Source organism: Diceros bicornis, unplaced genomic scaffold (genome assembly GCF_020826845.1).
Source record: "Diceros bicornis minor isolate mBicDic1 unplaced genomic scaffold, mDicBic1.mat.cur scaffold_67_ctg1, whole genome shotgun sequence".
NCBI lineage: Eukaryota > Metazoa > Chordata > Mammalia > Perissodactyla > Rhinocerotidae > Diceros > Diceros bicornis.
The window spans coordinates 2,901,203-2,970,884 of NW_026691553.1; the positions used below are offsets into that span (position 1 = coordinate 2,901,203).

A 69,682-nucleotide genomic window follows, 5' to 3' on the forward strand; every position below is an offset into this window, starting at 1 on the left:
CTCTTAAGCGTTCTCCAAAACGTGTAAAGCTCCCTGACTCAGCGATGAGACCCTCACGGGTACGTGTGTTTTCTTCTTGTCAAAATTAATAGTCGCGGGGCCGGCCGGGTGGCGCAAGCGGTTAAGCGCGCGCACTCTGCTGCGGCGGCCCGGGGTTCGCCGGTTCGGATCCCAGGCGTGCACCGACGCGCCGCTTGTCAGGTCATGCTGTGGCGGTGTCCCATATAAAGTGGAGGAAGATGGGCACGGATGTTAGCCCAGGGCCAGTCCTCCTCAGCAAAAGAGAGGAGGATTGGCAGATGTTAGCTCAGGGCTGATCTTCTCACACACACACAAAAATTAATAGTCGCAATATCCGTAGAGTGTTGTGGTGTGTGCTGAAGACTGTGCAAAGCTTAGAAAAATGTTTTAAACAAAGCAACCAATGTATGTCTCACCCGCCGAGGGCTGCCACTGTAGTTTCTATTGGCTGTTTCTCTGCTATTTGCTTCCAAATTTCCAAATAATGTTGTACACGTCTCTCGATTTATCGGTGGAACGTTGTCCATGGCTTTCCTGCTCCTGAAGGTCGACATTTAGCTCTCTTAGGCCTGCTGCTCTCCCAATAGTTACATCACAGTTCTTGGTTAAATGGAATATTCGGTGCTTATGTTATTATACGTGAGTGTTGTCCACTTACATATAATAAGCAGTGTACACTAAGGCACTCTTTTCTTTTCTAGGACTTGTTTTCTGATTTTCCTGGAGTTAGTGATGGCCTTTGTTTTTGTGTCTGTGACTCTCTCTCTCCTCCAGCCCCTCTGATGGAACTAACTTCTCCACTCAGCCCCCGTCTTCTTCTGCACCCGGGGATTCCTGGGACGTAGCGCCTGTTTCTTTGGTCCAGGTATATCCCTGTTTCCTGGTTTGTGCCCTTGTTTTGGGTTTGTGTCCCGGAGAGTTGATGGGCTCTGTCCGGCCTTCCGTTCCTGGCGAGCTTCCTTGAATGGTATCACTGGGGATTCCTTCCACGTTGGCTTCTCTGTTCTCTCCTGGTGGAACTCTTCTTTGTCATAAATTGGGCTTCCTGGATTGACCTTTCTATTTTCTTTCCTACATTTTTTATTTTTCTCTTCTCATTCTTCTGTTTCTTCCAACCCTTCCGTTGACATTTTCATTTTGACCATCAGGTTTTTATTTTTTTGTGAGGAAGATCGGCCCTGAGCTAACATCTGCCAATCCTCCTCTTTTTGCTGAGGAAGACTGGCCCTGGGCTAACATCCCTGCCCATCTTCCTCCACTTTATATGGGACGCCGCCACAGCACGGCCTGACAAGTGGTGCGTCAGTGCGCGCCCGGGATCCGAACCGGTGAACCCTGGGCTGCCGCAGCGGAGCGCACGCACTTAACCGCTAAGCCACCGGGCCGGCCCCTGACGATCAGGTTTTTAATTTCCAAGGGCTCTTTCTGGTTCTTTGACTATTCCATTTCAGAAGGCAGACTTAAACTTGTCTCCTGGCTACTGCATCTTCTATAAGCTCCTGGAGGATAATATACACGTCACGGCTTTTCTAGAACGGCTTTCTTCTGTTCTCATCGTCTCCTTCCTCTATGTTAATGTTTTGTTGTCTTTTATGGTTTTGGTCTCTTCCCTGGCTGATTTTATGAGAGGAGCTGGCAGCTCCTCACCATGGGGGCGGCTTCACTCTGGGGGGATTATGGGGGGACTGGCCACTGAGGGGGGGGGTCCCCAAACATCAGAAACACCTGTAGGGCTTTTCTCGCCGCCTGGCGGCCAGCGTTCTGGAAGCCGAGAGGGGCACCGTTCCATATGTGATTTCCGTCTTAATCGCCCATTTTTCCCCCACGCCTGCCCTCCGCCGGCCCGTGTCCCAGAGGCTGAACCTTTCTCTGCAACAAGCGTTAAAAAGTGCATTTTTAATGAGTTCTCCCCACAGCTCTGCAAGGTTGGTGCTACTGGTGTTAATCCCATTTTTCAGAGGCTCAGCGGGGTGAAGCGAGCTGGTCTGGACACCCCACGGCTGATACGTTAAAGGGCTATGCTGGGACCAGAGCCTGGAGACGCCCTCACTGCGTGAAGTGACAGCTTCTCGTTCAGCTCTGGCTTCTCCCAGGGAAGCTGGTGAATGTTTGCTGATTGAATAAATGTCAACGTTCTCAATGGTGGACACAGGGAGGCCATATGAGTGACGGCCCGTGGCTTGTGTAGGTGTTCGATGAACACGTGTTGGACGAATGAGAAAATGGAAGACTGGCAGTTGAGGATACAAGACAAAGCGCAGTGCAACCTAACTGTGCAACTTACATCCGTGTGCAGAAAAGTATTTTTAAAAAATGAGGGGCCGGCCCCGTGGCTTAGCGGTTAAGTGCGCGCGCTCCGCTGCTGGTGGCCCGGGTTCGGAACCCCGGGCGCGCACCGACGCACCGCTTCTCCGGCCATGCTGAGGCCGCGTCCCACGTACAGCAACTAGAAGGATGTGCAGCTATGACATACAACTATCTACTGGGGCTTTGGGGAAAAAATAAATAAATAAAATTAAATTAAAAAAAAAAATGAGAAGGCACAGTCCTGGCCTGGGGGCAGTGAATGGGGCTCCTTCGTTTATAATGGGGGAACCTGGCAGAGCTCTGATGGGACGCAATCTTGCCCATGGACGTTTCAAATGTCTTATGATGTTTGATGGAGAAATTCCATTCCTGGGTTTCTGTCAGAGGGACAGAATCCCAACTGTTTAGGAACATGTTTGTGGAGATATTATTTATAATTTGAAAATAATTTAAATGCCCAACAGTAGGGGCATGGTTAAGCAAATCAGAGTATGTTCATTTGGTGGAATATTATGCAGCTATTAAAAATTATCTCTCTTCATAGTAGCCAAAAGTAGAAACAACTTTAATGTCCATCGATAGATGATGGATCCACACAATGTGTCCATCCACACATTAGAATATTATGCAGCCGTGAAAAGGAGGGAAGCCCTGAACCAGCTACGCCGTGGGTGGACCTTGAACACACGATGCTCAGTGAGAGAACCAGACACAGAAGGACAAGTGCGTGATTCCATTGATGTGAAATGTCCAGAACAGGCACATCCACAGACAGAAAGTCAGTTCACGGGGGCCGGCCCGGTGGTGCAAGCAGTTAAGTGTTCGAGCTCCGCTGTGGCGGCCGAGGGTTCACAGGTTTGGATCCGGGCGTGCACCGATGCACCACTTGTCAAGCCATGCTTTGGCAGCATCCCATATAAAGTAGAGGAAGATGGGCATAGATGTTAGCCCAGGGCCAATCTTCCTGAGCAAAAAAAAAGTGGGTTCATGGTTGTCAGGGCCTGGGGAGGGGGTGGGGAGTGACTGCTCATGGGGACGGGGTTTCTTTTGGGTGATGGAATGTTCTGGAGTTAGATAGTGGTGATGGATGTGCGACATTGTGAAAATACCAAAAACCACTGTCATACACTTTGAAATAGTTTAAAGTGTTGAATTTTATATTCTGTGCATTTTACCACAATAAAAAAGAAAAAGACATTTGTCTGGTAAGGTCTCCAGAAGAATTAAATTAGAAAAAGTATATCGAAGCACATTGAACACACGTGAGAAATCAAAGGTGTTATAACGTCAAGTGAAGAAAAACGGGAATCAAGATGGTAGAAACAGCCCAGCTACAAGCCAGCGTGCAGAAAATGAGCCGACTGGAGGGAAACACACAGTGACAATGGTTTGTTTCTCTTCATAATGGGAAAAACCCAATGCATTAAAAAAAAGTTTGTGTGTTAAAATAGACATGAAAGCGACCATCTTAACTATTTTAAGTGCACAGCTCAGTGGCATGAAGCACATTCACATTGTTGTGCACCCATCCCCACCATCCGTCTCCAGAACTTTCCATCCTTCCAAACTGAGACTCTGTCCCCAGGAAACACTGACTCCCCTCCCCTCCTCAGCCCCTGGCCCCACTATCCACTTTCTGTCTCTGTGGCTGTGACTCCTCTAGGGGCCTCCTGCGAGGGGATCACACAGTGTCTGTCCTTCTGTGTCTGGCTCAGGTCACTGAGCGTCATGTCCTCGGGGTCCATCCACGTTGGAGCAGGTGTCAAGATCTCCTTCCTTTTCATGGCTGCCTAATATTCCAGCGTGTGGATGGACACATTGTGTTTACCCATCATCCATCCGTGGACACTTGGGATGCTTCCACATGTTGGCGACTGTGAATCCTGCTGCTGTGAGCATGGGTGTGCAGAGATCTGTTTTCCAATACATTTTATTTGCAGAGATCTGTTTTCCAATACATTTTATTTTTCAGCACTTGGGCAGATGTAAACGGGGTGCTACTCCCCCCGCCCCAGACTACCTTCTCCCCCTTCAGGAGAAACCCGGGTCCTCTGGCTTGTTCGCTCAGCAGAGCCTTAATCCACTGCCCTGAAACAGCTTCTCAGCCCTGGACGCCAAACCAGCAGGCGCCCCGGGAGAAGAGGGAGCCGCCGCCCCCGGGCGAGCCGCCGAGCCGGACGCGCTCCCCCGCCCCTGGCGCGCCCGCCGTGGGCCCAGGGGCCGCCCCCGCCCCTCCCGCGCCGCCCGCCCGCGCCCCGCCCCGCCCCGCCCGCGCGCGCGCACCGCCGTCTCCCAGCAACCGCGCGCGCCCCCGCGCCCCCGCGCCCGCGCGCCCCCGCCGGCCCTCTGGCGGGAGGGAGGGCTGGAGGGGAAGCCCCGAGGCCACGGCCCGTGCGGCCGGCGGGCAGCTGTCGCTCAGACGTGCCACCCGTCTGGACCCAGCACTCGCCAGCCACGGCTTGCTTCCCTGTCGCGTCGCCTCAGCTCGGTGTTTCGGAGGCGCTGGGGGCAGGGTGGACTGTCAACAGGATGGGTTTCCGACCGCCTGGTGGCGAAGACGACATCCGTCGTTCTGGGGAGCCGGGGCGGCCCGGCGGAGAGGGCTGCGAGGCCCCCGGCCGCCTCTGCCCGGGGGACGGAGGGAGGCCGCTGCGCGCGGGTCCCCGGCGCAGGACGCGGCGCTTTCCGCGGGGGCAGCTGCGACTGGCACACGCCCCGCGTCCTCGCCGCGAAGGCGCCCGCTCCCCCCCCTTCACCCTGTGGCCACTGCCCCAGCCGAGGCCTCTCGCCTCAACCGTGACACTCATCTCCCGGGACGAGGCGGCAACAAGCGGTGTCTTCTTGGCGGCCGGGAGGCACATTCCTCTGACCGAGACTCGTGTTTGCGCGTCAGAATGTGGCTTCAAGCTTGAACGTGTTTATTAAGCGACCACGATGTACCTAGCCTGTTCTAGACCTGGGCATCCCGGGGTGAGCGAGGCAGACATACTTCCTGCCGCAGAGAAGTCCCACCCCCGCGGGAAGGCAGGTCACAATTGCCTCTCGTCAGTGATGTGTGCTATAAAGAGAATGAATAGGGTGATGTCACAGATTGAAGTGGTCAAGGAGGCCTCTCTGAGGAGGTGACATCTGAGCCAAAGGAGGGAGGTGTCGCTGGCCATCCAGGTCAGGGGAAGAGCTTACTAAGGCAGCAGGAACAGCATGTGCAAAGACCCTGGGGCAGGAACAAGTTTGCCTGGTCTGAGGATTGGCAGACACTGGCAGGTGTGAAGTGGAGTTCTTGACAGAGAGGGTGTCAGATAGGTTCTTATGGGGCCTTTGTTGGGGTTTGGAGTTGTATCCTAAGTGCAATCCTGAGTTTTATCCGGAGTGCCCGCCGCCAGAGGGTTGAATCAGCAGAGTGCCACTGTGAGTGGAAAGCAGAACAAGACTTCTTGGTAGCTTGGCTCCAAGCACAAAGCAACCCAGGAGGGCTCCCCAGCAGTGGCGGTGGCCAGCCCGGGCAGCTGAGGGAAGGGCAGAGCCGCTGACGGAGATGCACAGGGGGAGAGGGCGTGTGTGGGTGAAGCTCCCTGGCGTGAGGTGAATGCCGGACCCTCCCCTGGACGCGTGCCCTGCGCCCGGTCTGCGGCTGCGGCCAGGACCAGCTGAGGGGCGGCTCTGCCCGCAGGTGTTGTTGGGCGCCTGCAAGAGGCACGCGGCGGCCCCTCAGGAAGCGGCCCTGAGGGAGAGCAGAGCAGCCTGCCCTCCTGGGGAGGTAGCAGCAGCCAGGCCAGCTGTTTCCTGTTTCTGGTAGGTAATGCACCTTCTAGAACTGGGCTCTGCAAAGGGGGTCCTGGCTGTCCCCCAGGCCTGGCCTGTGCTCCCAGCATGCTCTGTGCCCGCTGACACATGCCGCTCCCACTATGGGCCGTTGCCACCTTGTCCAACACACCTTCCCGGCTCCTCTCCCTGCCCTCTCCCCGTCAGCCCCCGACCACGGCATGGGGATGCCCTGGGCTGGAAGCTGTGGTGACCAGGCCTCCCCGTCTGAGCCCTCACCACCCTGAGGTTGGTGACAGGGATTTGGGAAAATTTCAGGGGAACTCTTGGTGGGGGCCTGCAGGCAGAGAGCCACCCCCAACTCAGCTTGGCTGCCCACTCCTCCAGGAAGCCTTCCAGGCCCCCAATTGTCCTGCTGATGGTCCCGCGGCATATCTCCCGGACCAGGCTATGTGTGAGATGAATGCCTCTCAGCCGAGTCCCGCAGGTGGGTGGGGCCCGTGGAGCGGGCTTCTCAGCTCCCCCAGGGGACCTTGGTGTAGAGATGGCCTGAGGGCCCACACCTGGGGGCACAGCCCCTGGGCAGCGCCAGGCCCTGGGACTTCCTCCCTGTCCACTCGCGGCCTCGGAGCCTTGGGGAGCAATGCCGCTGGTCAGGTGCCCCTGCCCGAGCCCGGAGGGGCGGCGGGAGGACCCAGCAGGACCCCGAGCGAAGGACGGGACGGCCCACACGGAGAGACAAGCGGATCTCCTTTATTCCCCCCCCCGCCCCCCCAACTTCCCGGTGGGTCTACGAAGACATGAGACGTGAAGCCACACACAGGCCGTCCCTCCATCACAGACGTGAAATCCAAGGGCTCAAGTGACTGTAGATCGCGATGGCCCAAAGATGGGCTTTTCTCTTTCAGTGCCGCTGGGCAGCGGCCAAGAAAACTGGCCGCAAAGAGGGAGGTTTGGAAGGCTGGGCGTGGGGGCGGGGGCTGGGCAGGGGCGCCCCCACGCCCACCAGCGCCAAGAGGCGCCTGACCCCGTGCCCTGCGCCAGGCACGGCCCCGGGCCTGCTCCCGAGGCGGGCTGGACCTACACGGGGAGGATGGGGAATGACCGGCCGCAAGGCAAAGCCCGACCCGACACGGGACGTTACAGAGCGGCTCCTCTGCAGGTAGAAGGCACTTGGTGGGATGGCGTGGGGGGTCTCGGGGTCAGGGCAGACTGTCGGGTCACAGATGTTTCTGGGGGGCCGGGGGGAGCCCAGCCTGCATCCTCACCGCCCCTCGGCCCTGCCACCGCCCCCCGGGGGATGGGGGACGAGCCCAGCTCCAGCCTGCAGCCCTCCGGCCGCGGGGCCATCTCCACACTGGGCAGCCGGGAGGCGGTGTTTGGAGCAGGCTGGGCCTGGGCGCCCTCGGGCTTGGTCCCCACGCCGGCCTGCCTCCCCGGGCCAGCCCTCCCCACACGGGGCCCCACGCCTGTCCCGGGGCACCTGGAGGCGGCGGCTGGGACACCCACACCCTCTGAGGCCCCGGGGGGATTTAAAGCTAGCCTGGGAGAACCGCCCGGGTTAAGATCGCCGCGCTGCGCCTCTGCCCCGTGGGGCAGGCTCGGGGTGCGGGGTGCTGCCCGGCGGCCCTCACCCCCAATGACGCGACTTCTCCAATGATCCAGCACAAGTGTTTTTAAGGAAACCCACAGAACGTTACTCAAACGGAAATCCCGAGTGTCCAACGCCGGGGATGACTCGGCCACTCCACTCGGCGGCAGCAGGTCCGTCCGGGGGCGAGGCCGCTCACACGGGCCCCTCCCCGCCCTGCCGGCCCCGCTTCCTCGGGCCCTCGTCCTCCGCCGCCTCAGCTGCCTCCCGCAGCCTCTTCCGGAAGCGCGCCCCGGGCCTGCTCTTGGGGGGCGGCAGGGGGTCCATGCCCAGGACCTTGTGGATCTGCCGGAACGCCAGCAGGCGCAGCGCGTGCTGGGGACAGACAGCCCGTCAGCACCCCGCCCGCCCCTTCCAGCTCAGGGCCCCCTCGGGCGTGGAGAACTGGAGCAGGACTTTGCTGGAAGCCCCTGGGCACAGCACAGCAGCTCTTTTCTGCCTCACTGCGGGGACCCCAAGCCCCTTCCAGTTGGGCTCTGATCAGCAGCAACTTGACTCTTTCCATCAAAGGCGATTCATGAAGCCCAGACCCAGTGTGAATTCTGAACCCCCGGGGGCCTTTCTCCTCAATAAACTTGCAAAGGAACAGGAGACCACAGCGAGACCACAGCTGGGGGCTCTGCCGCCGTGCCTGAGGCTGGCCGGGGAAGGGGGTGAGCGACAGGCCCAGCCCGAGGCCCCACACCTGCGCCTATCCTAGGACAGCTGGAGGCTCCAGCTCTGAGCCGCCCCCCACCCCCCACCCCGCACAGGCTCCCTCCCCCGGGCCTCCTACTCTGCAGGGGAGGGAGCAAGGGGAGGGGACCCCACACCACTTCCTGGGACGCCAGGCAGCTGCAAACTGGGCTGGGCCTGGTGCGCCTCCTACCTGCGCGCTGGCCGTGACGTCCTCCCGCTGCTGGGCGCTCATGGGCCCCAGGACGTCCGTCTGCTCTCTCTCGCACGGATCCTGGAGCCCGGGCCCGTCTGTGGGGGGGCGGAGGCAGCAAGGAAGGAGAGAGCACCCTCGTGATAGACCGCCCCTGCGGCCTGCAGTGCCGGGGGCCTGAGGGTCTGAGCGCTGGGTCCACGACTGCACCCCAGGCGCCCACGGACCCTCAGCTGGCAAAGGGTCTCCCCTGGGGGGCGTCTCACCCGGGACAGCCCTCCCCCCGTGCCCCGGCCTTTGTGTTCGTGTGTGCACGTGTGCGAGTGTGTAGTTACATAAAAGGCACACACACGGGCCCAGGGCATTAATCTCGTCACTTAATACGATATCATCCAACGGCACCAGGATAACTGGAAACCACTTCCGTGTGTAACGCTCGTGAGACAGCGTGAGGCCTTCTTTCTCTTTCCGCTCCCGCCAACTACGCCGCGGTGAACGTCTCGGGCAGAACCCGTTATCTGAACTCTTGGTTTTTCCCTCGGAAATCTCCCCACCAAGGCCGTCCCGGTCCCCCCTTCTGCTCCAGTGTCCAGGCTCCCCGGCCGGCAGGGACTGACCTATTAGGAGCGTCCCCGAGGCCACGCACTCCAGGACCCGTCTCACGGCGTCCCCGGGACTCAGGGGCCCGGTCGCACTGCTCAGAGCCTTCTCCACCAGCAGCTCCATGGCCTGGGCCGGGTGGGGACAGAGACGGAGACGCTGAGTCTCCCTGGAGAGAGCTCGGCCAGCCCGCCTCCCACCCCAGCGGCTCTGTGGGCTCAGCCGGGGGTCTCCAGGGGCCCTGGGACGGGAGGCCCCTCCCAGCTCTTTCCCTGACTCCCACCCACCCTTGAACTTCTCGGAGGAGGGTGGGCACTAGGGCCCGACACCTCCTGGCAGGACCATGGGCTGCTTCCTTCACTCTCTACGCCTCAGTTTTCCCATGAGCTAAAGCCCATGGAGGGTAAACACTGCAAACCAGCGTCCCGAGGGTTAGGAGGAACTCGTTCTCCAAGGCACTCCCCGAAGAGGGTGGGGACCTGGGGGTCTCACAACACAGCAGCCTGGGGATTCAGGGGCCACGGGGCGCTGCACTCTCTCTGCTCTCCTCTCCCCACCAACGGGCTCTGGGGCCTACTAACCCAGGTGTCATAGCTGCAGGGGGTCTCCCCTGAATGGGAGCGGGGGGTGCACCAGGCCGCCCAGAGGCCGCCGTGGAGCCAGCATGGGGCCCGGCTCCCTGTCCTGGCCGGTCCTCTGCACTGACGCCGCAGGCCCAGGCAGAGGTGCCACGTTTCCCCAGAGCGCTCCCACATTTTTAAGCCACCTGGTTCTGTCTGCGAGGCCATGGGTTTAAGAAAATGGCAATCGAACGTGGCTGTGCCCCCAGCAGGCTCTTCCTGGTCATGGGGGACCCCGAGGTGCCCACCCTGATCTCCCTCTCCAGATGCTCAGGTTTCTGTGGGCCCCATCTTGGAAAGCTGAGCCCCGGGATGGGGGACAGCTGTCTTGGAGGAAATGAGGCCCTCGGGGGGCTTCCCAGGGTGGGCTGGCCGCCCGGTGCTGCCTTACCCAGTCCGGCAGGGCGCCCCAGGTGGGCACGCGCTGGCAGAGTTCCCGGAAGACTCTGATGACGATCACACACGGCTGCAGGCTGCTGGCTCGTGCCTTCGGGGAAGAAGTGCACCGTCAGCTGCGGGAACCGCGTGCACGTGGCCACGAGGGGACAGGCGCGGGGCGGGGAACAACCGCTGACCCTGGGGTGGTGAGGCCAGCCAGGGGGGTCTGTCCCGGCAGTGGAGGCCGGGGAGGGACTCCAGGGGGCACAGGCCGGCCGGCCTCAAGGGCAGCGGCTGGGAGCGGAGCCCACTCCCATGTGGGCACCAGTCAACTAAACTGGCCCCGTTCTGAGCCCCCGGCATGGCCGTCAGGTGGCCGTGGCGTCCCCAACCCCAGAGCCACGATCACTCCTTTCAAGTCCCCACCCCATTGGCCAGGAGGTGACTTCTGTCAGGTGAGTCTCGGCAAGGAGCCGCCTCCAGGTGTCTGTCCTCCGCCTGTGTTCAGAGCCCGCACGGCTGAGGCATGCAGCCGGCAGGACAGACGGACTGACCTGCGCCCCCTCCTCCCCCTGCCCCCTGACCTGGAACCACTTGGCGCGGCGCAGGGCGGCCAGCGACTTGAGGCACTTCTCCGGGCTCAGGACATCTCCCGGGTCGGGCTCAGGCGCCTCCACTCCTTCTAGAAGAAAAAGGAGAGCGGGTTCCCGAGGGCACGTGGGCCGGGCGCCCCTTCTCACTCCGCTCCCCTCCTGGGCCACGCACACCAGGCTCTCGACGCTGGGCCTCATCTTACTTATCTGGAAGACACATGCTTCCCCCAGATGCTCTCTCCCCCGACTCTGCAAGGACCGGAGAGCACTTCCGTGAGAACCCTGCCTCCTCGGAGGCCCCGTGCTCCCACGGGGAAGGAGCTCATGCCTGTGACCCAGCGCCCTCCGCACCGACTCTTTGGTTAGCAAATTACATATCTGACGGAAAACTGAATTGCACCAGATTTCCAGAAACTTCTAGATGCAGAATTAAAAGGGAGAAAGTGGGTCAGATGTGAACCTGTCCCGTCATCGATGACCAAGGCCCCCGTGTCTGGGAGAAATTGAGGTCCGTTTTTTCTTTCTTATTGTTACTGCTCCAGGAATGTGCTCCTCCTCTCAGGCGAGGAGGCCCTGGCTTACTTCCATCACAGGATGGAGCCCGGGTTTCACTTTCGCCCACAAGCACCCCCAGGATCCCAGGCCTGGTATCTGCCCATCGCGCAGGGCAGGCGAATTACCCCTCAGGGCTGAGATGGAGGTGACAGGCTGTGTCTGCGGGGGTGGGGTGGGGGGGGGTTAGAAGCCACTGGCCGCGACGGGCAGCAGTGGGCCGGACACCTGACGGGAAATGCGGCGCCTGGTGGCCCAGCACCTGGGCTTGTGGCCTGTCTCAGGATGCCTGTCACGGGGCTTCCTTCCAGGCAGGGCCCCGGATCCGTAAGGCTTTCTACCGTTCCCAACCACCCCCCGTCTGTGCCTGGGGCCCCCAGCTGCAATTTAATGGCATTATTGTCTTTCCCACTGTATTTATTTTTTAGAGACTCTATTTGTGACAACTGGCAATGGCTTTCCACATACGGTTCAAAGGCGCCCCTCTTTAAAAATGAATTGACTTAAAGACAAACGCTAGTAGTTCGCGGCCTTTGGCTGTGACACAACAATCAGGAGGGGGGTCCAGAATGACTGGAGTTCGGAAAACCATCCTGGGGGCTGTTCCGGGAGGTTCCGTGGCTCTGAGACACAGCATGTCGCTGTCGGCTGGCCTTCACTGCGTGGCGGTGACTCGAGCCCTGGCCACCCTCTGGCCTGGGCCAGCACCCCTCCACTCTCAGACAATTTGGTCTGCCTCTGGCCCCCGAGCCCATGTCCGGGAGCAGGGGGCTCTGCTGCAGCCCCTGCTATGGACAGACGGACGGAGTCGATCTGAGCTCCTGCCGAGGCTGGGGGACCGGGCAGAGCTGGTTTCCCCTGAGGGAGGAGCAGGTCCACCCGCCGGCCCGGGGTCAGGATAAGAGTGTGGGGCCCCGAGCGCCCCGCAGCCGGGTTCTGGCCATCTGACACCCCTCACCAGCTGGTTTCCTCCACTGCCCCAGGCCCCGCTCTTATCTGACCAGGGCATCCCGGGCTGACAGAGTGCCCAAAGGCCACTGGCCGCGCCCCACCCCACCCAGAGCAGAGATGGACGGCTGCCCTAGGCCACCCAGGTGGGGAGGGGGCTGGACAGAGGGCCTGGCCGCACCTTGATCCACGGAGGGGTCCTCCCGCATCAGGGGCGAGGTGACGGACACGGTGACCTGCATCCTGGGCTCCTCGCAGGAGGAGATGACGATGTTGGCCTCAGGGTCGGAGGAGACCTCGTACTTGTCCTCCGTCACCATCTACGAGGTGCAAACACAACACAAGACTGTGTTACTCCAACTGAGAGGCAGTGTGAACAACAAGGACGTGGTCGGGAGACAGGCCCTGGACCGCGTGTCAGAAACCTCCAAGGGACTGAGACAGCCCCGCCCCCAGGAACACACATGTGTACAGACAGTGGAGCCTGCATGGGATGCCTTCATATGTAAAGAACACCCACAGCTCAATAAGAACAAGACCAGCAATACAACAAGAAAATTGGCGAGTGCATCACAGACAGTTGGCAGAAAAGGAAACAGAAGTGCCCCCTTTCACACAACGACAGAGTACCCCCACGGTAGAAGAGATGCAAATTAAAACTAACGCGGTGTCCTTCCCTGTGAGAAGGACAAAGCTCAAGTCTGGGGAGCAGCTGGGTGGGCAGATCCGTGCGTCTATGAACTGCCGGTGGAGGCTGACCTGGCAACATTGCCAGAAGCATCCAGCTCGTGCCTCTGGCCTGGTGACTCTGCCCCACGATGCACTCCCACACGTGGGGAGGGGTGTGTGCACAAGCTTATTCACTCTGAGTAGCCTTGCTGGTAACACAGAACACTGGGAACAGCCTAAATGTCCGACTCCATGGAAGGACCCGGCCAGTTATGGACAAATGGCAACAAAATTCTCATCAGCCACAGAGAAGAATCGTCCTAATCACGAGTATGGAACGCGATCCAAGAGATGTCATTAAGTAGAAAGAGCAAGGCCCTTTGGTTGGTCACATGCTACCGTCTGGGTACACAGGGGTGAGGGGGGTTCACAGGACACTGGATAGGGGCTGCCTCCAGGCAAGATCTAAGCCCCTCTGGCTCTGGTCCCCACCCCACACCTGCCACGGAGGCCCAGGGTTCCCCTCGCCCCAAGTGCAGGCATCGTTCTGACCCCTGCCCCTGCCCCCTCACTGGGGGACACCCTGAGAGGGGTGGTCACTTACAAGCAAACTCCAATAAGCCCTCGGTGGGATTCCCCCCACCTCCCCTCCCCTTACAGCCTCCTAGCCTTCGCCCCCACCAGCCTCTCGCTCTGGGGGTCTCACGGAGAAGAGACCCCTGCTCACAGCCATGAGAACTCGAACGCCCCGTCCTGGTTCCCAGCATCCCGGGGAGACTCCACAATGAAGGAGGATTTGCTGCAAAGAGCAGAGGCCCAGAGGGCCTGACTGGGCCCCTCGCTCGTTTGGGAGCCCCCGAGACGCTTGGCCAGCGTGCCCTGAGCTGGCGTGGAGCCTCACGTAGCTGTCTCTGCACCCCGGCTGTCCTCAGCCCTGGCAAAGCTGTCTTTCCACACTGGGCTGCACGGGGACTCCCGGGTCAGACTGCAGGGTCAAACGCTTCCCCCGGCCTCGCTGGACCTCACTGTGCTTTGCATCTCCGTGTGGGGAACAGCGAATGCAAGGCCTACCTTGGGGTTCCCGTGTGGATCCTCGGGGTTCCTGCCCGGGACAGCTTAGCCCGGGGCTCGCAGCATACACCGTCCACTGCCCTCACCGCCCTCCGATGCCTCCCACGCACGCACACGCGCCTCAGGCCGCTCTCCCACCTGACATGCCCCTTTCTCTCGACCGCTACCCCTCCCGTCTCAGGGTCCCCCTGCTGAGGCAGCCCCCAGGGTCATCTACGTCACTGCGTGGGGCCCAGTGCCAGCTCGCCCACAGCCTTGGCCATCTTCTTAGGGCTTCTCTTAGCCGCTGGGCTGCAAGGTTCCAGAAGACAGGGCCTGCATCTGAGCCATCTCTGCACCCCTATAGCATTTAGCAGAAAACTGTCATGCTGTGGGTGACGGGGAAATGAGTGACTAGATCAGTGAAGTCAGAGCACATCACTCTCCTGCTTAAAACTCTCCAGGCTCCCCGCTGCCCTGAGAATGCAGTCCTACCTCCTCACACGGCCTTCAGGCCTGGCTTGATCCAGGCTCTCCTCTGCTCAGGCATGCCTCTCCTGGGGTCCCCTGCCCCTTGGCCTCTGCAGGCCCAGGTCCTTCTATGTGGGATACTGCCCCCCATCTTTCAAGGCCTCTCCTTGTCCCTCAGCTCTTCCCTCACATGCTCCATCCTCTGTTAGGACACACCCCTCCCACCGTCCTGACGTGGCCCCCACTTTCCCCAGCTGCTCTCTACCTGGCCTCAGGTTTTAATTTCCTCACACAAGATAAACTGGGAAGTGGCTTCTGTGTGTTTATTCTGTTTCCTGACCAGAGCAAGAGCCTGGAGGGCAGGCCTGGGTCTGCCGGCCCCCCGAGCTCACCGAGCGAGGCAGAGGAGCGATGCTGAATTCTCTCGGGAACAGCGACAGATTAGGAAGAAGAGACCACCCTGGGAACTGACTTGTTCATCTACGATGACCGATTTAAATCACGGCATGAGCTCACTCTTCCCCCATCATCTAGAACTATGACAACAGAGGAGAGGCTCTAGAGAAAAGTCCATCCCCCCCAGTCCAAAGGGTGGGTTTGCATCCAGGCAGAAGGCCTTTCTGTGGACATGAACCTCACAGTCACCACCTCCACAAAGGGTCTCCGTGCAGGTTTCGCCACCACCTACCCTTTTCGATGGCTGGGTAAGGCCGAGTCAACTCGGGTGGATGGAACGTACGTTTCCACCCTCAGTGGTGAGACAATTAGACTGTTGCCCAGTTTTACCCTGGCCTCCCTTTATAGAGGAACCCCAAAGTCCCACAGCTCTCTCTTTTCCACTGTCTGTAAAAACAAACTGGTTTGTGTCTAACGGTGACATCTCCCGTTTCTTCACGTCCTGCAGAAACACAGTCCCACCCGCTGGGAGCCCGACACACAGTGGCGGCCGGGAACCTTACCGGGAGCTGCTGGGGCAGCTGCTCCGTGACTCTCTGCAGCAGGCTGTGCGTGGGCTTCTGGGAGCAGAGCAGGGCCAGCTGCACGCTCCTGTCTCCCCGCAGGAGGAGGCCTTTCGCCAGGAGGCCGACCCGCATCACGCCCTTCAGGATCCGAGCAGAGGGGTCGATGCCGCTGCGAAGACAAATCACAAAAGCATGGGAACCCGCGTGCGAGAAGAGGGGTCGGGGAGAAGGGGAGCGCATGACCCTGCCGGGGTCCTGGCTCCTGCGCATGCACGAGCTCCTCCTGGGCCGCTCTGCCTCGGCTTTCTCACCGGGGAGCCGCGAGCACGCCACTGATAAAAGGCACAGAGGAGACACGTCTGAGAGAAGCGCTTGAACCGCGACCCACAAATTGTACGTGCTCAGGGAGGGCCGGCAGTCGTTACTGTTTCCTGATACACTGCATGCTGAAAAAGGCCACTGGTGGCCACCCCCAGTGTCCCCTACTCCTTGGCCCTGTGCTTCTTCTGAGCTATCCCTGGGGTCACTTCGCCCCACCTCGACTCCTCTGCGAGAAAGCCGGGTGTCCCCTCCCCTCACATCCCTGTGCTCCGAGCCCACCTCCCTCCGAATGTGCCAAGGCCCCTACCGCCCGCCCTGCACCACGGCATCCTAACAGAGGCCTCTGCTTGCGCTCGGCGCTCTGAAGCCCAGGGCCGCTTCCCACCCGAGAGCTAACCTCCCAGCTGCCCTGTTGCAGGGTGGGGACACCTGAGCTTCCTCCCCGGCCGCGGCCCCCAGCCTGACCGCCGGCCTCCTTGCCACCATCCTCTCCTTCCACCCCTCTCCCAGTCCTCCGGCTCCTGCCCATGAGACTCCCTCTGGCCAAGAGCGCTGCCTGGGGTGCCCTCACGTGGCAGATCTCGACACAAATGTCCTCTCCTTGACTCCAGAAGCTGCCACCCGCTCCTGCCACTCAAATTTGATTTCTCTGTGACACTTGTCAGGCCAGGAGATAACCTTGTTTTTTTAATGCGTTTACGTATTCTTGTCTGTTTCCGGACCACAAGGCGCTGGGGCCCGACACAGCCTGTGGGTACCTGTCTCGGGAGGCTGCCAGCAAAACCCAGACGGGGGACCCTGGATTGCGGGGCCAGGACCAGATTCTGCGGCCGAGACCCGCAGCGGGGGAGAGCAGAGAGCGGGGGCGGGGGACCTGCAGACGGAGAGGCCTAGAGGCCTGTTGATCGATCTGGATCCTGATTCACACAAACAGTGAAACAAAAACCCCCCAAAACCACAAAGCCACATTATGATACCTATGGGACAACTGGAAATTTCAACACTGACTGGGCACCTGATGACGTTGAAGAACGGTTGTTAACTTTTTCAAGTATGATAGTGGCATTGCGGTTTTGCTGAATAAAAAGAGAGTCCTTATGGTTTAGGGATCCGGGCTGAATACTCACTAAAGGAACGGTATCATGTCTGAGGGGATTTCTGATAACCTCTCCCGGAGGGGGCCGGGGGGCCAGAGATCAAGCAAAATCATGGTCTAGGGACGGTCCCACAGTGTCCTTACAGTTCTACTATCCCGACAACTTTGGTGCATGTCAGTGAATTTCCATAATAAAACTTTAAAAGCCCAAAACACTAACATTCTCTTTGCAACAGTTAAAGAATGGAACATCCATAGAATGGTTTATGATGTTCCTACTAAAAAACACACTTCTGTGTTTTTGAAAAGTAAGGTAAAGACATAACCCATAACGTACACAAATGTCACGCGACAGCTTAAAAGAAATGAAGTGGGGGGCCGGCCCTGTGGCTTAGCAGTTGAGTGCGCGCACTCCGCTGCTGGCGGCCCAGGTTTGGATCCCGGGCGCGCACCAACGCACCGCTTCTCCGGCCATGCTGAGGCCGCGTCCCACATACAGCAACTAGAAGGATGTGCAACTATGACGTACAACTATCTACTGGGCTTTGGGGAAAAAAAGGAGGAGGATTGGCAACAGATGTTAGCTCAGAGCCTGTCTTCCTCAGCAAAAAGAGAAGGATTAGCGTGGAGATTAGCTCAGGGCTGATCTTCCTCACAAAAAAAAAAAAAAGAAATGAAGTGGGTTTTGTTCTAAAGCACACAGCAGAGGCTGGGTTTAGGGGAGGGGCAGCGTGGGGCTGTGAGGGGGAACACTGGGCTGCTCCTTTGTATTGATGGAAGGTTCTGGGTCCTGACTGGCAGGGTTCTGCACATCTGCACAGGTGGTGGGAGGCCACGGAACCGTACCTCCTGCCCTCTGAGAAGCAGAGCACATGCTGACCCTGGGGGGCCGAGGAAGGCTGGAGGAGCCACGCCCGCCCCGCCTTGACGCTGGCGCGGCTGCCCCCGTGTCTGCACGGGGCAAGCTGGGGAAGGGCTGCAGGTCCTCTCTGTGCTACGTTTGTCACGAGCCCACGATGCTTCCAAAATAAAAAGTTACAAAACCAATCAAAGCAAAAGCAGAAGGCGGGCACAGGGAGGACACTGGAGGAAGACAGCAGAGCAAGGGGCGAAGGGCAAGCTTCCGGTCAGAAGCCACGCTTCGCGGGGGTTCAACAACAGGACACCCTTTCTGTCCTCGGTGCCGGCCGGCTCCGGGTAGAAGCAAAATCACGGTTTCTGCCGTCACACCTCGGGGACCCGGGCCAGAGGCCAGACCACCTCCTCCTTACTCAGGAGCAAACCGAGCCCCCTGAGCTGGGGTGGTGCCACCGTCAGCAACCCCCCTCCTGGGACGCGGCCACCCTGTGTGCTGGCTCCACGCGGGCAGTGGGGGAGCTGGAAGGAATGTCTCTGCGCCCTGGCTTTCTCCACCAGGCGGTGAGGAAGGTTCGCTCTCTCACATACTGGCGGAGGCCCTCGAGTTCAAGCTGAGGGGCGCGTCCATTCGATCACGACACTGGAACTCACATGCTGTTTTTTTTTCTTTGGTAGCAAGATCAGCCCTGAGCTAACATCGATGCCAATCCTCCTCTTTTTGCTGACGAAGACTGGCCCTGGGCTAACATCCGTGCCCATCTTCCTCTACTTCATATGGGACGCCGCCACAGCATGGCTCAACAAGCAGTGCGTCGGTGCGCGCCCAGGATCCCAACCTGCGAACCCCACGAGCTGAAGCAGAGCTCAAGCACTGAACTGCTGCGCCACCCGCCGGCCCCTCACACGCGCTTTTCCAGGGAGCAAACACTACGGGAAAAAGGAGCCACTCGGTGGCGTGAGCCAGACTCAAAGGGACGAACACTGCATAATTCCACTCACACGAAACGTCCAGAACAGGCCGAGCCATAGAGACAGGCAGTAGGACGAGGGGTGCCAGGGGCTGGGGCGGGGGGTGGGGAATTTAACAGGGACAGGTTTTTGTTTCAGATGATGAGAAAGTTCTGGAAATAGTGGTGACGGCTGCACAACCTTGTGAACATACTTAGTGCCACTATGTGGTGCACACAAAAATGGTTACAAGGGTTCTCAGTACTTTACCACAACAGAAAAAGGCTAGAACAAAGAAAGGAGGAAGAAGCAACCGGGAGAGAAAGGCCCTGGAGAGGCGGCCTCGCTCGGGGGTTACTGCAGCCACGTAAGGACTCACGATGAGGCTGGGGACTGTCCGCCCCCAGGAGCCAGAGCTCCCGGAAGGACGAGTCACGCGGGCCTTAGCGGCATCTCTGCTGACTGAATCGCTCCGAGAGGCGGAGGCCGGGCAGAAGCACACTTCTGTCCACTCCTCAGATGGGGAGACAGGAGGTTCATCCTTCGTTTTTATTTCTAGATGCGCCCTCGCTGGGAAAAGTAAACCCCGGGGTTGGAACACAGCTCTCACCAATTGGGACTAAAACTCCCTTTGAGCACTGGGGCTGAGGCTCAGAGACCTGTGGAACTTTCTGCCCAAGCTTGAAAGCCCTGGCGACCGTAGAGGGCGCAAAGCCGCTCATGGGTGGGGCTGCCTCTGCCCTTCTGGCCACCACTTCCTGTCCAGAACACGGACCTCCGTCGGGAGTGAGCGGACTCCCCACGTTCTCGAAGCCACCCCGGCCTTGGGAAGGGAGGGTGAGCTCTATTACCTGTGCTCCCTGCCCTCCTGCTCCGGGCTTCCGGAATTCTCCTCGGCCAGCGTGTCGGACACCAGCTTGAGGGCGCGCTCCGTGTGGGAGACGGCCTTCTGGACGGCCAGGAGCTCCTCCTCCGTGGGGTAGATGGCAGCGTGTTTGCACAGGACATGCCGGTCGTCGCTGGACTCCGGCCGTCGTGTGGGCTGCGAGGAGAGGTGCACATGTCTTGCATAGGCTGAGAGGTCCTGGGGACCCGGCAGGGAGGGGACAGGACGAGTGTCAGCCCCGCAGAGGCGAGGCACATGCAGCAGGAGGCCATGGGCACCCGAGTCAGGCTGGCTTTGGGGGCGACAGGCAGGCAGCAGCCAGAGAGCCAGGCCGAGCAATGACAGGGACCCATGGGGGGTGAACCAGTGAGGACCCTGGGGCCGCCCCGATGGCTTCGGGGAGGTGGGGGCTAGGTGGGGGCCAGCGGCTCACCTCTGGCGATAGGCTTATGTTTCTGAGCTAGAGGCTTTTCAGCCAACTCAGCGACCCTCTTCCCTGAAGGCACAAATCTAAGGTTCCTGTCCCACCCCGAGACCAGCCTCTGCAGACGGAGAGACACCTGAGGGCTCCCGAGGGATGTGACAGTTGGGCCTCAGGAAGCTGAAAGGACCGCGGTGGCCAGCGGTGGGGCTGAGGCTGGGCTTCTGTCGGTGACCAGCGACTGGGGCTGGGCCGTGGACCCTCAGGCCCTCCCAGCTCCCACCCCCTGAGCACCCCTTGGGCGCCTCAGAACAAAGTCCTGCTCCTCGTTCCCCGAAGATCCAGGTCCCTCTACTGAGGGAGTGAGAACGTGCCCCACCCGCGGGGCCCTGCCACAGGAGGTGTTTCAGCCTGAAGCCCAGACCACCACCCACCAGAGGCGTGTCGGCGGGCGCGCCCGGCCTGCTCCTGCGGGGAGGAAGGTGCTGGTCGGGCGGCGAGTGTCCTGGGTGCTCGTCCTGGGCCTCCAGCTCCTCCTCTAGCTGCCTCCTGCACAGGTCTTGGCGCCTGTGGGGACGGAGACGGACAATGAGCTGTAAGCAGCAGCAGGACCCCGGGCTCGTCACCTTGGAGCTGCCCACGACTCCTGCGGCCAGCAACGTGCGGAAGCCGGGACACAGGGCTCCTTCGCCCGGTCCTTCGGCTGAGCAAGGCTGGGGCTCGGGACGACTGAGAGACGCAGCAGCCCAACGGGACCCCTTGAGAGCCCAGACGAGGGTCCTGCACGAATGCCCCCAGTATGCCAGGGAGGCAGGCTCGGAGGGCCAGCGGGACACAGACCCGAGCGGCCGCAGCCCCAGGTCTGTCCTGGGCCTCGTTCCCCAGCTCAGACGCTGCCACGATCTTCCGTGAATCGAATACCGTGTCAGAAAACACTCTGGAATTGCTCTAGAGGGTGAAGGAGGATGACAAATGTGCGGGTGGGCAGGGGACACCAGGAGTCAGGGGGACACGAGGGGTCAGGGGTCATGGGACACAGCGTCCCTGTGAGTTGGGCCCGAGAGCACCATGGCGGCACCACCTGGCATTAGGTGTCGTGCACTAACTCAGAGCACCCTGTGCGCAGGGGCCCGCCTGCTCTAAGACCCTCCAAGTCTCCCGCGAGCGCGGTGTCCTGCCTACCCGGGGTCAGAAGCATCTGGGTCCTCAGGCTTGAAAGTGACCACAGACGCCCCCAAACAGAGCGGACAGCGGAGGCTTGGTCCTCAAGCGCCCAGGGGCAGAGGTGGGAGGGAAGGGCGGGAAGGGGGAAGGCCCCGCGCACCTCATCTCCGCGTGCCAGCGCCGCAGCCCCTCCAGCTGCCTCCGGGCCAGCAGCCTCTGCCTCCGCGCGCGCTCCTCCAGCAGACGCAGGGTCCTGCTGCTGGGCTGGATCGCCAACGGAAAGTCAGGGTTCACCTTTTTCTGGAAAGACGGGGAAGGGCCGTAAGGTCGGAGACCCCCACTGAGACGAGAATGCCGGCGGCGTCTCGGGGACCTGGGAGAGCCCCCTACCGCCATCCTTCCGCTGGATTAGGCAACAGTTGGGTTTCAAGCCCCCAAAGTCGTCACACTCCTGGTCCCCGAAGCCAAGGCGGGAAAGGGAACAAGGCTACAGCAACATGCAGAGTTAGCAGACGTGAGGTCTGCCTGCACGGAAGCCGAACCCCCGTCTCTGAGTCTGATGAAGGACGGAAGGAGGAAGGTGCTGCGACACTGCTGGCGAGTAACACCGGTGACCAAGGAGCATTCACCGAAAACCCACCGGAAAATGCTCATTCCCAATCAAAATGATTCGGCAAACACCGTTACTGTGAAACCCAGCACCACCCGTGAGAGGGAGGCCTGTAACGGCCGCTGACAGCGCTCTGGGGAGCCCCGCCATCAGGCCCTCGAGTGGGAGGCCCCGGCTCCTCCAAGGATGGCTCCCAGGGGATGGCTCAGCCGGGATGGCTGGACGCCCCCTCCCCCAACCACTGCTCAGCACCCAGGTCCTGGGCCTTGTGTCAAACAGGACAGAAGTGACGCCACGCGTCTGGGGAGTGAGGGCACACTATGAGGCCTGTCCCATGGGCACGTCAACGCTTTGACCGTGTGCTGGTACGGACTTAAGCTCAGCATTCACCAGCAGAGACAAATGCGACGGGCCGATAGCACTCTGGATCTCTCCTCTGGTCCGAGGGCAGCGGGAAAGGCAGGTCTGGACGCAGCCGGAGAGGCCCACCCGGCCTGGGGCTACGGTTGGGGCTCAGACGCACGGGGGCAAAGGTGCACTTTGAGACGTGGACAGGCGGGAGACAGCATGGAAACCCCCCCACCTGCAGTCAACCCCAGGCCACCAAGACGGGCGGGCGGAGTCCCCGGGCAGGCGCACCTGGAACTGTAGCCGGTGTCGGCGCCCCCGCACGTGGAGGTCCCTGGCGTGGGCGTCGTTGAAGCGGCACTCGCACAGCCTGCAGTAGAAGCGGACCACCTTGCCCTCCTCGTTGTACACCTGAGACACGGAGCTCAGCTGATCCCCGGCAGGGGCACCTCCTCCCACCCCCCAGAGGAGCGACAGCCGGGCCTCCCAGCCGGGTGCTGGCTTCCCATCTGCCGAGCGCTTTTCTCCTACAGGGCGGCCTTCGGAGGAGCCGGCCCACACACCCGCCCAGGCCCAGCTCACCTCTGCTACCACCCTGTCCCCTCCTCCCCCGGTGCAGCCACCTGCGGCGACACCTTGCCCTGCCGTGATCTCCGCCCACCGTGCACCCTTGTCTGTTTCCTGCGGCTGTTCTGTGCCTTCTCTCCCTAACTATCACACACAGACGTCCAGGGACAGGCCTCCTATCTGCTGTGGTTATTTTGCACGTGACAGAACAGAAGATGCCGAACTGGTTGCACAAGAACGTGAAAATGAAAACAGCAGGAATGCTAACGCCCCTACTTCCTTTTGGCCACACACGTCTTTGGAAGCCCTCAGAATTGGAGTTCTAAAAGGCTGGTGAAGACAAGCCTTGCGGGCCACCGCTTGGGCTCTGGGCGGTGGCCGCGTCTGGGCACACGGGCTCCTCGTGCCCCAAGAATCAGGTGCCTATGGGGTGAGCGGTCGCCTAGCTTTCTTAGGCCCAATTCCTCTTTCCACCTTCCTCCCCACAGGACAAGGGGCTCCCAGCAGGAAACGCCTCTGCCTGTCTCAGGCCTTCCTTCTAAGATCTGAAACCCAGCACCTAGACCTTCCAGCACATTCCACATGATGTTCTGAAAACATCAGACATCCTGATGTTTTCCTCAGACCTCCCTGAGGCCTGCCTGGGGACGGCTGTGTAAATGTCAGATGGAGAACTACGGGGTTCTCGAAGCCTGAACCCTCGTAAGGCCCTCCTCCAGCAGAGCTCAGAGGCAGAGCAGGGCACACACATGGACGGCCCAAGGGTGTGATGGTCACCCAGCAGTTACCTCTTCCACGAAGCCTAGGCCCACCGGCTGTGCATCACAGCAGCTTCCAGAAGCTTCCGCAGAGCCTCCTCGGGTGGGCGGCTCTTTCGGCCCCACTGATTTGGGGTGTGCTGATTTCCCTTCCAGGGGTCTGCTGCCTGCTGCCTGCGGCTCAGGAGGTCCTGCAAGAAAGAACTGAGTTACTTCTAACCTGCTCCGGCCAGAACCCACGGCCGGCTTCCCATCCGCCAGCGTGAAGGGAGAGAGAGATGCAAACCCTGCCTCCTGCTGCCCCCTTCACCCCTCCGTGACGTCCGTCCATGGGATCCACAGTCCGGCAAGGCCCCTTCCACGCCAGCTTGGTCACAGCTGGGAGACTGAGTCCCACACAGAGTTCAGCACCAATGTGAATGTGCCCAGAGACAGCCCTGGTTCAGGCACCCCGCTGAGGGACCCCCAACTGCACAGATGCTGCAGCCCTTGCTTAATCGAACTGAGATGGCAGGTGGGCCAAGGGAGCCCAATTGGGCAAGTTCACTGAGCCCGGGAGGGCGACACTCCTTGTTATCAAAGCTGCTTTATGATCCGATATTCAGTACTGAAAGACTGTTCAAAAACCGAGCTGCTAAGGATGAAAATAAATAAGCCTCTCCTCTTTCCCCACACAAAGCAGGCTGGTGATGGGCAGAGACAGCCGCACAGACCTGGGTTCGAATCCTGCCCCCACGGCTTAGGGGGTGGCCTGGCCTCACCTCGGTTTTTCCATCTGCTAATTGGGACTGAGGACAACGTGTACTTTAGAGAGGTGAGGAGGTACTCAGACACACCGTGCAGCTACCATGGGGTGAGAGCCTGGCACCCGCCACACGGCCTTTGCTTGCTCAGCCCACACCCGAGGGCAGGCAGGGCCAGAGCAGGGGCTGCAAGGGGCCTGCCTCAATTTCCCGGGATCCGCAGAACTCGTCAGAGCCCAGTGTGTTCACGGTCACCACGGGGGTGTGAAGAGGCTGCTCCCCAGCACATGGAAGCCCAGGCAATGCTGCAGGCATAGGGCTGGGCGTCCCGAGAGCGGCCAGCAGCCCAGCACAGTCCCAAGCTGCACGAGAAAAATGGGGCCTGCCACACTGTCGGTTCTGCCAACACGCCCTAGAAACGGCCTCGTGTGAAAGGTCCAGAAGGCTGTGCACCACAGGCGGCCGAGCGCATCCTGCCCGCCCGGCAGGAATGGGAAATCTGGACCAGCTCTCCGCCTCACCACACCCACCCCCCTCACAGCCCAGTCTCTCCCAGGAAGACGCGATGGCTGCACACGCACACAAGGTAACTGGACAATCGCTTCTCTGAAAGCCAAGCCTGCTAAGTCAGCGTGCGGCCGGGCAGATGGGCTGTGAAGCTGAGACACACGCACCTGCTTGAGTGGTCTTCGAGGCCGCTGGCTTCTCGGGCAGCTCTGGCCGGCTGCTGGGGCTGGCGGGGGGGCTCTCCGTGGTGGCGGGGGCCTGCTCGCTGGTGCAGGTGGCGGGGGCCGAGCTGCAGGTCTCCGGCACTGGTTCTATGTGGGGGATGGGCTTCCCCAATTTGGTGTGCAGCTTGAAGACCTGGAACAGACCCGGCTCCACGTCAGGGCCACCTTCAAGCCTGACCAACCTTCCTCGAGAGGCAGGAGGAGCCCTCGTGGGCATGGGGGGCTGGCAACCCAGGGAAGTGAGGGCGGTGGGCCCGTCCCACCCCTGGGGGCACCCCCCTTCCCCGGCTCCCAGCTAAACATGCTCTGCAGCACCCCTCCCTGCGGAAGGTCCTTCCCGAGCCGCCCCTGCTTCCAGGCCCGCACAAGTGGTGCACACGCAGGGCCTACGACACCTCCACACCCTGCGCTGGCCGACAGCCACCCTTCCTCCAGACTCCATGGCCTGGGCTGAAGGCAGAGCTCTTCTCCATGCCCCGAACACCAGCCCAGGGCCCGCCCAGACAGCGACACAGCGTGATGAATGGACACGCGGACAGGGAACACCCGCTGAGACGTGTGCATGTGCTCACGGACGCACGTCCACGTTCTGTACATACGCGTGTACGCACCCAGACGCATCCACACTCTGTATGTGGGCGCGAGTCCACATTCTGTACGTATGTATACATGTGCAGGGACGCGTATCCACATTCCGTAGGAAGGCATGGACACATCCACGGACACAGACCCGCCTAGGATTCAGTCACACTCCAACCCCCTCCCCCACCCCCAGGTAAAGGCATGTATTGCAAAAGTTCCACTTGGAAAAGTCTGCTCCACTGCCCCCAGGGTCTGCACTGACAACCATCTGACACGTTTTCAGGCTCAAGTCTCTGACACTCATGGCTCAGACCTGCCCCCTGCCGCAGAGCAGGCTGCAGGGCCTCCCCGACCCCAGAACAAGTCCTGGCCTGGAAGCCGTGACACCACAGCCCACCCCACCTGGGCCCCAGCTCTCCTGCCTGCACCTGCTACCACCAAGCCAGTGAGCCCCCTTCTTCACAACTGGTCTGCTCCTTCCTTTGTGGTGTTTGTGGTTCGCTCAGGCATTCGAGAGCCTGCCCAGCTGGGCCAGGGAACGAGGCCCTTGATGAGCAGAAGAAGACAGGCCCTCAGAGGCTGACCTCAGGGGAGCCCAGCCCTGCAGTGGGGGCTGGAGGAGGGTCGGCATGGAGCTGGAGGGTGTGAGCAAAGGCCCGGGGGCAGGAGGGAGCAAGGCAGGCCGGCTGAGGCAGCTGAGGGAGATTCTGTGTGAGGAGAGGGCAGACTGCTGGGAGCACAGGACAGGGGCCGTCCTGACCCTCCTACTCGTAACTACCCCACACAATGCAGGGATTCCCCCTCCTGTCTCCAACTGCCCGCCTCATAAGGCGAGCATCTCCCTGCAGGTGAGTGCCATTGGGGGAGGTTTGCTGCTTTCCAAAATCACCCTCTGGACCTTAGAAAGAGCAGCCCCGGGGAGAGAGGCAGGGGTCTCCCTACCTTCCCTCAGGTGGGGGATCCCACTAATTTTCCCCCTAAGATGACACAATACAGGCATTTTTAAGGCCACGGGAAAATGATGATATTAAAACAGTAACAGATATTAAAAACACTGATATGAAACAAGTTACCATCAATTAAAACATTGATGTTAAAATATTAAAACTTACTATTTCAAATGTATTTATTTAGCTTGATTTATTTATTTTGAAAAAGCAGGAGCCCAAATGGAATATACCATTCGATCTCACCAATGTCCAAACTCTTGTTCATATCAACATACTCTCTCGTCACCCCCCGTTTCCCCTGGGGTCTGGGTACAAGTCCCCTGCACGGCTCTATGCTCCTATCCAGGGGGCAAGTGGGACCTTGATAACGGGGAGAAGGTGTCTGGCTTCCAAGGAAGCAGGACACGGGCCCTGCAGGGAAAGCCCCCTCTCGTGGGCGGCCGACCCCTCCGATGTCACCAGATGCCACCCCGGTCCCCAGCGTGGAAGGCGGCGGATGGGCCCAGCGGGCTCCTACCTTGCGGTGCTTGGCGCCCTGGATGTGGGCGGCGTAGGCCTCCGGACCAGTGCAGGACACAGCACACAGGTCGCAGTGCAGCTGGGCCTGCACCCCGCGCAGGCTGCCGCGGGACCAGACGCCCAGGTTCTGAGCCGCCTCTTTCTTCCTGTGCTTCTGCCCTTCCAAGTGCTCACGGTAGGTCTGCCGGCAGAGCAAGAGCAGCCTGAGGGGTGTGTGTGCCCACTGGGCACTGCACCGTCCCCTCAGGTCACCATCGGGGTGCACATGGACCCGAGGGGACACACCAGCCTGACATCCCTGCCCTCCATTCACTGGCCTCCAAGAGGTTCACGTGCCACTTTATTAATTAAGCCCAGTCAACACACTCAGAAGCTCAGGCTGAAAGACACGAAGTTTCTTTTTGTTTGTTTTTCTAGAAATCAGTGAGTTTCTCAAGGAAGCGTCCTCCAAAGACCATATATTTAGTTTCTGGGGCTGCTGGGAAAGAAGATTCTGGCTTTTCAGAATCTGACCTCAGAAATCAAGCAAGGACGCCTGCCCAGGAATGACGGGGGGAACTTCCTCAGAACACCGCTAATAAACTGGGGGCTCCACACAGGAGAGGCTACGTGAGGCACAGGCCCACGCGGGCCGCACCGCGGTGCCCAGAACATCTGGCTGCGTCTGGCAAATGAGCGTGCTCTGACTCGGCATCCCAGAACCATCTCCTGGAATCCTTAAGACAAAGCAAGCTGCAGCACACACGTGAAGCAGGCCCGCTAAACCAATGCACTCTGCCATGCCAGGAATCAACGCTCCATGGGACAGAAATATCTCGGCAAAATACGAAAGACACTGGTACCATCAGCATGTTCTGGGGGCGGAGAGGAGGCAGGGACAGGAGTGCGGGGGTTCTCTCTGGAAGGGAGGAATCTTGTGGGTCCTATACGACTGCCTGCGCGCACGCACACACATGTATTAGGTAAAAGCCTATGGGACAGAGAAAAGCCTGGAAGGACAGACACCAACAGGCCAACAGACTCCCCCACCACAAACGGGTATTAAATGTGTAATGAGAAAAAACCAGGAAGGGCGGGCATTAGGAAGAAGCCTGCCTGGTGCTCCTGCGGCTCCAAGGGCTCCCACGCGGCCTGTGGCTCCTGCTGAAGCCCGAGGCGGCCCCCCCCGGCGCCCCTCGGGGTCGGGAGGACTACAGCGTCAGCTATGCCGTACTTGACCCAGAGAGACTGCGCACACGGACGTCAGAGGAAACGCAGATGTGCTGCCACCCTGGCCGCGGGGAGGCCATGTCCATACAAGTCCATTCCAGACAGCAGGTGGAGTCCGGGTGTGGCTGTTCCCACCTTAATGGTGTCTGAAACAGCGGTGGGGGTGGCAGTGGGGGCAGAAGGGGGCCACACGAGGGACCCTGTGGTTCTGGGTCGCTGAGCATCTTGGTGGCAGCGGATACGCGAGGCTGCCCAGGTGACAGGCTCGCACAGAACCACACACACGCACACGCATGTAGGAGCACGCGTAAAAGCGGGCCGTCTGAATGAGACGGGTGGAGCCAACGCCAACATCCTGGTCGTGACGTCTGAGTGGGGTCGCGGGGGAAGGGGACACGGGATCCCTCCGCATCACTTCTTACAGCTGCCTGTGGCCCTACCACCATCTCCACCAAAATCCCCACTAAAAGATGCTGTGAGTGTTAGCATGAGGCCAGAAGAAACACCAGCCGAGGTTTCTGTGGCACACAGCACACGTGCCAGATGCTATGCCGACAGACAAACCCTGTCACCGTACCTGTCCCCCGGGGAGACTGAGGCTGAGAGAGGCCAAGACGCCTGCTCAGGGTGACGACAAGTGCGGGGCCGGGCCGCGAGCCCACGCCCCATCCACCCCCACACGCGATGCGGGAGGCATACCACATGCTCACTCGATGCCGTGAGGGATCTAGAATCACGAGCAGACTTGTGTTTGAGCCGAGAGAGGAACCAAGAGGCCCCAGGATGCAAAATAAAAATCAAACAAAGACAGGAACAGGGAAAACCAAGCTCTGGCTGAGGAGCGTTATCTCACAGGAAGGACAGTCACAGGTTCTACTGGAGAGCTCGGACAGGGCACAGGAGGCAGGGCGTGCCCCGGCCTGGGAGGGCGTCCCTCGGCTGGGTAAGTGGGGGCTGGCTGAGCCGCTCTGGGGGCTCCTCACAGCTCTACCGCCTGAGGCTGGAGTCTGGGCGCGCCTCCTTGGTCCCGGCTTTCTTTCAGAGCATCAAACACAAAACAAAATTAGCAGGTGGTGTTTAGTGAGGACGGAGCCGGAGTGAGCGGGCTGTCTGCCTGCGCGGCGGAGATCCCTCAGACACCAACACGCACTCTCACACGGGTTGATTTCATCCCCCTGGCCCTGCTTAAACAGCGGCGTCTGCCCGGCCCCTCGCTGTGAAGAGGGGGCACTGCCTGCGTCCCCCCAGATCAAGAGGAGCCCCCTCGTCTCGGGGTGCCGGACCACGCTTCCGCGGCCAGCGGTCAGCGCTGCGCCACACGTGTCCTGCCCGAGACCGCCAGCAGGGCAAGTGTAGGCGATCTGACGCGCACTAGATGCTGCAGGTTTAGGAACAGGCCTCTCGGGGCAGGCACGACCCTGACCCTGGCGCTCTGACCCCCAGTGGGCCCCGGGGGACGGGCGGCTGACCTGGGGCCCAGGGCAGCTGATCTTGCAGACGTTGCAGTAGTGCAGCCGGGTCTGCCGGGGCCGGGCCCTGGCTCTCAGCGGCTTGGCAGGAGCCGGGGACTTCTTGGCGAAGCCGTCGCCAGGACTGGCCCCCGGACTGCTGCCTGAGCCGGCCTCCGGGGACGAGTCCTCGGGCTTTGGGAGTGGGGAGGGCTGCATCTGCTGGGGCAGCGGTGGAGGATCGTGAGGACTGGCTGCTGAGGGTTCCGCCGCATCACAGCCTGGGTAGCTTGGCCCTGAGAAGCAGAGAGAAGAGACAGAGGGAGACGGGTCGGTTTCCAGGACGACGCTCTGGACTGTAAATAGGGTAAGAGCCTGCGCCCACGTGTACTCGAGAACATGCCCTCTCACCCGTGTCGGGGCGGAGGCCGGGCTTGGGAAGGCAGGGTGCACCCGGAGGATGGAGCCCTGGCTGGAGGCCTCACCGGAGCGGTAGGCACCTGTGGCGAGGTCTGTGCTGGGCTGCACCCACCGCCGTGAGCTCCCTGGAGAGCCAGCGCAGCCTCTGTGTGGAGCTACCCCTTCACCATCGTCCCAGAGAGCAAGAGCCACACTCCCCGTGACCCGCAGCCGGCCCCCCAGTGGCCAGGAGCCAACACGGCCCAGATCAGCCAGCCGTGGCCCCCGGGCATCTAAGCCACAGCTGGAGGCCAGAGCCCCCGGCTCTTCCGTCTCTGAAGTCCAAGTCCTCAGCAGAACTCCCTCCTTCCAAGCCGGGAAAGCTCCCTCGGAGAAGACGTCTAGCCCCATCTTTAGTTCTCTCTCCGTCTCTGTCTCTCCCCGTCCCTCGTTCACAGGCCCACCTCCCAGGTGAGACTTCAGGGCACAATCGGGAGGACAGCCCTGACGCTCACATCACTCCCGTCTCCTACAAATCTGGGGTGTCTACACGGTGACTTGAACACCAGCGTCCCCCTGCTCGCGCGCTGACCTCGAGGAGACCCACCTGGCTGACCCAGCGGGGCTGCCGCAGGGAGCTGAGGCCGTTCGTTCTCAAGGCTACCGGCGGCTGCTGACGGTCCAGAGCTGTCCTGTGAGAGGCCCCCAGGAGACACAGCAGGAGGAAGGGTAAGGCGAACCGTCCCCGCGGCTCCCGGGCCCCTCTGTACCAGGCCCTGTGCCCGGAGCTGGGGACGCAGTGACCCGGGAGATGGACACGGCCCACTCTCATGGACCCAATGTTAATGTCCCAGAGCAAAAGTGCCCCAAGGACTGTCCAACAGGACGAAGGCGGCTCAGGGACAGTTCCTTGGAGGAGCAGTGACAAGGAGGCACGTGTGTGAGAGCAGGGAACAGGGTTCCCGGCGGGTTCAGCTGGTGGGCTTGCAGGAGCCCCGGAGGGTGGTAAGAGCAGCAGACTGTGAGCGCAGCGTTGCCAGCCAGGAGAGGGGGCCAGGGGCTCGGGAAGGGCCTGGGCTCCGAGCCAGCGGAGCGGGATCGTGGTGCAGAGGGGGTCGGGGCTTACCCGGAGGCGAGGACGAAAGCACAGCAGCAGATGCGCCCCCTGGGAGCGCGGCAGGAGCGGGGAGGGGGTGGAGGGAGAGGTCCCGAGGCCTCGGGGGAGCGACCGAGGGAGGAGGGGGCGGCAAACAGCGCAAGTCTGGCTGACCGGCGGCCCATGGTGCCATTTACTGACCCCACCGGGGACCAGCTGTGGGGGGCAGAGGCCCAGGGGGGTGGGCCACGTCCAGCCTGGGACGCCTTAGTGGAAACGCGGCAGCCAGGTCTGTGGCCGGGGCTCTGGGGTCGGGAAGGTGGCAGGTCAGCAGTGAAGGGCCCAACAAGGGCAGGCACGGCCCCCGACCTCCTCCCGGGCGGGGATGGGAGCACAAGGAGAGTGAGGGCATGTCCCCGACCGTCTGCGGGCCAGGGCCACCCGCCGCTCTCTTCCACTCAACTAGCCGTGTTCTCAAGGCAGGACAGGTGCTGGCCAGAGACGCCGGCTGATACCTGGGAGGAGGGCGCCGGGGCGGGCTCCTGGCCGCCGTAGCTGAAGTCCTGGCCGGAGTCGGGCTGGTACCCACCACACTCCGCCGGGGTGACGGGCCTGGGCGGCTGGGCGGCCTCGGGAAACGTCGGGGTCACGGCGGCGCCCATTCCAGGAGCAGGCTGCGCGGCGACGCTGGCTCCGGCAGCAGGGAGCGGAGAGGCCGCGGGAGGCGGGGCGCTGCAAACACAGACAGACAGAGGGACGCAGGGCTGCATGAGGTGGAGCTTGTCGAGGACCGGAGTCGAGCGCAGCAGTGCCCCAGACCCGGGCAGCAGCTGCGGCGGCGCTACGTTCACCAAGTTTTTTCTGCAACTCCTCACACGGCTGAGACCCTTCTATGGGCGCAGCTTGAGCGCTTTCCACGAAGGAACGCCATCTCAACAACCCCGTGAGGCAGGACCATCCCTGTCCCCGCGCTACAGAAAAGAGGAAACTGAGGCGCGGTGAGTGGCAGCCAGCACCGGAACCGAGACGAGCTCTCGGCTCATCTACGGGGACGACATCGAGATTTCAATGTCGCCCCTCTAGATGAAAGCCAAAGAAAGCTGGACTTGAACGGTATTTTTTAACCAAAGAACAAGCGGATCCAAGCGATGATTAAAACGAGGAAGGTCCGTTAACACCAAGCTAAAGCCTCATGACTAAGGAGAAGCAGCGTTCACTGACGGCTTGCCCTGTGGGAAGACAGCGCCGAGGCCTCTGTCTCCACTGCCTCATTCGTGGAGAAGGCGCCAGCGCTGTCGGCCCATCCGCCCGCACCGTCTGCACAAGGAAGCTCTGAGGACCGGTGATGTACGTCAACTGCTGCATTAAGATCCAGATCTTTCTGACCCCAGCGCCCTGCCCTCTGCTACGTATCAGCCCCTGGAAATCGTCCTGGAATTTACAAGCCCGTGTGTCAGGCAGGGTATCACCCAAGATTACAGCCCATCAGAGATTACAGCGTGTGCGTTTGGGGCAGACTGACCTGAGTACAGAGGAACTAGAAGCGGCAGCTCTCGTCCATCCGGAACCTTCACACACGTGTTCCTGCCCCCTAGGTGGCTTGCTGCCCAGTGGGGAGAGAGCGCTGAGGGACCCGCCAAGCAGAGGGAAGGAGGCACGGAAAGTTCCTCCCAGGAGCTGGGGGTGGAGAAGCCTCGGCCGCATCACCCCTGCGGGTACTACGCCCATCTCCTCACTGGCCTCTCTTCGTCCTTCTGGCAGCCGGAAGGGTCCTCTCAAAGCATGAACCTGACCCTGTCGCCCTCCCACCCCATCCCCTCCTGCACCTGTCTGTCCCTCCCGCACATGCTCGCTTGCTTCCTCGCCTCCTGCAGGTCACTGCAAATGCCACCTCCTCCGAGAAGCCCTCCCTGAGCCCGTCCAGGAGAGCAGCAGCACCCCTAACCCGTCACCCTGTCCCCTCACCCTGCTTGATTTCTCCCTAGCACCGCCTGACGCTCTTCCCCGTCAGCCCCGCGTCTCCTCCACCAGCACGCAGCCCCAGGCGTGCCGAGCTGCAGCGGGTGCCCAGCTCCTCCTGGCACCACAGTGGCGTCTGGCACGGAGCAGGCGCTCAGCAAACATGCACGGATGCGGAAGCACGGGCTCACGGGGGCGCCGTGGGCACACCCGTGAGAAAGGAAGGTGGGAGCGGCTCCTGGGGCTCCGATCTACACACGGCCCACCCGTACGACCTCCTTTTGACTTAACCCCCTCTTTGAAGACCCCATCTCCAGATACAGCCCCATTCTGAGGCACTGGGGGCCAGGACTCCAACACGGGAATTGCAGGGGACCAAAGTCAGCCCACGACAGCCACTTCACGGCATTACGGTCACAAAACTCAGACGTGAAAATCTTGATCACACAAACATTATTCGTGCTGAAACGAAGGCACCTATGATAAATCTTACAGAATGTGTTTTTTTCATTGAAGAACTCCAGATATCACCAGGAGAACGCCCAGATACGCACAATAATAACGTTCAGTCATCTTTGATGCTTTGAGAACCATAAAACCCTACCATCGCCCCTGCTTCTTTCCATTAGAAACGTGTATTTATCGAGGGAGGCGGGACAGAACAGACTGTACCTAACTCTTCCAGCTGGGCTGGTAACGCTAAGATATTCAGACACGTGGTGTGCAGGCTGCACCTGTACTTCCACCCTGGGCCTCCCACACTTAAAGGCCACTTACTCATTTGAATACATCATAATTCATTCGCTGATTTTCCTACTGGGAGACATTTATATTAGGTATTAGTCCTCTATTGCTGAGTTTAAAATTACCCCCAATGATGCGGCTCCAAACAATAATAAATATTCATCACCTTCACGGTTTCTATGGGTCAGGAATTGGGGGGCAGCTTGGCTGGGCTGTGGCTCAGGGTCTCTAGGAGGTTGCCAACAAGAAGTCAGCGGGGGCGGCATCATCCGAAGGCTTGACTGGGGGGCAGGGATCTGCTTCCGGGACGTTCCTTCACACGGTTGGCAAGTTGGAGCTGATTGCTGGAGGGAGGCCTCAGTTTCCCCCTGCGTGGGCCTCTGCCAGTGCTGCCTGCGTGTTCTTACAACACGGCAAGAGAGACAGAGAGACAGAGAGAAGAAGCACGGGGTGGAAGCTGTCCTGGTAATGACCCAGCCTCAGACATCACATAACTCCTGCCACATTCCGTTAGTCAGAAGCGAATCACTATATGGAACTCACACTGGCGGGCAGAGGACTAGGCCCCACCTTTTGAAGGGAGGAGTATCAAAGAACTCGTGGGCCCATCTTTCAACCACCACACATTATTTCCAATTTTCTGTTGATAAAGCGATGCTGTAAGGTACGTTCTATGTACGCCCTATGTGTGCCTTCCCGTGCCAGCCTCCACTTGGGGTTTCTCATCCAGCCTGGGTCCCACTCCACCCCCGGCCCAAAGCGGCACAGTCGAGGGGGATGGGGCCAGGCTGGCTGCCTTAGACCCACCAGGATGCACCCTGGAGCTGGCGCCACCCTCTCCTGAGTCACACGGGAGAGGCGTGGACCCAACCCAAACTGCAAGGAAAACGGAAGGGACAGACACTGGGAGAACAACAGAAGGTGTGTCTTTGAAGGCAGGAGGAAGGCCCAGCAAGGGGGTCTGCTCTGCCCGGGCTGCAAGGACAGGCACTCTAGTGCACATGCGAGCACAGACCTGGAGCTCTGTGGACTGGGACCTGCCGCCTCTGCTGCCTACAAAGCCGTCGGCACTGCTTCTGCACAGTGGCGCTGAGCAGCCCTGGGGGGTTCCCTTCTTCCTTCCATGCTGTGGCCTCCCACTCCAGCAGGCTCTCCTCTCCCAGTTCTGAAGCCACGGCCCACGAAGCGGTGCCAACTGAGGACACAGAGGCAAGTGTCTCCCGGGGCAGAAGGGTGAGTCTCGTCCTTCAGCCGAGGGCCCCAAGGAAGCAGACACAACCTTCAGGGCTTTCTTCGCCCGCTCCCATGGTGACCCCACTCAGGCCAAAAGCACTGTCTCCACCTGGTGGGCCACCTCAGGGGACCAGCGGAAGCAGCCGGCCGTTGACCTTGTTCCACGCCAGGAGGTCACGCAGCCTCTTCGCTATAGGGCAGGGTTTCTTGACCCAGGCACTGCTGATGTCGGGGCTGGGTCACTCTCTGTGGGGCCGTCCTGGGCACCATAGGGTGTTGAGCAGCATCCCTGGCCCCCACCCATCTGATGCCAGGAGCACCCCCAGTGTGACGACCACAGATGTCCCCAGACACTGTCCGGTTGAGAACCACTGGTCTAGGACAAGCTCCATCCCAGGGCACCAGCTTTGAGGCCCAAGCCGCAGGTGGGCAGTGTCACGGGCTGGTCTACGCCTGGTCCAGACCCTAACCTGGAAGGGTCATCAGGACACTGCGGGCTGCCCTCTGACTCAGGATCAGCCTCGAGATAGCACGTTCGCGAGTGCAAACTAAAATTAGGACAAGTTTTGTTGTATATACCCTGATATGCAATGCTTGTCACACTGAAGTTGAAGACCACCAAGCTAGACTGAAGGGAAGAACAAGAGAGTCTATGAGCAGATGGCTGGGCATCCAGGCTGTTCTCCCTGACGTGACTCCGTTGGGGGAGATCTCAGGTGTCCGTGTGCCACCGTCACAGCTGTGAGCAGATGGGTGGCTATGAGGCTACAGGGTCACCGTCGACGTCAGCTTTAGTTCTATGTGGGACGGCATGACGGCCTTGACCTCACCAGCGGTCACCCCCTCCCATCTGCTCGGATGACAGGATGGAGTGCCTATCCGTGCAAACAGCTGAGACGCTACGGGAGGGACAGAGGAAGGGTGGCTGTGCCCAGAGCCCAGCAAGCAGCCGGAGCCCTCCTCCCCCCTCCAGGCCAGGAAAGGCCTCCCCATGAGGGGTGACTGGGATTTCAGAGAGAAGGGCCTGGCCCAGACACCGGAATGGGAGAAACCGCAGGGGCTGACGGGAAACTGCCCTGTGTGCTGAGGGACAGAGGATGTGGGGGTGGCAGGAGGCTGGACGGTGGGCTCAGGGCTCTCGGATGCTAGGCAGAATCTGGGTTTTATCCAGTAAGCATGGGGAGTCACCAAGGTGTCGCATGCCAAGATCTGCCCTGTTCTAGGATGTTAAGGTGGTGCTATGGACTGTCCCCCCCAAATTCACATGAAGCCCCAACGCCCAATGTGACTATATTTGGAGACGAACCTCTAAAGAGGTAATTACAGTTAAATGAGGCCTTAAGAGTGGGGCCCTGATCTGAGAGACTGGTGTCTTTATGAGAGACACCAGGGATGCGAGGGTTCTGCACAAGGACCAAGCTAGAGTTCGCGTGGGTTTTAAGCTCAGGAACTGGGGGGAGAGCCACAGCCCAGTGGGCCGGGCATGGATCCCGAGCAGACCACCCGCCTTCCAATCCCGGCTCTGCTCACTGGGGGGCCTTGAGCTAGTGACTTATTCTTTCCTAGCCTCAGTGTGCTCACCTGCAAAGTGGGAACACCTACGTCTTGGGATGGCGTGACAATTAAACAAGAACTCACGTGCTACAGCACCTCGCACGGGCAGGAGCTCATACTGCAGCCCAGGGGCACCAGATCTTCTGATTTTAAGTGATGCTAGAAATCAGGGGTTTTGTCAAGTCTCCCAACTTTTAAATGGCGGCAACTAATTCAAATAAAGCAAGCAAAAAACCCACTGCACAGGCCAAAGAAAACAGGTGTGGGAATCAAGCACGGTCCACAGGCTGCCAGTTTTCAAGCCCTGACCAAGACCAAGGAGCTGGGAGTGGTGGCCGAGGAACAGGAATAAAAGTCACAAAGGGACTCTTGGTGACGCCTCCCCTTCTGCAAGGAGCCTAAACCTTGCGCCGCTGCTGAGTCGTCTGCTGCTCAAAGGGAGAGCAAGCCACTGTACTACAAGGCCGAGGGTGGCTGTCCCCATGACAAGGAGCCCACGACAACGAGGACCTGGCTGGTGCCGCCTGCCCAGGAGGGGGAAGAGCTGGGGCAGGAAACTGGGGACAACGATTCAGGCGCCGATTAGTGCAAGGAGAGCAGCCCTTCAGCACGTCTGTGTGAAGGCAGGCTTCTCGTCCCGCCGGGCATCCTCGTCTTTGGGCCCCAGGCAGGTCTTTGATCGCTTTTTCATCGGCACGTCTGTTTCGGGGAGTCAGGCTTTTTTGGGTACATGGTCTAGATAAGATGTTAGGATGCAAGGCTGGGTCACCTAACCGATGGGGACACGGAGGCCCAGAAGCTGGAAGGGACTCACCTGAGGTGGCCAGGTGCCCGACCCAGGGCTCTCCCCTGTGGGGCGCACTCTGGCTCGCTCCTAAAAGGCCAACCCTACGGACACCCGGGCCTTGTGTGCAGCCCTCACTTGGGAAGGGCACCTCTGAGGAAGCCACAGGCAGGGGATGAAAGGGACGGTCAGGAAGACGGGTCATCCTGGGTTTGCTGGAACGATTTCTGTTGCACACCACTTCTGAAGAATCACTCTGTGGGAATGTGCGCGCGCGCGCACACACACACACACACACACACACACACTTAGCCTGAGGGAAAAAAAACAAGTGGAAAAAAGATTTTCCTGGTACCACAGTGCTGAGGAACCTCACAGTCCTCCCTTTTTAAGTCGTGGGCTCCTCCCTCCAGGACACGCTCCTCTCCTACTTACTGACTCCCTCCTCCTAACACGCCCTGAGCAGCATAGACCTAGCCAGATGGAGCCTCATCCTGAGCCCGAGCAGCTGGACAGCTGGGTGCTGCAGATCACCTCTCCTGCGGCACGACTGAGAGAACCTCCTCTCCACCTCCCGACCCGAGCTCAGGTTTCCAGGCGCGTCTGTGACCACTGACGGGGCCAAGCAACACTCAGAGTGGAGACGTGTGATGCGGGCCTCAAAACCAACGCTGATGCGGCCACTGAAGCCCCTCGGAAGAGGAGGCTTTCCGATCTGTTTTACTTGCAGTCAGACCACATCCCCGTCACTGTATGGGTACACGGATATACACACACCCAGCCACTCTTTCATTCAGCACCTCGCTTCACAAGGGCTTTATGTCCACATCATATAACATATTATACATTCACGCCCATAACAATTCTGATTTTTTTGCGTGTGTGAGGAAGACTGGCGCTGAGCTAACATCTGTGCCCATCTTCCTCCATTTTTTTGTATGTGGGATGCCGCCACAGCATGGCTTGATGAGTGATGCATCGGTCCGTGCCTGGGATTCAAACCTGCGAACCCTGGGCTACCGAAGCGGAGTGCATGAACTTAACCACTATGCCATCGGGCCAGCCCCTCTGATTTTTTTAACAGACTTTTTTTTGTTTTTACCCTGAAAGCTTTACGTGCATTCTCCACGTGAAACGTCCATTTCAGATGCAGACGCTCCCAGAAAACATCCCGACCGTAGGAGAAAGGTGTCTGATGAAGTAAGTCCTCGGGCTCTTGAGCAGATGACAGAGGGTTTTCTTGCCCCGCCCCTACCTGCAACCTTCTTTGAAGTATAGTCAAGAGTCTCAGCTCCAAACCAGGGCCAGCCCAGCTCCTCAAGACACAGCCACCGGGCTGCTCGGTGGCCCAAGGCCGGATTCCAGAGACTGGTGCCGGCCTTTCCCGAGCCTCAGGGTGAGCCAGGTTCTGTGGCAGTGGAACCAGTGGAATCCTCCTCCATCCTCTGAAAAGGAACATGGTCCCCACATGGGGATGGCTACGCGGTGAGCCCCGCCTGTCAGGGTCTTAAGAACGCTGTCTTGATGGTATTACACTGAGCTAAAGAGAAAGCATCACGTACACGCCCTCCTAGAAGCAGAGCTAGTGAAAGAATTTCCACCAGCATCAAGGTGGCCATGCCTTTTTACTGCTGGGAACCAAATTGGGGAAAGGCCACGGTTCTGGGACTGGTGAGGGGTCATCTGTGGTTCCAGCCCCCTCCTGCTGCTTTAAGGTGTGAAAACACCTCCACAGCCACGTCCACACTGGTCTAACGCATGTGCCTCTCGTGTCAACAGAGGGAGGCAGGACTAGAGCCAACCTCAGGGTCTCAGGAGCAAGCACGACAGAGGTCGAGCCAAGCCCTGGATTCAACCAATGACGTTCCAAACTAAAAAGAAGCCACTGGCTTTTTAAAACATTCATTCCAGGGCCAGCCCCATGGCTTAGCGGTTAAGTGCACACGCTCCACTGCTGGCGGCCCGGGTTCGGATCCCGGTCGCGCACCGAGGCACAGCTTCTCCAGCCATGCTGAGGCTGCGTCCCACATACAGCAACTAGAAGGATGTGCAGCTATGACATACAACTATCTACTGGGGCTTTGGGGGGAAAAAAAAATAAATAAAATCTTTAAAATAAATAAATAAATAAAATAAAACATTCATTCCAAAGGTCTTAGACGTTATATAGCTCATTCTGCTCCCAGAGAGCAAAACTCCTCAAGGAGTTAACCTCAGTCACCAGAACTGCCTTTCCAAAATACAAATGCCACAGAATCAAAGTGAAGCAATTCTCGATTTTCAGTCAACAGGGACAAATAAGTGACCTGGGATACGTTAATTAAAAAAGGCAAATGAACAAAAGCAACTTACTTTTGGGGGGAAAAAAACTGTGCAAAACAAAATATCTACCAAAAAAAAAAGAAGTCTTGCTCCCCAAAATATTTACAAATGAAGTTTCCAGCTAGAAGAAATCCGGACGCCTTAAAATGATCATACAACACCAGTATAATAGAAAAGACAGGCAGAGAATTTGAGCTCCCAGCTGGTGGCAGACACCTCGCTGGGTACCCAGGACAGAACGAGGGAACAACTGCCAACCAGTCAGACTGCGGATGGTGCCAAATCTTTTTCCAGTCAAGATTCTAAAGAATATTCTAGAAGTAAACAGCACAATTCTGATTAAAGGCATCACAGACATAGAAAAAGACACACAAAGACAAAAGAAACAAGCAAAAAATCTCTGTGCTTTGTCAAAGCTTCCTGATTTTGTTCTGAATGAGACGGCACCACTTGGCTTAGATGGATAAGCTGTCTGAACAACTTAGGGCCGCAATGAAAACAAAACTGATATTAACTTTTTAATACAATAAAACCCCCAGAACCTTCCTAATCAACTAAAACTAATGAATATGGAGGGCTCTTCCTCCTGGCTGGGACATGTACTATTCCTTTTAATTATCAAATGTGTCTATACTATCTTCTACGTTAGCCTTTTGTGATTAAACTTTTAAACACATAAGGCAGAGCTCATAAAGTAGAGGCAGGGTCAATTGTCCCGTGAGTCTGAATTTGGTGCTGGTATCTAAAACTTGTAGGGTTTCACATAGAAAGGGGACTGTGGGTTCCCCGGGAACCTGGGAAGACTCGCCACACTGGGGTCAGTCCCACGTGTCCATGACGGGGCTGGGGGGCAGGCTCTGTCTGGATGCCCCCATACACTCTCCACCACCTTGGACTCGATTCACTTATGTACACGTCTGGCCCTTTACAATCCCCGATCTGAAATTTCACGAACTTTCCATTTACTAACATAAAATAGAGAGTGAATACGAGGTTTACAAATACCCCCTCTATGTGTGTTTTCCTTGTTTCCAAGACTACTCAGTTCCTTATCCAGATCAACAGTCTTTGTTCCCTTACCTCTATAACCACACAAAAGAACACCAATTAAACACACATGAAAAAACAATTTTAAAAGATCATTTGAAAATGCTTTTAAATTTGATGTAAGTGTTCTGATAATTCTAAATATACATGTTGGTAGATCCAAACAAAAGGTAACATATAAAACTATTAAAAAATTTAGAAACAGAATATGTTTGGGGGGGGAAAAAACCTCCATTAGGAACTGACTTATGTTCTGAAGTTGATGAGTTGACTTTGGTAATAAAATGACAATTCAAAATCCACACTTCAAAAATTTTAATGTACCTAATTTACTTGTGATCGGAGCTAAGATAACATAGTTCTTTCATTTGAAAGGTTTTCCCTAAAATATACTTAAATCAAGTTTTTGTTTGTAGCTCAGAGTTGCCACTCAAAATTACCTTCCACAGACTTCTTTCAATAGATCCCTAACATGCATTTTAGCCTTCCTGAGATGGGCCTTTAACACAACTGCAGGGACCACATTCTAACAGGAAGACTCATGTGCCTCCCTACTTCCAGATCACCTTCCTGTCCATCCCCCGGGGAGTAAAGGGAGGTGCTGCCCAGGAGCAGTCACCATCAGGGCCACTGGAGACTCAGCCAGAGGCTCCACGGGCCCACCTTCCTGGGTGTCTAACACAACGCCGCTTCTGGTGTGGCGGCAGGGGTCCCTGTGCACCCGGCCCCCGAAGCAGCGATACCAGATCCCCCTCAGCAGCCTGCTCCTTGGACTGAAGCCCAGGGGATGGGAGAACCTTGGCGGGTAACGTTCACTCTGGAAGGGTCTGGAGACTGTGGGGGGCAGGCACTAGAGGCTGCCCTGGGCACGACCAGGACCACCCTGAGTCTGGTCACAGCCATACCTGACCGAGCAGGGGATCCCAATCCGGCAGGGGTGGTGACGGGCGATCTTCCGTCTGCCGGCACTGGGGCGGCCTGGCTGCTCCCCACGGGCGGCATGGCCCCGGTGCCTTTCCCAGGCTATCTGTCACCTCTGGGGGAGATTTTTGAGAGAGGTTGCGTTATGGTCACCATCCCAATGACGCCGGACCAGATACTTCCTTGGCTTCCTCACTCCAGGGAGGGTGGGTTTGTAACGTCTGAAGACTGTGGCCCTGAACCACAATGTGAGTGGGTCCCAGGACTAGAGGGGCAGGCTCCAGGCGACACTGTAAAGAAGGACAACAACCCGCTCTCTGCTAGCGGGCCCCGCAGCCACGCTGCTGCGCTCAGGCTAGGTTCTGCCACCACGAGTACGTCCCTAGGCTCAGGCACGGCCAACTGTGGGGCAGAGGCCCCGGCCTGGGAGCCCGCACTCCTAGCCGGACCCCCCAGTTAGCACCTTGGGGACCCTACGTCAGTTACTGCACCCTGAGCTGTATTTTCCTCACCAGCAAAATGGGCATCATCATACCCACCTCAAGGATCACTGCAAGGACTCCATGAGACATCAAGTATCTGGGACTTACACGTAAGACAGACTTGCTAGCCAGCAATTTCCCTTATTACCCACCACCAGAGTCTGATGGGGTTCCAACCAGACTGTCCACTTCCCGACATTCTCCAGACAAGAGAATGCAGCTTATCAAAACTTATGCCAAAAGCTTATTAAAATAGGGCTTCTCCTGATGGGAAATCAAGTATTACACCAAAATCCAGCAGCCATCTTATTTAGATGTAACAAGAACGTAAAGGCAGGGCTGGCCCGTGGCTTAGCGCTCCGCTGCTGGCAGTCCGGGTTCAGATCCCGGGCGCGCATCGACGCACCACTTCTCCGGCCATGCTGAGGCTGCGTCCCACATACAGCAACTAGGAGGATGTGCAGCTATGACATACAACTATCTACTGGGGCTGTGGGGGGGAAAAAAAAAGGAGAAGGATTGGCAATAGACGTTAGCTCAGAGCCAGTCTTCCTCAGCAAAAAGAGGAGGATTAGCATGGATGTTAGCTCAGGGCTGATCTTCCTCACAGGGGGAAAAAAAAAAAAGAACGCAGAGGCAGAGGGAGCCAGCTACAGCTATATGGGTGGGATTTTAACAAAACTGGTAAATGAGAAGGGAAATGTACCAACAGGCACGGCCCGCCTGTCACAGCCCTCCAGCACACAGCTCTGAGCTCTCAGTGTTCTCATCACCAATGAGATTTATTTATTTATTTATTTATTTATTTTTGTGTGTGTGTGTGTGTGTGTGTGTGTGTGTGTGTGAGGGAGATCAGCCCTGAGCTAACATCCAGGCTAATCCTCCTCTTTTTTTTTTTTTTTAAAGATTTTATTTATTCATTTTTTCCCCCCAAAGCCCCAGTAGATAGTTGTCATAGGTTCACATCCTTCTAGTTGCTGTACGTGGGACTCGGCCTCGGGTTGGACGGAGAAGTGGTGCCTTGGGGCGTGCCCGGGATCCGAACCCGGGCCGCCAGCATCAGAGCGCGCGCACTTAACCACTAAGCCACGGAGCCGGCCCTAATCCTCCTCTTTTTGCTGAGGAACACCGGCTCTGAGCTAACATCTATTGCCAATCCTCCCCGCCCCCCCCCCCCCCCCCCCGCCCACAGCCCCAGTAGATAGTTGTACGTCATAGTTGCACATCCTTCTAGTTGCTGTATGTGGGACGCGGCCTCAGCATGGCCGGACAAGCGGTGTGTAGGTGCGCGCCCGGGATCCGAACCCGGGCCGCCAGTAGCAGAGCGCGCGCACTTAACCGCTAAGCCACGGGGCTGGCCCTGGACTCAGGGCTAATTAAAAGCACCGTCAAACTCAATTTCCCACACGGGATTAATACTTAATTCTGAATTAATTTTGAATACTTGCAGCACTACCTCTAGCTCTAAAAAAGCCTTATAAAATTTAAAAGACCACATGAAATAAAATAAATGATAAGCAACATCACCAACAGGTAATTGCAAACTTTTCTTGTGCCTTCAAGAGTGAGTGTGCACCCACTTCTTACTGACAATTTAAAAACCATTCAGATCCCAACCCCATTTACGAACGATGATGTAAGGAACATTCCTGTCCAGGGCTACGGCTGTCAATTTTAGAAGCCAAGCAAACCTACTCGAAATTCCTCCAAGAAATAAACTGTTGTCTTCGCCTCAGCAATTCATGAAACAGGCTTTGTAAATACTGTTGTCCAAATGCCACCGTAAAGTTGGTCCTCACAAAATCTGTCATCTAATCAGTTTTTCCATGGCGCATTATACAAGAAACATCAACTTTAAAAGCAGCTAAAGCTTCCAAGTAAAAGTTGTCTCCCCCGATGTCTGGTTAACTTAACATCATTCAGATAATGCAGATATCTCGTTTCAAGGTTTTGTGAGACTGCAATTTATTTTGCTATGATTCCCATGTTTTAGTTATAGGTAAATCTACTCTTTTCTCAAGGAATAACACACTCTCGGGGACAATTCTAAAGACACAGACTAATTCGACATTCGGTTTGTGGTAGTTTCACATCCCGAGTTACATGCGTATATTGTATCACCTAAATCATCAGAATACAGATAATAGCTGCGTTAATATCTAGTAGGTGCATTAATCAAACTAAATGACAAAAAACATCTACCGAAGCTCAGCAATGACCTATTTTAACAGTGTAAACGCTCAATTTCTCCTCTGGAAGGTAATCTTAACAGAAACTATAACATTCAAATGATTCTGCACGTCTGATTGAAGAATGCACTGGAGAAAGACAGAAAGAGGAAAGGCGAACGAGCTGGCAAGCAGCGGGGGGGCGGAGCGTTTGCACAAGTGTGCCGACGAGCAGAGTCCTGCCTCTTTAAGCACCGGCGATCTGCACGCCACCGCGGATGACGGGAACGAAGGAGGAGCAAACGAAAACGTAACGCTCCGCTCCACGACACAGCTGCCCATACATTCTTTCCCCGACAGAAAATCCACCACGAGCCAAACACTGCACCGCAGAGACCACTGAGTGCAGAAATCATGAGGAGCACCCCTTCTTTCCAGCACCCCGCTCCCAGGCCCCGGTCTGGGGCCTTCCGCTCCACGGAGCACATCGGGGCGGTATCAGACCGGGCCGAGGGCCGCACTGACCCCCCGCCGGCCCTAACCATGCTCAGCGGGCTGAGTGCGGATGAGTCACGCAGCAGAGGCCCCGTGGGCAGACCTTGTCTCATTTGCCTACGGGCGGGTTCCCACGCATGGCTGGCTCCCCAGGGGGTGAGGAACTGGCCCGAGGTTCTGCCAGACTCCCAGGTGGAAAGTGACACAAGGGCGATAAATGGAAATGGAGGGGAGAGGGGGCACTTTCCCCCAGGGACGCCAGCCCCGCAGCCCTGCCCGGGGCTTGCCCCAGTGCCAGGCCGCAGGACTGAGACAGCAGAGACGCTCCAGGGAGCTGGCCTTGGAGAACGGTGTGGGTGTGTGTGTGGGGGGGGGGGGGTTGTACATTTGGGGTACACACATGCTCCATGTGTCTTTACCCATAGATCCCTCCTTCTCCCACTGGTTCCCACCTCTAGGCTCCTTTCTCTCCCTCCCCTCTCAAACGCCCGGGTCCCCTGGGTCCCTGTGCTTTACTAGGATCTTTAATACCCAAACACCTACTCCACTGAGTTCCGACGTCCCATGTCCCTCGACCCCTCCCCATCTTCTCCCCACCCCATCAGGGTCCCGGTGTCCCCCCTCCCTCCTCTGCCCCTCCCCCGCCCCTCCAGGTACCCTCCCGGGTCTCCATCTTCTCCCCACACCACCAGGTCCCCTTCTCGGGTCTCCATCTTCTCCCCATCCCATCAGGGGTCACGGTGTTCCCCCTCCCTCCCCTGCCCCTCCCCCACACCACCAGGTACCCTCCCGGGTCTCCATCTTCTCCCCACCCCATCAGGGTCCCGGTGTCCCCCCTCCCTCCCCTGCCCCTCCCCCGCCCCTCCAGGGACCCTCCCGGGTCTCCATCTTCTCCCCATCCCATCAGGGGTCACGGTGTTCTCTCTCCCTCCTCTGCCCCTCCCCCGCCCCTCCAGGTACCCTCCCGGGTCTCCATCTTCTCCCCACCCCATCAGGGTCCCGGTGTCCCCCCTCCCTCCTCTGCCCCTCCCCCGCCCCTCCAGGTACCCTCCCGGGTCTCCATCTTCTCCCCATCCCATCAGGGGTCACGGTGTTCCCCCTCCCTCCTCTGCCCCTCCCCCGCCCCTCCAGGGACCCTCCCGGGTCTCCATCTTCTCCCCATCCCATCAGGGGTCACGGTGTTCCCCCCTCCCTCTTCTGCCCCTCCCCCGCCCCTCCAGGGACCCTCCCGGGTCTCCATCTTCTCCCCATCCCATCAGGGGTCACGGTGTTCCCCCCTCCCTCCTCTGCCCCTCCCCCGCCCCTCCAGGGACCCTCCCGGGTCTCCATCTTCTCCCCACCCCATCAGGGGTCACGGTGTTTCCCCCTCCCTCTTCTGCCCCTCCCCCGCCCCTCCAGGTACCCTCCGGGTCTCCATCTTCTCCCCATCCCATCAGGGGTCACGGTGTTCCCCCCTCCCTCCTCTGCCCCTCCCCCGCCCCTCCAGGGACCCTCCCGGGTCTCCATCTTCTCCCCACCCCATCAGGGTCACGACATCCTCGCTCTCCGTCCTCTGCCCCTCCCCCCGCCCGCCAGATACCCTCCCGGGTGTGTCTCCCCCGCTCTCAGGCGCCGTGCCCTCCTCGGGGCGCCCCCTCGGGTACTCTCCCCAACGCAGCAAGGCTCGGCGTGCGTCCCCGCGACAGGCCCGGGCGCCCTCCCACGTCAGGGGCCCTCCGCTCTCCTCTGACAGACACGACCCGGGGCCGCGGCCTGCCCGCTCCGCCGCCATCTTCGCCGGAGCAGGCCTCCCACCCGCGTCCCGCCCGGTTCCGACCACGAAGCCGGCCCGCGGGCCCTCCCGGCGCGGCGGGCGGCGCGGGGGCCGTTACCTGTACTGCGGGCCGGCGCCCTGCGAAAAGCCGAAGTACTGACTCGCCGCCATCTTGGCGTCTCCACAGAGCGCGGGACGACGGGAGGCGCGAGGGGGCGGGGCCGACGGGAGGCGCGAGGGGGCGGGCCGCCGGCGCGTGACGTCACTCGGGCCCGTCCCCGGCCGCGTGCCGCTCGCGCCCCGCCATGCGCCGCAGGCCCAGCCCCCGCGCGAAGCTCGCGCCGCCTCGTTTCCTCCTCGAGTCTGGGGATGTCTCTGCCTCAAGCCACGCCCCTGCTGCCAGCCCCGCCCGTTACGCGGAGCTCCGCCTTCCCTCCGCCAGCTCCACATCCGGGGTCTCTGCCAAAGCCCCGCCCCTCGCCACAGGCCCCGCCCCTTACGCGGAGCTCCGCCGTCCGTTGACCGCTCTGCATCCGGGTCTCTGGCTCGTGCGCAGCCCGCGCAGCAAGCCCCGCCCCTTCTTGGAGCCCCGCCTTCCTCTTAACCGCTCAGATGTGGGGACTCTGCTAAAGCCCCGCCCCTCGCCACAGGCCCCGCCCCTTACGTGGAGCTCCGCCGTCCGTTGACCGCTCTGCATCCGGGTCTCTGGCTCGTGCGCAGCCCGCGCGGCAAGCCCCGCCCCTTCTTGGAGCCCCGCCTTCCTCTTAACCGCTCAGATGTGGGGACTCTCTGCTAAAGCCCCGCCCCTCGCCACAGGCCCCGCCCCTTACGCGGAGCTCCGCCGTCCCTTGACCGCTCTGCATCCGGGTCTCTGCCTCGACCCCGGCCCTGGGCTGCAAGCCCCGCCCCTCCCCACAGCCCCGCCTTCCCTTTAACCACTCCGCCTTGGGGGGCTCTGCCTTGCGCCCCCCTTCCCGGCGCTCCAGGCCCCGCCCTGGAAACGAGAATGGAGGTGGTTTGAGTTTTTGTCACTCGAGTGGGTTTGGGAGCCCCGCTGACCCCTTCTGGCCGGCTGGATGTGGCGCTATTGACACGGCCAGGTCCTGCTTGTCACTTCAGCAACCCCCTGGGTCCTAGCCTTTTCGTGGGGCCTTCTAGGGGCCCACTCAGCACCCGAAATTCGGTGCCTCTAAACTGGTGGTTCTGGACTGCAGTGATTTGCCCCCAGGGGACACTTGGCCATGTCTGGGGACATTGGTGGTTGTCACGATGGGGGGGGTGCTCCTGGCATTGAGTGGGTGGGGGCCAGGGATGCTGCTCAACCCCCCACAGAGCCCAGGACGGCCCCCTACAGAGAATGATCGGCCCCGTGTCAGTGGTGCTGAGGTGGAGAAACCCCACTCTAAGTGTAATTCATTTTCAGAGATATTTTTTGACCCACCTACTAAGGCCAGGCCGTCTTGGGGGATGTAACAGTGAGCAAAACTGACATAATACCAGTCCTGGGAACACAGAATGAGGGGAGCAGATGCTAACCAAACTATTAATTACAATTACGGTACTTTTTTGATTAACAGCTTTATTGCGATATAGTTCATATACCATACAATTCACCCATTTAAGGTGTGCAATTCAATGGTTTTTAATACGTCCATCCATGTGCATCCATTACCGCTATCTAATTCCAGAACATTTTCATCACCCTAGAAGAAACCCTGTACCCATTAACAGCCCCCAATTCCGCCCCTGCCCCCCAGCCCCTGGCAACCACTAGTTTGCTTTCTGTCTCTATGGATTCGCCTGTTTTGGCAAATTACATGTCATGTAAATGGAACGCTACTCAGCAATAAAAAGCAATAAACTCTCATACACACGACAACTTGGAGGAAACGCTAGAGAATTACACTGAGTGGAAAAAGCCAGTGCCAAAAGGTTACGTACTCTTATGAATCCATTTACATAAAATTTTTGAAAGGTAAAGATTATAGAAATGGAGAACCTATTTGTGATTTCCAGGGCTTAAGGGTATGGGGAGGGGGGAATGCGGAGTAGAAGTGGCTATAAATGGGCAACATGAGAGATCCTGTGGTGACAGAAATGTTCTGTATCTTGACGTATCAAAAGCAATGGTGATACTGTACTATAATTTCGTAAGATGTTACCACTGCGTAATATGGGGGGATCTCTCTGTGTTATTTCTTACAACCACATGTGAATCTACAATTATTTTAAATTTTTTAAAAGGCAAAAAAAAAAAAAAGTACATTTACCGACTATGATGGGGCCGTGTTCTTTTGCTCCTTGTTTAAATAGGCACGGGGCTAATTAATTCTTGGACAGAAACCATGGCAAGCCCAGGGTGCCAAGGAAAGCCGTATGCATGATTTAGTGGATGGCATTCTTCCATTTGTGTCTTTATGACCATGTGTGGCCCACGAGGAACAATCTAGTGGGTCTGGCAAACGCAGCCTTCCCTCCATGCCCTGGCTAAAGTCCAGCGTGGTAATTACCCACGGCCTCCCTCCAGTTCCCTGCAGCTCTAACTAGATAAGAAAGGCTGCGTGCTTTGTACAAAAGCAGATCTGTTTTAGTGTTTCCTCTGGATTGAATAATATCTTTTTTCCTGTTATCTACTACAAGCGTTGTGCTGAATGCTTTTCATGCACAATCTTATCTAGTTCTCACAATAGCCCTGGGAAGCAGATACAATCGATTCTCGTTATTGGCTGCAGTTCTGTTCTATAAAGTCGCCACAAACACTGAAATAGCGAATACCGAACCATTGCTCCTAGAGGAAATAACAGGGTTAGGTTCCTGTGAGCCTCTGGTCACATTTTCATCAACGGATCAATACATAACCTTGTGTTCTGTGTGTATCTGTTTAAAGAGACCTTATTTAATATACATTGTCTATTCATTAACACTGAACTCACAGCCAACAGCACTATAATTCAGCCTGAATGAATTATAACACACATATTTTCTCTGTAAGGTGCATCACAGCTTTCTTGTACTTAGAAACAGCACTCCAGGGGCCGGCCCTGTGGCATAGTGGTTAAGTGCGTGTGCTCCGCTGCTGGTGGCCTGGGGTTCGGATCCCGGGCGCGCATCCATGCACCGCTTGTCAGGCCATGCTGTGGCGGCGTCCCATATAAAGTGGAGGAAGATGGGCACAGATGTTAGCCCAGGGCTGGTCTTCCTCAGCAAAAAAGAAGAAGACTGGCATGGATGTTAGCTCAGGGCTGATGTTCCTCACAAAATAAAAAAAAAAAGAAAAGAAACAGCACTCCAGTACAATGCATGGGGACCATTATAAACAGCACAATTACCAACAGAAGGCACAAAAATGCAAAAACCACTGTGCTAAATAGACCCTGAAAAAGGCAGTCGTTTACAGTCTGGGCTGGAGTAAGAAGGCGGAGCGTCATCTTGTTTAGCCTCAGCTGGGAACGTGCACATACAGCACTCAAAATTTTCACCACTCTCCGGTGTCTGCAAATGATCCTGAAAGCACCAGGAGTATCGATTTTGGGGGTACAAATGTTACAAATAAATTTCAGCCAGTAGGCAAATTTACAAATACAGAAATGGCAAATAACGAGGATCAAATGTACTTGTATTAATCCCCTTTGCAAATCAGGAAAATGAGACTTCAAGGTTTAGCAATTTCACTGCCTCAACAAATATTACTGAGAATTGACTATGTTTCAGGCATTCTTCTGAGGCGGGGTTTCTCAACCTCTGCACCATTGATACTTGGGGACAGACAATTCTCTATTGTGGGAGGCTGTCTTGCACATTGTAGGGTGTCAAGCAGAGTCTCTGGTCTCTACCCACTCGATGCCGTATCACTCCCATCCTCTAAGTGGTAGTAACCAAAAATACCTCCAGACATCACCAAATGTCCCCTGGGGGCAGAATCACCCCCAGGTGAGAACCACTGGTCTAGGGATACAGCAATGACAAAATGCAACACCTCGATCTCAAGAAGCTCACATTACAGGGGAATGGGAAAGGGAGTCCAGTGTTTCATGGGGACAGAGTTTCAGTTTGGGAAGATGAGAAAGTTCTGGAGGTGGATGGTGGGGATGGCTGCACATTGTGCATGTAATTCATGCCACTGAACTTTACACCTAAAAACGATTCGAACGGCAAGTTTTATGTTTCTTTTAACCACAATTAAAAATAAGCCAGACAGGGCCAGCCCCGTGGCTTAGCGGTTAAGTGCGTGCGCTCCGCTGATGGCAGCCCGGGTTCGGATCCCGGGCGTGCACCGACGCACCACTTCTCCAGCCATGCTGAGGCTGCGTCCCACATACAGCAACTAGGAGGATGTGCAGCTATGACATACAACTATCTACTGGGGCTTTGGGGAGAAAAATAAATAAATAAAATCTTTAAAAAAAATAAATAAGCCAGACAAGTGCCAAGCTTGGGTCCCGCAGCCGCTCCCTGGCGGTGGCTCAGAACCACGGTCAGCTCCCTGTGCGCTCTCATAGCGGAGGGGCTGGGGCGGTGGCTGTAGCACCACGGTCAGCTCCCGTGCGCTCTCACAGGGGCGAGGCTGCCCCTCTGTCTAGAGGAAGAAAGAACGCCTTTCTTCCTCTTTTTCATCCATCGAACTCCTACTCACTCCTCAGGGCCCAACTTACATCGTCACCTCCCCCACGCCCGGGAAATCTTCCCTTGCGCCCCCCAAGCCACTCCACTCCAAAGATGTCTCTAAAGCAGCCCAGACTCCTTTGCCCCTCTGTTTCTCAGACTGAGAGTTCTATGAGAGCAAAGTCTTATTCACGTTGGGGACCCCAGTGCCCAGCACTGGGTCTGGCCTGGATTTCCCACTCAATTAACACAAGAGTCTCTTCCCAGAGCTCCACGTGAGATGCAAAGCCCACATCTTGTGCTGGAGCTCTGGGCTCTCCTCCTCTGAGGTGGGGCTGTTGCCTTAATGCCTTTATGTCCCTTGGAGGGTCACCGACCTGATGCAATGAGTGAGGCAGCCACGTGAGTGGAGTGTTGTCTGGTTTCCAAGAAGGAGCCAGCGTCCACGCATTCTAGCTGCGCTTCCCAAACATCTCCTTTGTGCCAGGTACTGTCACATCCGCAGAGAACATTGGTAAACAAGACCGACCAAATCTCTTTTCTCTTGAAATTAATGTTCTAATATGGGATCCAGAGAATAAACAAAGAAACAAGTAGATAATTTCAAATAGTGGTAAATGCTGTGGAAAAAAAAATAGGTTTCCTCAATAAGTGAAACATAGAATTACCATATGGCCCAGCAATCCCACTCCCAGGTACATGCCCAAGAGAATTGAAAACAGGGACTCAAATAAGTCTGTGCACACCCGTGTTCATAGCAGCACTGTTCACAATAGCCAAAAAGTAGAAACAGCCCAAATGTCCATCCACTGGTAAATGGATAAACACAATGCGGTCCATCCATATACTGGAATATTATATAGCCATGAAAAGGAGTGAAGCCCTGACACAGCCACACTGTGGATGGACCTTGAACACAGAATGTTCAGTGAGAGAACCAAACACCGAAGGCCACACACTGTATGATTTCATTTATGTGAAATGTCCAGAACAGGCAAATCCACAAACAGAAAGTGAATCAGTGGTTGCCAGGGGCTGGGGGAGGGGGGAACTGAGGGACTGCTTAACGGATAGGGATTTCCATTTAGCGTGATGAAAAATCTGGAACTAGATAGTGGCAATGGTTGCACAACACTGTGAATGTACTTCATGCCACTGAACTGTACACTTTCAAATAGTAAATTTTATGTTATGTGTATTTTACCACAATTTTTAAAAAGTTGTACTAAAATAATCTGTCTGGGCAATGGGATGGAGGGTGATGAGTGGGAGGCAAGGTAGGGGGGTGACTAGGGAAGGCCTCTCTGAGGAGATGACTTCTGAGCTGACACCTGGATAATGTGAACATCTAGGGGAAGAGCATTTCCTGGCAGAGGGAACAGCAGGTGCAAAGGCCCTGTGGTGGAAATAAACTTGATGCATTCACAGAACAGGAAAAAAAAAAAAAACCACCGCAGTGATTAAGAGGGGCAGGAGAGAACATTAGACATCAGTTTCTACGTGGGGGTCGTGTATTAGTGTCCAGTGGCTGCCATAACAAAGTATCACAGACTAGGTGGCTCAAGACAACAGAAATTTACACTCTCAGGGTTTTGGAGGCCAGAAGTCTGAAATCAAGCTACCAGCAGGGCTGGTTCCTTCTGGAGGCTGTGAGGGAGAATCCATTCCAGGCCTCTCTCCTAGCTTCTGGTGACTGCCGATAGGGTGGCTTGTAGATGCGTCACCCCAACCTCTGCCTCCATCATCACATGGCCGCCTCCCCTCATATGCCTTCGTCCCTTCTCCTCTCTTATAAAGACATTTGTCATTGGATTTAGGACTCATGCAAAATCCAGGATGATCTCTTCTCAAGATCCTTAACTTAATTCCATCTGCCAAGACCCCTTTTCCAAATAAGGTCACATTCACAGGTTTCAGGGGTTAGGACACGGACATATCTTTTTTGGGGGGGCCCCATTCGACCTGCTACAGGTCTAAAAATAAAAACAGCAACAGCCAGAAACACGGATAGAGCCTTTCCCACGCTCCAGCACTGTGCCGAGCGCCCTCTGTGCGCTTCACTGCTGTTAACCGCCAGGACCGTAATGGTTCCATTTCACAGGTGAGGAAACTGAGGCCCAGCAGGGAAGATTGCGCAGGCCAGGATTCAACCCCGCTTCTGGTCTGATTTCAGAGGCTGTGCCCTTACCTCTCTACCATTGCACTGTCTTCCCGGAGTTCTCCAGGGCAGGGACCCTGGGGTGCACAACTGCAGGGGGCGCTTTTCTCTTGGTGGAAGCTTCTGCTCCCCCAGCACCCAGCCCGGTCCTTGGCACACGCCTCCACCGACAGCGCCTGGCCGGCTGAGGGACCCACGAAACGGGGTCCTGGGGATGTGATTCCCTCCCTCCCTTAATCTAAGGAATGAGGCCATCGCGCCATTTATTTATTTATTTTTGCTTGTTTTGTTTTTAAATCTGAGATGCGCCATCAGGAAATCATTTCCGCTCCTGCCTCTGGCGAGGCTGTCGCAGATGCTCCCCCGTCAGCCAATGGTGAGCCCCGGTTTCTGGCAGGGGGGCTGTGCTTTTGGGTCGGCCCTGCCCCCACCCACCCACCCTGCACACAAAAGCAGCATAATTGAGCGTCTTAGGGAAGCCGAGCCTCCGCCAGCTGCGAGCTGGAAGGCAGAAAATATACCTCGGAGGCACGGGAAGCGGCGATGACCGGGGAGGCAGCCGCAGCCGAGCGACGGGGAGACGACCGCTGACTGCAAGCCGGTCCCTCCTCCCCCGGAGGAAAGCGCCCACCTGCGCCGGCCACGTTGCTCTGGGTGACCTTCCTCGGATGCAGAGTCCGCCCCTGCGTGCGTCCGCCTCGGATGCTCTGAAGGCCCGGGGACCGCGCTCCGAACGCGAGGGATGCGCGGCTGCGTCCGCGCGGGGCTCGCCTTTGTTTGCGCGTAACGAGGAGCAGAGGCCGCGGAGGCAACCGGGACTCAGCGCGGAGGTGAGGCCACCTTCCTTTCTCCCCGCCCTGCCGGGAAGGTTTGTCCGGAGGCGTCTGCGGCTGCAGACCCCCTTCTGGCAGATGGGGAGGGTGGGAGCAGAGAACCGCCGTCTCCTGATTCCTTGGAGGGTACCATCCATCTTTCCCCGTGCCGAGGAAAACCATCCTCCGGCACGCACACTCCCAGTGCGCCTTCCGTGCCCACCGTTCCGTTGGAAGGCAGAGGATTGAACCATTTTCAGGACCCGCTTGGAGACTAGGATTAAACCCTAGGCCCCTCTCTGGGACGCTTTCTAAGAGACTGAAATGTACACGCCCCACCTCTGTGCATTTTCTATTTATAACGCCCTGAGCGGATTGGGAAGAAGGATCCGAGAGATGTGTACGTGAAGGCTTGTCTGTGGCGTGAGGAAGAAGGGAGATGGTGGGAGACGGATTCCGCCTTCCTTATCTGAATTTGTATGTGATGTGCTAATAATTTGGCACCACAGAGCAAAGGAACCCTCCCCTGCGGTCCCTCACTTAGCTTTATTTGCCATCCTCAAATGGAAGCCAACATCGGAGAGAGTAGTGTAAGGGGACCTTTGGGGACCCACCCACACCCCACATTTGGAGGATTGTGGGGCCAATATGTGTGGTTCCAGGGTCTCCGCTGTGGGTGGGTGGGTGGTCCTTCCTGGGGGCTGAGGTCACCCCCAGCTTGGGATAAAGAAAACAGACTCAAAGACCACTCCCTTCAGATAGGCAATGAATCTCCATGGACGTGAACTTTTCCTTGCTGTAAGCTTCTGGGTGGTTGTCGTCGCCTGTAGCATCAGGGAGAGATTTTTTTTTCCGTCCTGCATCTTCCCGTTCCTCCTCCGTGAATGAATGACGACATTCAGGACAGTGAGAAGAATTGAGTGAGAAACTCTCACCCAAGTCAGGGTGGGGGCTAATTTTAGCCAGCCCCTCCCCGTCCTGCCCGGCCCCCATCTGGCCCAGGCTCCCTCTGGGTCCTCCCTCCCTGAGCCGCGATCCCAAATGCAGACCCCACCCCACCCCCCGCCAGGGGCTGCGGTCCAGTGAGGGGCTTTGGATGACACACCCAGACTGTCAGCCATGCACCAGCTCTTCAGCCGGGCAGCCGCAGCTTCGGGCTGGGGGCGGGGGACCTTAGATGCTTGCAAGAGAGGGTGACAGCAGAGGAGCTGTTTGGAGGATGGGAGAGTGTGACGCCACGACACAGTGGGCTCTCCATAATGACTGCCAGACCCGTGCCTGAAGTCCTTTCACAAGCGTGCGGATTAAAACAGGGCTTCTCAACCTCAAATCTGTAGACATTTGGGGCCGGATCATTCTCGATCGGGGGGGGGCCATCCTGGGCACTGTGGGTGTTGAGTAGCATCCCTGGCCCCCACCCACTCCATGCCAGGAGTACCCCCCCAGTTGTGACAACCAAAAATACCCTCAACATGGCCACGTGTACCCCCGCAGATGGGGGCAGAATCGTCCCCCATTGAGAACCACTGGTTTCAAAGCACAGAATGTGTGGTGTTGGTTGAGCCATAAGATCCTGGAATGTTAAGCCCTAAAGGATCATAGAGATCATTTCTAGCCCAATTTTTTCATTTACAGACAGGGAAACTGAGGCTGGGAGAAGTGAATGGCCTGGGGGCCTGCCTTGCCCCAGAGTGGACCCAAATTCAGTCGCGCTCAGCCCTGACTTTGCTCTCAACAGCCCACCACCTAGAACGCTGCCCCCGACCCCACCCCTGCCCCCAGTTGGCTCCTCAGAACAATGAAAACAAAACTGGCATTTTGTGGTTGGTAATAGTTAAGATCCTGACTTCCAGCCCCAGTCTCTTTCCACACTGCCTTCGTGTTGTCAGGACTTGCTTCTTTGTGGGGGGACAGACGGGCAGAGCAGGGAGCCTGGAGCAGAGAGAGGTGGGTTGGGGTTAACCAGGTCCTGTTTGGTCCTTCCTTCCCAGCAAGGAAGCTTAAGTATATCAGTCATTAACACTTTAGTATAAATGACTTTAACTGATTTATTGCTTTCCAGTTGAAGTCCAAGGTAAGGGAGAAATGCTGAGCCGTGGGGAGGGTGGATTTCAGAGCTTCAAAGGGATGGAGCGTTATAGCTGGAGGCTCAGCCCCTCACAGTTCAAACTCCAGACCCATGTGGGTGTTCTCAGCTCTCCATGCCTCTGTTTTCTCATCTGTGAAATGAACAAGCCTCATGGGACTGGGCAGTGATTCAAGACCATGGACGTGAGAGCTTTTTGCAGAGCAATCTGACGTGCTATGCGTACGTGGGGGGTTGTTATTATGATGATTGTCCAATAAAACCTCCGTCCGTGGCTTTCCTTCAGGTTTATTTCTGCTCCAAGTCGGCGCCCCTTCCCCGCTCCCATGGGGACCACGGAAGCCACGCTGAGGATGGAAAACGTGGATGTGAAGGACAAATGGCAGGATGAAGCTCTTCCAAGGTAGAGCTTCCCAGTCTCCATGTTGGCCTTGGAGGGAGTGGGCCTGATGCTTCTCCCAAGTGGGGTGCAGAGACGCCCCCCGCAGTTGACTGGCCTAGGCACGTGATGAGTATTTGCCAAATTACTTCAGATTGATTCTCCCCCTCCTCCCGCCAAAGAGCCAAAAAATCTCCCATTCCTACACTATTTTAAGAATTCTAAACCTTCTTCTAAAACCATGTCATGGACTATGATAATATTCTCACCTGCATTACCATGAGAATATTGGGGCAAATGCCTGACCCGCGGAAAATCCGGGGTTCAGCCTCCGCCTGTTTCTTCTACCATCACTGTCTGCCCCCTTTATGCCCCTCCAGCGTCTGCCTTCCCGTTCCTTCGCTGTGCCCGGCTGGCTCTGAATGTCAGACACCGCGCTGGCTGTTCCCTCTGCCCGGAATGCTCTTCCCCAGACACTCATGCCTCCCTCACCTCCTTCAGGTCTCTTCTCAGAAAGGACCCCCTGGCCCCTTCACTATCCCCTCCCCTGTTCCTGAATAATGGCCCCCAAAGATATCCACATCCTAATCCCCGGAACCTAAGAACATTCCCTTACATGGCAGAAGGTACTTTGTGGATATGGTTGAGTTAAGGATCCTAAAATGGGGAGAGGATCCTGGATTATCCAGGGGGATCCTCAGTGTCCTCACAGGGGTCCTTCTAAGAGGGAGGCAGCGGGAGATTTGACGACAGAGGGAGCAGCTGTGATGACAGAAGTCACAGATGGGAGTCACAGAAGGAAGGGGCCACGAGCCAAGGGACGCGGCGCCTCTGGAAGCTGGAAAAGGCAGGAAAGGATTCTCCCCTGGAGCCTCCAGAAGGAACCAGTTCTGCCCACACCTTGATCTTAGCGCAGTGAAACTGAGTTCAGACTTACTTCCGGCCTCTAGAATCACAAGAGAATACATTTGCGTTGTTTTAAGCCACTGTGTTTGTGATAAATTGTTACAGCAGCCCTAGGAGACTCGTACAGTCTAATATGCTAAATATTTTACATACTTGCCTTGTTTATAGACTGTTTCCACACCATGGAACCCGAGAGAGCAGGGACCTTTGGTTTGATCCCTGCTCTACGCCAGCACGAGGTATACAGTGGGCGCTCAATAGATATTGAGTGATGGTCACTGTAGGAATAAAAAATCGTGTAGGGGGGCCGGCCCGGTGGTGCAAGAGGTTAAGTGCACGCGCTCCGCTGGGGTGGCCCAGGGTTCGCCGGTTTGGATCCCGGGCGCACACTGACACACCGCTTGTCAAGCCATGCTGTGGCGGCGTCCAATATAAAGTGGAGGAAGATGGGCACGGATGTTAGCCCAGGGCCAGTCTTCCTCAGCAAAAAAAAAAAAAAAAAGAGGAGGATTGGCAGATGTTAGCACAGGGCTGATCTTCCTCACCACAAAAAAAAAAAATCATGTAGGAAGGAAGCTGTGTGCATTCGCTTCTGAGACGCATGAGCCACGAGGCGTGTCTCTCTTTCTCTATTTTCTCCTCTGGCGAGGCATTGGGTAAGAAAAAGTGTTGTCAGCGCAGGCTGCCCCAAGTCGTCGGCCAGATACAACCGCTGGTCTCCCGCCTCTTTTAATCAAGGAGTTTCTCCCAGGAGCTGACGCCCGGGAGTTAGTTACATGACCATCTGAAAGAATCGTCAGAGGGACGGAGGTCTGAGCTCCCTGTCGATCGTGTCCAGGTGAAGCTGTGGTGTCAAGGGCGTCCCCCCCTCATCTGAATCTGAATTCAGCCCTCCCCTGAATCTAGTAGTGCAAACCCACATTTTGCACACACACTTGTGGTTCTTTATAGCCAGTGGTGCCCATTCTCAGAATAGCCGAGAATCTCTTGTCTGCCCGGTACCGTTGCCCGCGGGGGTTTATCTTCAGAGATACGAGTATTTCGGGAAAGAGATGGCCAGTTCATGGCTGCTAACTTCCTGTACTTTCCCCTTTAGAATCTTCCCTCCTTGTCACACGCCCTCCCACAAGTCTTTCTCTTCAACTCAATCTAAGGAGTCTGATGCCTGGATATGTGGCAAGGGGTCTCGTGAAGCCCAGACTTGGCAGTTTGGACAAATTAAGGCTCGTTTTTTAGCAAGGGACTCCTGATGTGGTTAGGAACGCTCTGAATTTATTTCGAGTCGCACAGCGGAGTTAAAAGGGTGCGAGCTTTGGAACCAGACGCCTGTGGGTCCAGATCCCATTCCCTGACGGGCTTGCTCGCAACTGTTTGAGCATCTTTGTGCCTCGGTTTTCCTATCTGTAAAATAGGAACAATAATCCCTCGCTCGCGAGGCTGTCGTGAGAACTCGGTGAGGCGCGTGGGGCGAGGCGAGAGATGGGCTGTCTGAAAGATGCAGGTTGCCCAAATAAATTGGCGCCCTCAGTGGTATTCGTGTCAGCTGGTATCTTGCTCACTCTACTTCCTTCTTTCTGCCCCTCCCCATGTTTTAAAAGATATCCCCTCTCCCCAGCCTGGTGGGGCAGCTGCACACGGGAATTTCAAGTGCCTTTTTCCAGCTGTGGAAGATTCCTTTCCCTTCTCAGTAGTGCAGTGTCTGCAGGATAGAGGCCCCGCTGTGCAGCCCCGGCTGCGGGCCTGTGAGAAGCCAAGGCTTCTGTCTCCCTCGTTCTGGAAGAAGTGGGTGCGGCTCCTTGAGGCAGCGTCCAGCTGCATCTCAACATAAGCCCCTCTGTCTGATGCCACACAACCCATGATTCTATTCCTTCCAGCTCGGTGATCCGTTCCCGGGGCGTCTTTGAGCTTCCCCGGGGGTGTCATCCTGCTGCCACTATTTTGCAGCGTCTTTCTTCACGTCCTGCCCTTCTGCAGATTCCTGTGGAGCCAGAGCTGAGGGCAGCCTGGAGACCATCTATCTCGCTGCCTCACTTTTTCCATTCGTTCATTCTCACGATATGCACCGACTGTATGCCAGGCCCTGGGCAAGATGCTGAGGACACGCGGAGAACAAGACGGCCGCCCTCATGGGGCGCTCACAGTCTGGGGCAGAGACCATCCCTTTACAACCTCACAACCCGATGTGAAATTGTAGCTGGGTTCTTGGTGCCTGGAGAGTGCTGGGTGGGGTCTGACCGGGTTGGGGAGGTTGGGGGAGGTGCTGACTGCACTGTGAAGGATGAAAGAGGATGAACAGCGGAAAGAGGCTGGGGGTAGGGGCTGAGCTTCCCAAGCAGAAAGAGCAGCACGTGCAAATGTCCTGAGGCCAGCAGAAGCAGGTCGAGGGACTGAAGGAAAGCCAAGGGGGGAAACTGAGGACCAGGGCGGGGAAGGGCTTGGCCAGGGTCTCACAGCTAAGGAGAGGCAGGTGCAGGGTTAGATGTGTGACTGGTGCCTCAGCCTGCTCTTCCCTTCACAACCAAGTGACTGTGGGTTTTGTTTGTTTGTAACTTTTCATTCTGCTACCGTCCTAAATACTTGTAAACCTTTGCTCAGATTCACCAACTGTTGTCATTTTACTCCCCTGGCTTTATCCATCATTCTCTCTCTCCCTTCCTCCTCCATCTCTCCCCTCTGTCTCTCTGTCTCTGTCTCTCTCCATTTATGTACTCAGCCCCTATTTGCATCTCTCCATCTCTGCACAGAGCATGCTGGTGCATTCTCTCTCCTGCAGCCAAACGCACGCACAGAGTGCATTTTGTGTTGCCCAGCTCAGCAGTCCTAAAAAATGTCGTGGGGGAGCCACGAGCTCGGGGCGAGAAGCGACGGGGGCTCTGACCAGCCTCGGTGCCTTCTGCCCTCCTCAGCCCAGCCTTCTCTCTTTCCTGTGCTCCAGCCGTGCCGGGCTCATCTCTTCCTGTCCCCTCCTCTGTCTTGCTCAGCTCGGTGGCCCTAACAGCATCACAGATGGGCAGCTTAAAGAACGCACATTTCTTCTCTCGCGGTTCTGGAGGCTAGAAGCCCAAGATCAAGGTGTGAGCAGGGCACTCTGCCCGGCTTGTAGACGGCCGCCTTCTCGCTGGGTCCTCACATGGCCTCGCCTCTGTGCTTGCGTGCAGAGAGACAGAGATCTCTCACGTCTCTCCCTCTTTTCTTTTTTCCAATTATTTTATTGAGGTCATAATGGTTTATAACATTGTATGATTTCAGGTGTGCATTATTATTTGTCAGTTTCTGTATAGACTGCATCCTGCTCACCACCCATACTCTAATTTTTACCCATCACTATACATACGCGCCCCTTTACCCCTTTTTCCCACCCTCCTGACCCCCTTCCCCTCTGGTAACCACTAATCTGTTCTCTTTGTCCCTGTGTTTGTTTATCTTCCACATTTGAGTGAAATCATGCAGTATTTGTCTTTCTCTGTCTGGCTTAGTTCATTTAACATCCTACCCTCCAGGTCCATCCATGGGACGATTCTGTTGTTGAAAATGGGACGATTTTGTCTTTTTCATGGCTGAGTAGTATTCCATTGTGTTTATGTACGACATCTTCTTTACCCGTTCATCATTCGATGGGCACTTGGGTGGCTTCCACGTCTTGGCTATTGTGAATAATGCTGCAGTGAACATGGGTTGCATAAGTCTCTTTGAATGGTTGATTCTCCCATTTCTTATAAGACCACCGTCCTGAGGTCAGGGCCCCACCCTCATGACCTCATTTAACCTTAATTGCCTCCTGAAGACCCGATCTCCAAATACAGTCATGTTGGGGGTTGGGCCTTCAACACATGAATTTGGGGGGCCATAATCCAGTCTGGAACATCCTTTTTGCAAAGATGGGCAGACTGCTGGGGGTGGAGGGGTGGGGGCTGTGGTGCCGCTGTCCGTGGTCCTGCTTGCTCCCCCAGGCCTTCTGACCCGGCCGAGAGGCAATGGTGTTGGGGGAGATGCGAGCAAGATGAGTGGACAGAGGTGCCAGAAACTGCAGGGAAGAAAAAAGGGCAGATTTATCTGAGCATCTAAACCACCAAAGTTGCCGAAAATAATTTTTTATGCCTCTCAGAAGTTCCCTCTCTGGTTCCCTTGGCTTAACTTTGCAGGCATCATATTGCTAAGCCCCAACGTGGTTCGCCCAGCCTTGGAAAAGCCTACTTATGCCCTGAAAGAGTGTTTGCTGTTACCATGCACCAGAAGTGGCTGTGGTCAGACAGAAATAGAGGCTGGGTGGCCCCAGAGGGGAGATCGAGGCAGCACGGCCCAAGCTTCATGCCCATGAGTCCTTGGAGCACAGGTTGGGAGACAGGAGCATGGTCAAAGGTCCTGGGGCCTGCAGTTTATTCTAAATTCCCTTGTTTCACAGCATGAGTAACCTTAAGCCAGAGGCTAGGATCTGAGGGTAGAATTGGATCCAGGAGCCACCTCTGAAGCCAGAACTGTTGCAATCACAGAGCTGCTTCAGGGTGACGGGCATTTCCAGATTTTAGCCTTCCCCCCATTTACATAATGTGCCCTCGTACAATCCTTTCTTCAACAAACCTTTGCTGAGGGCTGCTTCTCTGATGGCCAGGCCTGTGACTCACCAAAGCGAAGTAGAAAGAGGTGTTTCTTCCCCTTCAAGGTCTCACAGGCTGCCCAGGAAGCAAGCAATTAGCCCACAGAACCACGGACTCAGCGCTCGCTCATGGAGGGTTCTGAGGGAGAGTGCAGGGGAGGGGTGGAGGTCAGGCCCAGACAGGGCCTTCTGGAAGACACTGATTCAGCCTTAAAGGCTGAGCAAGCTTCCCAGGCAAAGAAAGCAGGAAGCCATACTTGAGACAGAGGGAGCAGACGTGCAAAGGCACTGGGGCAGAGAAGATGTTGGCACGATAGGGGCTGCAGTACGAGAGCCCAGCCACATCACCGCTATGAGGTTGAAGGGTTCATAGATGCCACATCCTCAAGGGATGCCCAGGGGAGAGATTCAGATTTCACACTGAGAGGCTGCGTGAGTATCTTGGGGTTGCTATAACAAAGTACCACAACCTGCGTGGCCCAAAACAACAGAAATGTATCCTTTCACATTCGGGAGGCCAGAAGTCTGAACTCAAGGTGTCAGCAGGACCACACTCCCTCTGAAGGCTCTAGGGGCGGATCCTTCCTGCCTCTTCCAGCTCCTGGTGTGGCCAGCCATCCTTGGCGCTCCTTGGCTGGTAGACGCATCCCTCCAGTCTCAACCTCTGTCTTCACATGGCCGTCTCCCTGTTTGTCTGTGTCCAAATGTCCTTCTTCTTATAAACACAGCGCTCACGGATTTAGGGCCCCCCTTAATCCAGGACGCCCTCCTCTTACCTTCGTCACATCTGCAATCACCCTATTTCCAAAGAGGTCCCATTCCCAGGTCCCGGGGGTTAGGATTTCTGGGGGGACACATCTCACCCCACCACAAAAGGATGAAGCCACTCCGTACGCCTTGGTTATTAAGGGGACCCCACTTTTTACGTGCATTGTCCATCGCAGACTGAGAGCAAAGCAGGGAGCCACCTGGATCCACGTGGAGTTGGTGGAGGGGCTTCAGCGCTGCAGAGTCTGGGGTCTTCCTGGGACTTGGGGAAACAGCTGGGTCTCGCCTGGGCTTGGAAGCCGCAGCCCCGGGGACCGGCGGGTGGGGTAATTGCGGTCCTGTGTCGGGAAGTTTGGGCGCCCCTTCCGTGGAGCCTGGAGTCCCGCTGAGTCAGCTTCTCCAGATCAGCACAATCGTGAGGAGTTATGGAACCTTCACTGCCTTCTGGGGGCCGTGCCAGCTGCCAACCCCTCCACGACAGCCCTCCCCCTGGCCCTGCCTCCCCCCTCCCTCATCCTCCCTCCCCTCCCCCTCCCCCATTGCGCTCTCTGCTCCTGGTATCCCACCTGCTTTCTGACCGCTTCCTAGAACCCACCAAGCTTGTGTCGGCCTCAGGCCCTTTGCCCCTGCTGTGCCTCCCGTCTGGAATGCCCTTCCCCCACCAACCTCTTGCTTTCGGGTCTCCACTCAAAAGCCACGTCCTCCAAGAGGCCTCCCCTGACCACCCCGCGATTTTCCCCTCCCCCTCCTCCTCCTCCATCTTATTTTCTTTGTTGCCAACATCGCCATCTGCTTTGCTCATCTGTTTCCTCGATTGTTACATTCCCTCCCTCTTGTATCAGTCAGCGTTCTTCAAAGAAACAGAACCAGCAGGTTCTCATTATATACATGTAACATATATATATAATGTATATTTGTATATAATGCTCATTACTATATATAGTAATTCATATGTAATAGTACAATACTCTTGTATTTATTGGTATCATGCATATACAATTACACACAATTATGTATATTTTATATATAATATAGATATATTATCGTTTATTTGTATACATTATTTTGTAGATATGGTTGTGTACATTATATATATATATATGTGATTTGTTCCAAGGAATTGGCTTACACGGCTGTGGGGGTTGGCGAGTCTGAAATCCACAGGGCAGGCTGGAGAGTCGGGCAGGAGTCGAGGCTGCTGTGTTGAGGCAGAATCTCATCTTCCTCAGGAAAATCTTAGGGCTTTTCTGCTGCGTGCGGTCCACCCACAGTGTCACAAATAGTCTCTTTTACTTAAAGTCAGCGGACTGTAGATTTGAACCACAGCCACCGAAAGCATTCACAGCAACACCTCGACTGGCGTTTGATCAATAATTGGGGACCGTAGTTTGGCCGAGTTGGCACAGAACTGCCCACAACCCCTCCACGCTGGGACCCTGCCCCGTCTTATTTGGCACAATGCGTATCCCAGAGCCCAGACACCTGCTGTGTATCTGTTAAATGAACAGAAAGGAGGTACTAGCAGTGTTCCCATTTTACTGATGAGGAAAACTGAGGCTCAGAGAAGGAAGGGCACGGTCGAGACACACCGAGCTGCAGAGCGGCCCAGCGGGGTCTGCTCCCGGTCTCTCTCGGGCATCCGCACCGTTTCCCGCACGTTCCTCAGTTTCCCAGTCTGCGCCAAGCAGCTGAGACGCTTTCCCTGCCGTGACATTTTGGCAGCAGCGGGGCGACAGTCCGCTAGATTAGCAGCCCACATAGGGTCTACGGGGACTGTCCGCGGTTGGGAGGCTGAATCGCATCCTAATGGGAACTGAAGCCAGCGCCGCTCCAAACAGCACAGTTTTCCTCCGACGGGGGGAGCTGGTGGCTGGACAGGACCCCCAGGGGGCCCCTGGCTAGGGAGGCGGGGGCTCCCCGGGCCAGCGGGTTTCTACCTGGTTGTTCCTATTGGGGTCAGTGCACATGTGCTGGCCGGGCACAAGGGGGCAGTAGAGGGCAGTGATGGAATCAGCTCTGCCGCCGTGAACGGTTCAACCTCCCGGCTGTGTCTCCTAGCCCAGCCTCAGTTTCCTCCTCTGCGAAATGGGTTTCCACCTGCCTCAGAGGGTTGCTGTGAGGAGCAAATAAGATCATGCCGCGAACATTCCAGCCTGGCACACAGTGAACGCCCCGTCCACAGGGTAACATGATTCTAGCTGATTCTAGAACAGGAATTGCAGCCTCAGGCGGACGGGCACAGGGCAGGCAGCTAAGTAAGAGAAGGAACCAGAAGGACACCCTGACCCCCGGGTGAGCAGGGGTGACCGACAGTCAGCTCTTGGTGGTTGTCACCACTCGTGAAGGGCAGACCTGATTCAAGAAAAGACAGAAATGCAGACTTTTTGTGTCACAGCTCTGATTTGACGGCAAATTAAAAATGTTTTTAAATGCTGTGTGGGCAGAACAAAACTAGAGGTGATGCTTCAGCCGTCAGTCTGCAATTTGGGGGTCACCCTGCAAGTGGGCAGTGTGCTTCCTGTGGTCTGGGACCCTGGACTTATTCAAGAGTTACCGGACTCCCTGCCCGTGTTGGGAACAGGGGTGGCAGCTACAGATGAGAGGGACAGAGAAGCGGGTACATGAAATGGGCTTATAAGTGGACTCTCCAGCCCCGTCTGTCTCTTTAAAACCTTCCGACTTAATTTAAAGCTTGCTTTTTTTAATTGAGGGGAAATTCACATCACATAAAATTAACCATTTTAAATGCACAATTCAGTGGCATTTGGTGCATTCACAATGTTGTGCAGCCATCACTTCTATCTAGTTCCAGAACATTCCATCACCCCTAAATGAAACCCCGTCGCCATCAGCAGTCACTCCTCATCCCCCTCCCCAGCCCCTGACAAGCACGAACCCACGTTCTGTCTGTGGATGCGCCTGTTCTGGACACTTCACATCAATGGGATCACACACCGTGTGTCCTTCTGTGTCTGGTTCTCTCACTGAGCGTCGCGTGTTCAAGGTCCATCCACGGTGTGGCTGTGTCAGGGCTTCACTCCTTTTCATGGCTGAGTAATAGTCCAGTGTGTGGCTGGACCACATTTTGCTTATCCATTCATCAGTTGATGGACATCTGGGTTGTTTCCACTTTTTGCTACTATGAATCGTGTCACCATGAACATCCGAGTTTTCATGTGGACGAATGTCTTTTTTTATTATTTATGTATTTATTTTTTCCCCAAAGCCCCAGTAGATAGTTGTATGTCATAGCTGCACATCCTTCTACTTGCTGTATGTGGGACGCGGCCTCAGCATGGCCGGAGAAGCGGTGCGTCGGTGCGCGCCCGGGATCCGAACCCAGGTCGCCAGCAGCGGAGCGAGCGCACTTAACCGCTAAGCCACGGGGCCGGCCCCTGGACGAATGTCTTCATTTCTTTTGGGCCTCTGCTCTGTTTTGGCCTTTGACCTCCGATTCACCCTTTGCTTCCAAGACCCTCCAATGCACCTGGAAGGTAGCCACTACTCAAAGAACGTTCGATGCACGGTGTATGGGAGAAAGATGGGAGGACGGCAAAGGAAGAAGCGTGGATAGATTTCACCCTGCAGAGGGTGCCAGCTCATGTCCTAGGAGGAACGGAGGCGAGGAAGTAAATCGTTTTGAAAAGGGAGGGAAGGAGCATTCTGCCAGCCGTCTGTATCTAAACAGCTCCCCTCCTCGGAGCCGGCTCTGCTGAGTTGCAGGCACGAATCACAGCGCTTCCCTGCGTCCGGAGCCCCTGACAGCCCCAGTGGCTGCAGAGCGTCCTGCCTGGAATCGCATCTTTCCCGGGGAGCAAAGGAGCACAGCGCTGGGCAAACTCAGGCAGCGCGAGCTGTCGCTCCAAAAGCGTCTGGGCAGTGCCAGAGAGACGGGTCTTATTTTGCAAATCCATGCTCCCAGCCAAGCAACCAAGAGGCGCTAGTGCATAGCCGGCTGCATTTCTTTAAAAAAAATTTTTTTTTTAAACTTTACTTTTTATAAGTTTTAGATTTACAGAAAAGTTGCAAGAATGTTACAGAAAGTTTCCACATCCGGAGCACCGGGCTTCTCCTATGATTAACATCCTCTTAGTCTGGCATGTTTGTTACAATTAATGGACCCAACAGTGATACATTATATTAACTGAAGCTCACACAGGATTCAGATTTCCGTAAGCGCTCTTTCCCCCTTCCGTGCTGAGCTCTGGAAGGAAGTCCCTCTGCAGAGCACACACCCAATGACCGGGCAGGTTTCTCCATCTCTTTAAGGACGGAGGGTCCACAGACATTATTTGGAATTCTTCCCTACAGGAAATTTGTCTCTTCTCCCCTATTTATTTATTCATTCAATCATTTATTTATATCCGTATGGACTCATGGACATTTTATGTTATACTTTGGCTTGCAATCCGATACTCCGTAATTAATTTTGTGGCTCGAACTGTCCCAGTGTTGGAGAGCTCTTTCCGTGGTGTTCATTTGGCAGCTTCCTGCTGCCTTTCATAGGAACCATTCATGGAGACCGCGCTCTGTGGGGTCCCCTCATGATGGATGCTGCTTATCTTCTGCGTAAAACTGTGTCACACTGGACAAGGCCCTTCGTCTCTCTGGGCTTCCGCTTTCCCCAGCCAAAAAGAAAAAGGGTTAATGGGGCCGGCCCCGTGGCTTAGCGGTTGAGTGCTTGCGCTCTGCTTCCGGTGGCCCCGGTTCGGATCCTGGGCGCGCACCGACGCACCGCTTCTCCAGCCATGCTGAGGCCACGTCCCACATACAGCAACTAGAAGGATGTGCAGCTAAGACATACAACTATCTACTGGGGCTTTGGGGGAAAAAAAAGGAGGAGGATTGGCAATAGATGTTAGCTCAGAGCTGGTCTTCCTCAGCAAAAAGAGGAGGATTGGCACGGATGTTAGCTCAGGGCTGATCTCCCTCACAAAAAAGAAAAAGAAAAAGGGTTAATATGCATTAGATGATCGGAAGGGAGCCCTCCAGCGCTGGTGTTTTAGGATTTTCTGTTCTAATGAACAGAAATGCTTTGCCCCAGTGATTCCCCAGAACTAAACGGATTTGTTGCTGTGGTTTTGTGTGAATTTCATGCTCCCGTGGCTGGCGCTGCCGTGCCTGGTGGCTGACGTCCACTCCGGCTGGGTCCCCAGGCCGCTCCCGGAGGAGACGGGGACGGACTCCCTCGGCAGCCCCGCAGAAGACACGGCCTGTAAGTTTGCACAAGTGCAGAATGGCGTGCTGTTTCCAGGTCTCGGCTCTGCCAGGGGCTGTAACCGTAGAAATGTCAGAGGCCGTGCCTCCTGGGGGGAATGTCAGGGAGGGAGGTTCTGCTCCGAGGCCCGCAGGGAAAGCGGCCGTGGTGAGTGAGAGACGTGTGGGCGCCGTCATGAAGTCTGCACACAGTGGTGCTGTGCACCCTTGAGCGGGTTGCTCAGCTTCTCTGTGTCTCCAATTTCTCATCTACTACATAGAGGTAGTGAGCCTCCTGCAGAAGAGGCGTGCAAGGATTAAATAAGGTGATATGTGGAAAGTGTGCAGGGGGTACCAGGCACAAAGTCAGCCCTGGGAGGGCTCAGGAAGGCACATGGTTCTGAGGCTCCAAAGCCCCAGACTTTGGGGACAGGGGGTCCCGGGCGGCCAAGGGAGCTACCCCGAATATGTATTGCCCTCGATGGCATCTCCTCACAGAATCCTGCTGGGGGCCCCCGGCTCTGTCCGCACGTCCCCTATGCAGCCCATCACAGTGCCCACCCGACAGGGGAAAGACTGACCAGAGAGGGACGGCCACATTCTTGAGGTCACACAGCAGTGAGAGCCAGCTCTGCCCACCCCTGCCCCACACTGTGCTCATGGGCCAGGTCGGGGGACCAGCTCATCCCAGTTTTCTGGAGCCGATCAGGATGGTTGGTCATCTAGAGTACCAGCCATTCTTCTGAGCACGTGGGCTCTGTCTGGTAGTGTCACTTCCCTGCAGGGTGACGTTGGGCAAGTCCCTTCCCCCCTCTGGGCCTCCATCTCCTGCTTCTGTAAAATGAGGGGTGTGTAATACCAGTACCCCACTTCCTAGGTGTGGCTGGCCGAGTAACGGCCCCAAAGATATCCAGATCCTGATTCCTGAAACCCGTGACTGTCCCCTCACATGGCAAGGGGACTTTGCAGATGGGATTAAGTTCAAGCCCTTGAGATGGTTAATTTTATGTGTCCACGTGGCTGGGCCACAGTACCCAGATATGTGGTCAAACACTATTCTAGATGTTTCTTCCCAGAGTATTTTTTAGATGACGTTTACATTTAAATCAGTAGACTCCCAGTAAAGCAGATTGTCCTCCATAACGTGAGTGGGCCACATCTAATTAGTTGAAGGCCTTCAGAAGAAATGACTCAGGTGTGATTCGTCCTCTCCAGCTGTGAACCTGTGAGACCAGACAAGTTATCTGCTTCCAAAATAGGATGGTGGGAGAAGCATGGGGTGGATATTCTTATTCTGAAGGGGAGAAATTGGAAGGAAAAAAGGATCATGGGTCCCAGGAAGCCTGAAACTTGGCAGGGCAAATTCCATTAGATTTTTTTTTTTTTAGGGCAAATCCCGTTAGATTTTAAGGCTGGAGAATAATCCTCTTTGGCTCAATGCTGTGTCCTCCAGGCCGACGTGGTGGCATTTCTGATGCCTTGCTTCCCCACCAGGGAGAAGTGTCATGTTGACACTTTGTCTTACTATCACACGTAAAACCGGGGGCCAGCTCTGCTCAGCTGGCTATCAGATGGGCTCTGACCCCTTGGGGGCAGCCCAGGAGGAGAAACCA

General features: G+C 56.8%; 2 protein-coding genes across 5 annotated transcripts in view; one reads left to right on the forward strand and one right to left on the reverse strand.

Annotated features, from left to right (window-relative positions):
* Nucleotides 1-7,745: 7,745 nt before the first annotated feature.
* ZFR2 (zinc finger RNA binding protein 2) lies at nucleotides 7,746-46,977 on the reverse strand. Of its 4 annotated transcripts, none has more exons than XM_058537541.1 (19): nucleotides 46,687-46,977; nucleotides 31,622-31,838; nucleotides 30,618-30,702; nucleotides 29,633-29,907; nucleotides 26,953-27,135; nucleotides 24,847-25,036; nucleotides 23,460-23,620; nucleotides 22,396-22,515; nucleotides 21,307-21,446; nucleotides 20,823-20,930; nucleotides 20,417-20,549; nucleotides 19,527-19,717; nucleotides 15,450-15,621; nucleotides 12,482-12,620; nucleotides 10,792-10,889; nucleotides 10,221-10,316; nucleotides 9,227-9,338; nucleotides 8,610-8,707; nucleotides 7,746-8,056 (listed from the first exon to the last, which is right to left on the reverse strand). In XM_058537541.1, the coding sequence occupies exons 1-19, from the start codon at nucleotides 46,737-46,739 to the stop codon at nucleotides 7,877-7,879; spliced, it is 2,751 nt and encodes a 916-aa protein (XP_058393524.1). In that variant the 5' UTR covers nucleotides 46,740-46,977; the 3' UTR covers nucleotides 7,746-7,876. The 4 variants fall into 4 exon arrangements, with proteins under 4 accessions (XP_058393524.1, XP_058393523.1, XP_058393526.1 ...); XM_058537540.1 differs by having other exon boundaries at nucleotides 19,527-19,759; XM_058537543.1 differs by lacking the exon at nucleotides 22,396-22,515 and having other exon boundaries at nucleotides 19,527-19,759.
* A 9,547-nt stretch (nucleotides 46,978-56,524) lies between these two features.
* ATCAY (ATCAY kinesin light chain interacting caytaxin) overlaps nucleotides 56,525-69,682 on the forward strand; it is a 23,888-nt gene continuing 10,730 nt past the window's right edge. The window contains exons 1-2 of the mRNA XM_058537592.1: nucleotides 56,525-56,629; nucleotides 68,030-68,088. Of these exons, the coding sequence (XP_058393575.1) occupies nucleotides 56,553-56,629; nucleotides 68,030-68,088 (136 nt within the window). The 5' untranslated portion in view covers nucleotides 56,525-56,552. The remainder of the gene's footprint in view (nucleotides 56,630-68,029; nucleotides 68,089-69,682) is intronic.

Excerpts from the sequence above, each read along its gene's own strand:
- ZFR2 (XM_058537540.1), bottom strand. The coding sequence starts at position 46,739 with ATGGCGGCGAGTCAGTACTTCGGCTTTTCGCAGGGCGCCGGCCCGCAG. Across the intron at positions 25,037-26,952 it reads AGGGCGCCAAGCACCGCAAG|GTCTTCAAGCTGCACACCAA; the intron begins GTAGGAGCCCGC and ends GGTCTGTTCCAG. Across the intron at positions 8,708-9,226 it reads CTCGGGGACGCTCCTAATAG|ACGGGCCCGGGCTCCAGGAT; the intron begins GTCAGTCCCTGC and ends GCCCCCCCACAG.